Genomic DNA, 68,497 nt, shown 5'->3' with positions numbered 1-68,497 from the left:
TTCTGTAGTTGGTGTGTATTTGTCTTTATTCTTTATTCTGTGTCTTTATTGGGGTTAAAGGCAGGCTGTCACCTAATGAACTATTATGTCATTCCAACAAGGGAGGGTGAGTTTCATTTTTCTTTCTTATGCAATGAGCACAGCCAGAAGTATATTGACTGTAATAGACGGCAGTGTTATTGCCAGTGACAAACGGCTGTTGAATAAGTGCATGGCTTGTGTTTCAACCTTGCTATATGAACAATGTCTTTTTTTAAGATGGACTTTTTTTTATTGCAGTTGTGTTTCATTAGATAGTATAGAGAAATAAAGAAATAGGAAAGATGGGAGAGAGAGAGAGTGGAACCCACAACAATGCGTACATGTTAAACCACCAGGACATCCCGAACAATGTCTTTTATACATTGTGAGTTCTGTTGGACTATTATGGTGTGGTCGTCCTGTAGGGGAATACATGTATTTTGTGGTAACAAAGTCTTAACTTGTGCACAGAACATGCTATTGTGTGCACCATAATAAAACAAGTGTGCGAATAGATATAAAACGTATGCACATAATAAATTAATACATAGAGCCAGTGCAACCGCACCAACCTGTTTTCTGAGACGGGATGTGTCAGAGCTTGTTGATCAATAGTCCATAACATCCCTCCAGTTAGCATATTGACGATGGTAGAGTCCATCAGCTCTCAATATGTCAGTTCTTTCCTATACTAATAATAATGCCTTGCAAGCTTTATCAGTAGGTAATGCCTTATCTCATCTCTTGAGTTTTAAATCTGAAGTAAAATTTAATTACAACCTATCCATTACACCTTATCAAAACCCTCACTCAAAATATCAGGCTAATTGAATACATCAATGTAATCAAGTAATTTCAACTAATTATGGCAAGTGAGTGAATTCAGTTTTAAACTTGCATTAATTAACCTGTGTTAATTAATGTGTTCATTAATTTGTTCACATGAATTTTGAAATCGTGTGCACAAAGGCACAAGGTCAATATCATGCACACACACAATACCATCTTGTGACCTTGATATAACAAATTGTGGTCTTGAAATATATATTTTATCCTCCTGCAGCTGCTCCTGGACTTTGCAGACTGTCGTTGAGAGTAGGGGAATGTGGAGAGCGAGTTCAGCATCTAATTTGTTTACTACATCAGTTTGTTCACAGTCAGTCTTGGACGGGGTCCTAAGGCATCTGGTACCACCCATCTCTGGTAATACATGTATGGAGGGGGAAGTGATAACAGGCCACACACTCAGATCCACGCCGCCTGCTCCTACAACACATTTCCTCGCGGCGCTCCGTTGTTAAGCCAGTCAGTGTTCGTTTGCTAATATTCTCATTAGGGGCCTGCGGAGACGGCAGACTAACATGTTTTCTCAGCCGGTGTGTGACATCATCACGTTTCAAAAGCACCTCATAAACACATAGTCCTCGGCTGAGGTCGAGTCTGGGAAAGCTTATAGACGCCCCTCCGCCCTCCCAGTCATTGTCTCTGGAGTGACAGTGATCTAAGACCATGAATGATGAAAGCAACTGAAAAAAAACGTATAAAGGCAAAGAGATAAATTAACTATAAAATTAACTTTTTTATTAGAGCTGGGTTTAAATAGCTCTGTATTATCTGTTCTCCATTAACTTCAACATGAATTACTAATCGGGTCCTAGGTATTCTGGCTGGAGACTTGAGGTACCGGGCCGTACCATGTGGCGAAATTAGATTAATTCTGCCATCAAAGATTTCCTGGAATGTCTACACACAATCCTCCATCAAAAAAACACCATTGAAATATCAAACAAAGAAAAGCTTAGAGAGAAGTCAGTCTCTGGTCAGCCAAAAGGTCTTAAATCAATTCAAAATAATAAGGACTTTCAAATGTGTGAAATGTGTTTTCCAACAGTATTGCCCTTCAAACCTTTAAACAAAAGGCCACACAGCATGCAGAGCAAAAATCTAGTGAAATATCCCAAAATATCCGTAAAGAGGCTGAGGCTTTAATCTTCTGGGCCAACGTTTTGCATTTGGCAGAAATATAAGTGTTTCCCCACAGAACTATTTTATGGGGTTAAATGAAAAGGCAATCATCATCCACAACCGCTTTAACACAAACAGCCTGACATAGAGAATTATTATGCGATACTTCTATACTGTGCATATGGTGCAGGCGGGTGCTGATATCATCCCTGATTAATTATTGATTACTTATTGAAGCGCTTTTCTCAGAGCTGATATTTTTGGGTCATCGCCCCCCCCCCCCCCCCCCGCAGTGTATTGGAAATGGGGAAAAGCTGCTGGTATGAGCGGGTTTTGATCAGAGTAGACAGATGGGAGATCAAGGCGCGATTTGAATATTTCAGAATATTCCATTACTGCACATTTCTTCTTACATTAAGGAAAACCTTGTAGTTGCGTTTATGTCATGCTGGGCTGTAACTTGATGCCGTGCCACAGGTGTCGTCCACATCAGACTTTTAATCAGTCCCACGGTGTCAAAGGGGGGCGATGTACTCTGCTTTTGTTTATTATGACACTGGGAAGTCTCCGGAGGAGAGGCCTGCAGCGGCTCTGTGTTTTCCCCGGGTTGATAATGTGCAGCATAAGATCATCCAATCCAGCTCAGGCCGTGCACCTGGTAATCTCAGTTTGACTAGGTCCCCCCCCCTTCTGAGCCTTTGCCCCCTGAAATTAAACGTAATCCCTTTGAGGGCCGGGTTGATCTGCTTATCGTTTCACTACACACAGAGCCAGTTTTCTCCCCAAAGAATCTATCATGTGACATCTGAATCTTTAACCCATCAAATGAGCTTAGGTTTTACTGGTGAAGCAAAGTTTGAGAGATCCCATGACTTGCCAATAATCCACAGTCCCCTTTTCCCACTGGCTTTTTGGAGTATAATATGTTTCCTTTGTGCCAGTTTCTCTTTTCTGCTATTAACACTTCTACAGCCCACAGAGCCTTCAGTTTCTTTATGAAAAGCCACATCTAATCCCTCATTAGCCCACATTCAGGCGTTTATTGAAATGTTTGCAAGCCTTGCATGTGGTCCTACTGGATTAGCGGATTCAGAATAAATGCTTGCATTTTTTTTTTTTTTTCAAATGCATCTGCAGTGAATGGTTATAGATAATGCTTCTATTAATGTTTTTGCACTGATTTTTCTTTTCTCAAACTATTTTGTTTTGTGTACCTGGATAGTGTTTCAGATCTCCCACATGTCACTTCCATCATACTCGCCTGTCAAAGCCGGAGCCCCTCACAGCAGCAGTTAAAGACACTTTTGTTAGATGCTGCTCCTGTTTGTAGTTGGAGGGAATAGAGACTGGTGTGCTGATGTAATCTGTTAAAGGGAAGGAAAACATTGTATAGCTGTTGCTGAATGAGCCCTGGAAGGCCCCAGCCTCAGAGGAAACTGGGAACAGGGGGTTGGAGGATTAGAAGTGTTTTTTCTCCGACTTTGGCTTTACTTTTCCCTACTTTTTCCTGACAGTTTTTTCTCTTTTCCTTTCTTTGAAAAAGGGCACTAAATTCGCTCTTGGCCTCATCTCACAATGCGCCCTTTCACATTTTCAGACAAGTATGAGTGACAGATGTAAGTTTACTGTTGCAGCTTTTTCTAGCTTTTTCAATAAAGATCAAATAATAAATATAATGGAGATCTGATTTAGATCACTTTGCACTGTGTGTTTTTATCAGACCTAAGTCAATACGACAGAAATCAAGAGGACATCAACACAGAAAGAGACACATAAACCTAAATGGTCAAAAAAAGAACTTCTGGCTGAAATTATAAGCGTGCGGTCAAGTAATGATAATGTATTTTCTTGAGCGTTGTTGGTGTTCTTTAATGTGGCTTTATTTTCTAATCCTAGTGCTTCCAATAAAGAGAATACATCAGCAGTTTTTTAAACCATAATAGGGTTCAAACCAAAATATTGCTACCCTGCCAGCAAGCAAGATGCTTATGAGTCTTGAGGTCCACAGTTTGAGAGAATCGTGGAATTTTTCCACGCCACATGTAATCCTACAATGCCTATGGCCCAATTTGATGATTTCCTGGTGAAAACCAAAAGCAGGGAGTACAATAACATCGGATGGGACTAATGCTGAACCTTTGATATCTCAGACAATATCCTGCAACATGCGATCTATCAGAAGGATTAGTCCTAATGTTTTCATGAAGACAGTTGTGTCATAAGGCATGGTTAATCAGCACCATAGGGAGGCCATGTGCTCCGTCTGTTTCTTCCACACAGTTGCTCTCCTGCTGTTATACTCAACTTGGCCGCGTTTTGCTTCTAAAAACCAACTCCTTGTTTCTAGGAGCCGCTGGTGCCCAAAAGGCATCAGTTAGTGTTTGACATATAACATGGAAAATAATGCCCCATTTGTTAAGCCTGGTGAAAGAGTTTCATGACCTTCTTCTTTCATGTCAAATCATGGAAAAACATCTTTCTTATTTTCATTTCATCTCAGGCAAAATCTTTTTTCCGGTGTTTATTTTCATTGGGTTATTTATTTAGTTAATCTTTCAGCACTTCTTCTTTTGCCTGGCTGCTCTGCCACTCTCACCCGCTCGTCTCCTGCCCCTGGAGCTGGTGACCCCTGGGCAGCCTCGCTGTGTTCGCCTTGGCTCCTCTCCCATTACAGAGTGGCACAAGAAGAAACCAAAAAAGATATGGGTGCATGTGTCTTTCAGGCAGCTTATCCTCCCTGCTAGGGGACTGAATTTACTTAATAGCCCTTGGCATTATACAGCCTACACCTCTCTTTGATCTGGTCAAGGTCTGTGTCTCTCTGCTGTATTCACTGTACCGCTTCACTGACCTCTCCCCCATGCCCATAATGAAATATCAGTATGACCGCTGCTATCACCAAATGGAGGATGGGCCTTGGCTCCTACACTAACATCCGGCTTGAAGAAATACACTGACAGTTTTATATCAGGAATAGGGCCCTGCAGAATCTCTACTCTCATACGTGCTTAGGCCATTTTTCATGTAACAGGTGCCTCAAAGAATCTGTTCACATTTCCGGCTCTAATATGAAGACCATATGAGGACTGATCTGCAGTCAGTGCAGAAGCTGTAGCACATACCTGTAAGGGAAGATGCATTTCATTATGATTAGCTCCTTATTGTCTTACAGTAAACCCATAGAAGGAAGAGAAAGAAAGAATAAAAGGATGGATGACCCTTAAAGAATGTGGTTTCAAGCATCCGTCTTATCAGAGGAGCTGCAATAGAGAACATTGTCTCTACTTAAGACCCTGTAGATTTGCCCCAAAAAAATTCTGGTTTCAGGTATGGACACTTCTTCACCCATAGGAACTGACAAAAATCAAAGCTTAAGAGTGAAATACAAACTGTCCCCTAAACCAGTGGTTCTTAACGGGGGGTCCAGGGACCACCAGGGGTCCTTGAGGGGGTTCCAGGGGGTCCCCAGCAAATTGATGAAGTGTTAAACTTCACCATTATTTCATTTACAAGAAGTTAGAGAATGTAGAAGAAAGACTATTTTGATGATAGTTTCACTGTTATCTCTCTACCTGCAATACAGATAGTCATGGAATTCTGGACAGAATCATATTGAACAATAAAAACATTCTCAGATTTGGGTCCGAGAGACAAAATCTCATCAAATGGGGGTCTGTGGCGCTAATGTGGACTAAGTTAGGGGTCCTTATTGCTGTCCTAAACAACAGCAAGTGGATGCTCCATCCAGAGAAAACTGGACTCACCATTGCTACATCTTTTTCCTCTCTCGTCCTTTTGGTATTCTTTGGTATAAAGCAATCAGACTGGCCAGGCTGGTAAACATGAAAGTGCTGTTTGCAGTCTACTGACATCACGCCACACAATTTCTGTGTATTCAAATTCTAATTTTTCAGATAGTTATCTCTCACTGAAGCTGCCGGCATGCGAAGCTGCCTAGTGTAGCAATCAGTTTTTCTGTCACACAGAACAAGCAGGTTGGCTTTCCTCTGATCTTCACTCCACTCACCTCTGCTCTGTGCTTCCTTTCCGGGACGCTGACAGGACCATAATCACAACACCCTCACCGTCTTCCTCTTTCGCCCGTCTTGTCGACTGGGAAGAGAAACAGCGACCTTTGACTGTTTAGTGTGTCTGTTAGGTCAGGGGAGCCTTTACACACTGTGGCACATTCCACTCCCTCTGATAAATCTCTCCTCGGGAATCAAACTCTGATTTATTTACGCCATTGTCGCAGAGGTCTAGAGTCAAAGTGCTCAGCGCAGAGTCACAGAGGTTACTCTGCAGAATCTCACAGTGGGATATTCTACATTAACCCATTCATTTCCAGTCTAATGTCCTCTAACAATGCTTTAATGGGATCATTTGTTAACTATTACGTGCACGTTTGGAAGACTAATATGCATCACTATGGATAATTTGGTCGCCTGAACAAAGGCCTTTGCAAGAGACAAGAATTCATCCTGAGTGATCTGTGTCTCAGCTACACGTAGTACCATTGTGGAGTGGGTTATAACAGTCTGGGCCTCATGGTTGTTCTGTAATTGAATAAAGACACCGTTCGACAGATTGGAGGTGCTAGGGGAGGGCATTACATATGGTCAGCCGAGTCCCATTGGTGTGTGAGGGTGTGTGTGTGTGTGTGTTGGGGTGGCTGATGAGACATGACTGTGTTGTGATTTTCAAAACAGCAGTAATACTAAATGTTTAATGTGATTGTGTCATACCTGATCAAATATTTAAAGTAATAATCCATGTCATTTTCATATGAATCAATGTATTTTTTTTTTTTATTTTAGTCTTTATCACCAACTGACATGACACAATTGTGATTCAACCTATCCCCAGTTCATGAAAGCTTTTACATTTACTACATTTTCTTTTCTAAACATTAGGTAGCGGATAGGGCTTTCCAAGTAAAAATCCTCACACAGGAATGCTTCCACAGAACATGATGCATTTTTGTTTGAAATGCATAAATAGAAGAAGAACTGGGTAGTTAGCAAGAGCAGCGATAGCCACCAAGGCTGAACAGACACAGAAAAGAGCGCCACCTACAGACACTTAAACCTCATCAACAGAAAATCAAAGGAAAGAGATGTCACAGTACTTGACACACTGTTTGATTGACAGGTGATCAATGGGAAGTGCAGTGCAGAAACACCACAGCAGTGAGCGCTTAGCAACAAAGATAAAAAAAAAAAAAAAGAAGGAACAAAAACAAGAATATTGTGGATTACCACTTTATGACAGCTAAATTGCTTTGAACACAAAAGTTTTAGTCACGTCCAAACAAATAGAGTCTGGAGCCAAAACATTCAACAATGAGTTGCTGTCCAAATATTTCTGGATCTCACTGTATACTTTTCAGAGTTTTTTGTCCACTTGTGTAAATGATGCAGTTATCATGTAAAGGTTAAAACTTAAAAGATAAAAAAGCAATTCAACATAATCAACTTGCTGCATTTAGAATATATTTTTATAGATAACCTTTATAATTAACTCTCATTTTACACAGTGTAACAGTCTTTATGTTGTGTTGGTGTGTGTGAACATGTGTGTGTTTGTTGGCAATACTCTTAGATAACTTGTACACCTGTAAATTGTCGTGTTAGTCAGTTTCTTCACAAAATAGCATTGTTTTGAAGTTCACTATGTGCATGGAATCATTATTTTTATTGCCTTGGGAGGATCATAAATGTGAATGTTTGTCATACAAAGCAAAATCCAGCTGTCAGTTTAGCTTTGTAGCTCACTTGTACAGTGTCTGTGGTAACTGCATTGCAATCATTTTCATATGACTGTTTTACCTCATCATTTGCATGAAGAAAATGTATATATTCTGTGGTATAAAAGTAGCAGCTGTTCTTTACTTCTTCAAAGGAGATCTCTGACTTGAGAATTTGAGCATGTCAGCACTATTCGGAGTTGAAAAAGATCTAGTATTCTCCTGCGGATCAAAATGAGAGACGAGTGAGAGAGATACTGACGTCAGCAGACAGAAATCTGTTGGCGTCCAGCTGAAGGTACTTCTGATGATGAAGGATCCTCTGGAGTATGGCATTCACAGGAAACTGATGATAAGTTATGCTGGCAACCGATTATCTGGTCCCACATGAGCGGTGATATGAGATTAACCACAGCACAGCCGTGACTTATGTTTTGTTTGAACGATGTCCTACCAGAAACCGAAACAATAGCAAAAGTTCACGTTGAACGTGATGAGTGTTTGCAGATAAGGAGATGATGGACGACGACCCTTTCACCTCTCCTATGTATATGATGTGTGCGTTCAATTTAGAGGTTGTGGGTTGGTGAGGTCAGTTTAGCTCTGTGCTGTGGTTCATTCACTTTGTTTTAGCACTTTCATCGCTGATAGAGCGAGCAGCCACACAGAGATTGGGATGATACAAAATTAAAACACTGCGCATGGCTGCATGAGGAGTTTCAACATAGCCATTGGAGCATTGGATCCAACATCTAAATGATAGAGTGTGAATACTGCAGAATTGTATCATAACATATTAAAGCATTAGACGCAATGTTGTCTTTTGGCTTGACTTGCTTGTTTAATAAATGGGTTACTGTGTGTGGCTTATTTGAAGATCATTTGCTGGTCTGGGAGGCCCTATAATACCATACCTCAGAACATCAGAGCAGTCTTTAATTACAAAGTCAGAACAACATTTACTTGGATCATGGAAAAACACAAAATAGACTCCAGGGAAAAGCGAGGTGCCATTTTATCTGTGATATATAATAGCCTTCATTTTCCCCCTGCCATAATTCACTTCCCTGCCTCGGAGTCTTAGTTATTGATGATGGCAGAAGCACCTCAACATGCTGCTCTCACACACAAGTGGCGGGTGGCTGGCTACTAGATGAAAGAGAGAATGGATTGTTTCTGGGTCAAAGGTCACAGAGGGGCAGCTGGACGTTTGGCTGACCTGTGACCCAGGACCTCACATGTTAGTCAGAACTCGCTGCTTGATTGGATTAGATTAGGTATGCTTCGTACGGCGCTTTCTGTGGAAGTCTCACACACACACTCATGCATGAACACACACAAACACGACAGAGCATTGTGTGTGTGGGTGGGTTGGGGTGTCCGTGACATTCTCCTTAAACTGAAAACATGGAGTACAGTATCCACTGGAGACTCCTCAAGACTGGAAAATCAGTCAGTTCTAGTCTGTTGAGGTCTTCTGGCCTTTTTTTTTAAAATATCAAACACACCGGCTCTTGTATAAGACTTGACTTTGAGTCTGCGTAAAAAGTCAAACAACAGTAAAAAAACACAGTGAAAAGCCGATAGCTAGCTAGCTAGCTATTTTCCCAAGTGAACAGCTTGCAGCATTAAAAACAGACATGGAAGTAAATCAGATTTAATTTGCCACACATGTGTGCCTTTAAATCGCTTTAAAGGAAATTCAGGGAAAACAGTGAAGCGGGAAATTCATAAACCTTTAGGGTGAATTTCAGCAGAAATTGGTAGAAGCACACAGCTACTCTCTTGTATCCACAATTTAGAACATTTTGACCAATTATTGGTGGCAATTTGGACAGTCTTTTTCCACTCATTCATTCATTCATTCATTCATTCATTCATTCATTCATTCATTGTCTTTACCTGCCTTTTCCTGTTCAGCATCACGGGGGGCAGGAGCCTATCCCAGCGTGCACTGGGCAGAGGGCAGGGAAACATACTGGACAGGTTGCCAATCCATCACAGGGTGTGATTTGGTCTTTGAGTGTGTATAAAACTAACCTTGTCCCCAGGCAAAAACACTCACCTGGTGTTCATTATGGCCTTGGCCCTCCCAAGCTGAAAAGAAAATGTCCACTACACTGTACACTGAATCTACTTGAACACTTGAAGGGTTCTATTCCAAAACATTATGTATCTATTTTGGAAATGTGTTACCTGAAGTTCATCATTCAGTGTGCCTAAAATCTAGAGAATCCAGTCTGCGTGTGTTATCATTTTGTCAACTAAGAACTTAAATTACCTACTATCTTTTGTTTTCACTTTGGTGCTATCAATCATTTTGAGTCTGTGTCTCTCTCTGTGGATATCTCATTTTGGAATGAAACCCTTCACTTGTTTCCAGTGAAAACCAGATAAAGCCCATATCAAAGTGTATATTGGCGTAGCAAGGGCAAAGCAAACATGAACTCTAGGCTTTCAACCATAGCTGGATTTCTATTAGCTGTGGCCTCCGCATACATATCTGCTGCCCATCAGACTCTACAGACTCTGCTCTGCAGCTTTACTGAAGCTGTCCTTATTTATTCTGGGAGACCTATTGGAACACAACAGCTCTTTTACAAGAGAATTCTGTTCAAATAATTTGTTTTTATATGGCAATTTCAGAGGCAATATCCTGTATATAAATTGATTTTATATTGATTTTTGATTAAACCCATTACAAGACAAAATAAATGAATAATTGGACAGTTTTCTGACCTCAGAAGCTCATTTTACCAGCAGACATGACTTATGCATCAAGATGGGACAGCACCCTTCTCCCAGTTTAATTTAAGGCAGTGATGAAGCATGAACTCTGTGCTCTAGAAATTATGAAAACTAACAACAGAGATGAATATTCTTTTAAACTTTTGATTTACAAACACTAAAGGGGCGTGTTGGAAAGCTCGTAGCATTTCATCACTCAGCCTCTTTTCACCAAATGCACACACAAAGCGCTCTCTTTCCACAGCTGGGCAAGCAATTAATACTAAGGCATATTGCAGGTCCAGACACTTGATGATAACAACCCCATCCTATTTAAGTCTCATTGCTTAGCAAAAAGCAGGAAATGTAATCACTGAACTGACTCTGGCTCGGGGCTAAGTGCTCTTGGATAGTGTGTGAGGTGAATTTGAGGTGTGTATGAATTCACCGTGGGACCATCAGCGGGAAGTCCCAGCCAAAGCTCCGCTTGTGTGTAACCCAAACAGGTTTTTATCTTTCAAATAGATGAGATATGTTTGATTCAGACTTGTGTGTGTTCCTTTTAAGAGCTCGCGTGAGTGTAATCCTGTGGAGGACGTGTTTACTGTGGAAGTCCCTTTTGCTCTGAGAAACAACTGAAGTGCTCACTGACTACCTTATGTATACTCAGGAGGGATTGTTTGAAATGAATCACATGAAGGAGGGGACCGGACATGTATACAAGATAAAATATAATTACCCTATCACCTAAATATTTTGCAGAGAACCAAATAAATACTGTAGCGAGGAAATGAAACCCGCCTATGTCTTTGGAAGCTCAAAAGAATTTGTGTGAAAAAACTACTCATGAATCAGAGCGAACATCACAGATGGAAAACATGCAAATATCAGATAGTAACCATATTGAACATGTCAAATAGTAAATGTTCGCTCTCAAGCTGCCTGAACAGAAAGTATTCCAACTCACCAAGTGACGTAGTTTTACACGTATATGGAATTACATGCATGTGGAAAAATCACATTCTCACATTTTCCAGTAAGCTTGAAACAAGGTAAAAGGTAAAAACGATGACAGAGAGCATCTCCATCCATCTCAGCGAGCCAGAGCCAGAGTTTTTATGCAAAAACCAGCTGTAGCTTGTTGTTGGCGGGGCAGTGTTTGGAAAGTTACGTATTGTTTGCGTGTGTGTGTGTGTGTGTGTGTGTATCTATCTATGCATGATTCCCTGTCTGCCCAGGATGAATGTTTGTTGACTTGCAATTATGCGACTCAATGAAACAAAAGAAAAAGATCTAAACAGACACTCAGCTCTCCGTCTCCGACCGTCTCCGCTGCCAGAAGTACGTTGTTTTTATACGTCCGACCCACGTCTGAACCGAGGATGGAATGACCTCCTCCGGGACCGGGCCTACAGCTAAACAGACCTCACTGGAGAGACGGCGCGCACGCCAGCGCCCTGCCCGGCCAGCCTTCATTTGTTTGCAGTGTTTATCAGTCAGTGACAGGGTGTGTTTATGTGTACGGTTCCAGTAGGCCTTCGCGGGCCCCGGTGCCCCGACCCCCCCCCCCCCCTTCCCCTCCTGGCAGCAGGCTGTAGATGGGGGGGGACATTAGAGCGTGATTAAGTTCCCTCCCCTCAGGACTGATTACATTGCTAAAAGAGTAGTGCAATAAAGCCGACGCTGCGTGGCTCTAATGCTGTTTGGGTTTGGAGGTGGGCTGTAATCATCGCCCCCTCATCAGAAGGCTCAACATGCTGGAGTGTTTACATGGGTAATGACATTCAGAGAGTCTGCCACTATGTCAGAAAACTCTTAAGGACTCACATGATCCTCACAGTCAGAACTGTCTATATTAAATGGTCTGTGTACGGTTGTGCTCCTGCTGTTTAGCAGGCACTGTTTTCCATGCGTGGTTTATTTATTTATTTATTTATTTATTTTATTGGGATACCCATTAGCTGCCGATCTAATGACTTGTCTTCGTGGGGTCAGTTGATTTTCTGAGGGGTATGGTCTCTTAATAAAGTAACTTTGGGCATGTTGTTAGTACTAGTCACTGCATACATTTCCTTATTTTGGCAGAAAAACCATTAAACCAGAAAAAAGAGTGGCAGAAAAAGAGTTAAACCATCAAGATACAGGGGAATGCTAAGACAAGGGCTTAGAGGTTGACTCATTTCTTCAGCAACTGAACATTAATTAAAACGCTTAAGCCGCATGCCAGCAGAAGTTTGTTCAAGTTTAGTTGTCTCCAAGCCCCATCACAGCAGGAAAGTCTATCACCTTCCCCATTGTCGTCACTATCTGGATCATTCGGTGCCTGGGGCGAGACAGCAGAGTAATGACTTGAACAGTCGCATTGAGGAACCACAACATCATGCAATTAGTGTGAGTATAAATGCCATACTTGATGATCTATTGATTATTTACTTTTTACAGCACTGAGGGAACGTGCTGGTGCCAAACTGTCACAAGTCCCAACCTTAATGACAGTCCAGCTTTGCCGCGTTTTAACCATAACTGAAACCATGTAAGACATATGTTGAATATAAAATGCAAACCTTTACAAGACTAATGAAGTGCTATAGAGAGACAGAAAAAAAAGCCCAATTTAGAAACCCATAATGTGTGATAAAAAATCCCTCACGCTTGGCTTTCTGCAGATGCTTCTTCCTCTTCTTTGCAGTTTATTCCTGCGATCCTCATTGGAGAACGGACAGGTCTAGACACTGTTAACACAAGCAGCTACCCATGAATCAGTGGCACGACAGTCTGACTCGGCTTTCCGACTGGCTGCTTTAATTACTGTTTTCCACCGAGCTGAAATGAAATCACAATGGCAGTATGACTGTCAATAAACACATCCTTCATAAGGGGTGGCTTCCAAATCTCTACTCAAAAACCAACACCCCCCCCCCTCTCCAAAAAATGTCAATGTTTTCTGGAAGCCACCCCAAGTGCAATGCTTTTCCCATTTCCTGCACTCTGAAAGATGAAGGCAGCTGAGAGATGAAGCCCTGGTATTTCATTAGGGCCCGTCTGGTGGCTTACTGTAAGTGTTGCAGAGTTTTGGAAGAGTCGAGTCGCTGCCACACCACAGATCTGGCTCCCTCTGCTGCGCCGGGGAACTCGACCAATCCATCCCACTCTTTACTCTTAAATGCTGACCTCAGCAGGACCTCGGGGACAATAAATGCACAGTTGTGGCGCAGTGTATACTGCATGTATACTTGTGTCTGCATGTCTGTATCGATGTCCATATGTGTCGGGTAGTCGGGCATCTGTATGTAATTCTGCGTGTAGGGGAGAGTTCTTGATGCAAATTTAAATCCCTCTTGAAAGAACATTATGCCAGAGCAGACAGATCTGCTTTTATGATTATCAGTGCAGACAAGACAATCCAAATCTGATGTCTGCAATGTGTTGTGTATTATTACAGATTATGTACGCTGCTTTGAGTTGACCGCCGATTGATAAAATTAGCGTGTGGTTTCATGGTACTTGCTTTGAATATCTCTATTGGAGAATCCATATCAAAGATGAACAGTGTTTTGTCTCTAAAGAGGGTCTCTGAGTAAATCTCACTCCACTGCTTCTTTATTGATGAATGCAGCGCTCTCTGTTGCGAGTAGTGATCACAAAGTTACTGAAAGACCACGAGATCACAGGGTTTTATCGGCCGGTATACTCTAGGCCTCAGAGGAGAAGAGAAACCTTGGCATTTTCGGTGCCTGTCTCCTCCTCCGCCTCATCAAACAGGCTAGTGGATCCCTGGGAACCGAGGTCCTATCTGGCCCTGCAACCGCATCTGTGCTGTGTTTGTGCATGCCATGCTCAGTGGGCATTCTCCCACCCACTGCAGGCAGCTGTAGCGCTACCCTGGCCCACATCAGTGCTTCTGCACCCCCACACGCTGTGTATGGTTCATATTAGCTCCCCTCCCACCTACCCCAGACCCCACGATCCACCGCCTAGCCTGCCTCGGCAGAACAGATTTCGGCACAGATATGGGACGGCCTACGAAGAGGATGACCGGCTGAAACGAAGCCAAGCTTTACGGGGATCCGAGGCCCGGGTCACCTCTCCCAGTTGTTGTCTTGTTAGAGTGGGCCCACTCAGCGAGTCTCCAGCACCGGTTCACCTCCCACACTGGACCTTGGGCAAGCCTCAGAGGCTTTTAACTGCATCTACTGATGATTGCGGTGGTTTGGCTTTGGTGGAGGTTACTTCAGAGGTGTGCTGTGACCCTCAGCAGTCTGGGCTGACAGAGAATCACGCCAGCTTTCTGTCAGCACCCCTCTTCACATGGTTGTACCTAAAGATGTGAGAGGAAAGACCATGTCAGGTTCGAAAATACTGCTTTTAGACCTCAGTATGTGCATTTGTGTCCATTATTGTTGTTCTAATGGAATGATGTGCCAGTTGAAAGTAAGTCAAAAGCATATAAATATCTCTTTCTTTCCCCATAGATTTTCTTTATTATTGGCTTGAGGTTGATTAAAAGACAACATCTGAACAAAACATCTACCATGAGAGAACATAATACTTTACCAATAGCCCATTGTGCCTTTCAGAGATAAACTTTGAGATTAATAATTTAGACCACATGTCAGTGTCTGCAAGGCAGGTAATGACAAGCAATTTTACATCCACTGGAAATGTTAAACCTAGGTAAAAGACAAGCTCCCCTCTAGCCCCCTTGTTTGTTTTAAATCCCAGCCTCCACATCTTGGTATGGGTTTGTCATTCAAAATGACTGTTCTTCAATGCAAATAACTCAAACTAGTAATTTTCTCTTTGTTTTCTTTCCATTGGCTCAACCAGTGATCAGCATGCATAAGAAAATAGCGGCAGGTTTGTTTCTCCCATTTGACCTTTGGAAAATAAACAGACTAATGCCTTGTGCAGGAGCCTATCAGATGAGTTACTGAGCCTCTGTCATTCCAGCTGGCCAGGGGTTAACGCCACACACCAGTGCGCTTACATTTCCAGTGGGTGAGGGTTAGTTTTTGTTTTTTTCTTACCAAAGTAAAACTTTCCTTGAAAATTATCCCTGATATTTTGTGCACAGAGTTTGTCATCGGTGGCTAAGTGCTATACATTTTTGCCAAAGTCCACTCCAGCCCAAAGCTCACACCAGGCTCAGCAGTGTGTTTGGCATGCAGGTCCTTTCCCAGGACCCCCTGCTAGCGTTTCCACCCGTGTGCCTTTCAGAATGAAATTGCAAAAGATTTTATTTCATCCTTCTAAATTTCATTCTAAATAAGAGCTACAAATCAAATACTCTCGATTTACCTTTAGGGATTGTGGCTCATATCAAATAGTGACCAGGTTAGTGCACACCGGAGGGCTTTTAAAAACACCTTTACGTTGTTTTCAAAGTCTTATGGTCACATTCCTTCTTGATGACTCAGGATTTGCTTGTAGGCATGACTGTAGTATTACACACAGCATCTTAGCTCTTATTATAAAGTGGCAAACATTATGGCAATGGTTAGGCCTATACATGTTTGTATTCATTCAATTCTTGCCCCTCCCAATGTGTCTTCTGCATTTTTTGTCATCGTTATTATAGGAATTTGTGCCTAATTAACCTGCCTGGTCAACGGTTGATAAATAGTATTGCACGTCTGATCTTGAATGTGCAGTTACTATATGGTGTGTACTAAAAGTCATAGCTTCTATGCCATTCTATACCCTTTTCTTAGCTGCACAATGTCTCTCCTCTCTGCTCATTTTGCCTTTTCTGGAACCCTTTTCTCCTTAAATGGTTTGATGCTTAATCACTTCCAGCTGCTAGGTCCAGATGAAAGACAGACGCTTCACTTTCAGAGGAAAGTGTTCTGAAACCCAAAAAGTACAAGCAACCTAACTTTCAACAGCTGAAGGTTGCCACAACTCAGAAATTGCTGGTGTTTGCAGACCAAAAAGAGTGTCCCTATATATTCTGTGATAAGTGTTTTGAGACATTCATTTAGGCTTCTAAACTTTTAAAACATGTTGAGGTGTTTAGGGGCCTTAACAAGTTGAGAAACACCTTTAAGAGAATCAGAACTCTTATCTAAAAGGTGAAGAGACACTTTTCCTTCTGAAGACCCTTATGCTGTTAGTCTCGATCTGGCTGGTTTATTGGAGGTCCTTAAGTTTAGGGCAAATTTATGATAATGAATGCCAAGCTAGGACTTGACTGGGGATTGAAACCACTCAAGTCTTGTGGTGGAAACTTTAACCATAAGGTCGCAGAGCTGGTTGAATTCTTGACATTATTAGTCAACAAAAGTGCATTTGTTCAGGAGCAGTAGTGTCAACAGTTCATTTGAAGGGTTTTTTTTGTTCTTTTACTACAGACAAGTATTTTTTTACAGGCATTTAGTTTAGATTTCAGGTGATAACAATGAGAAGAGAGAGCTGCACCAGCTGAGCGAGAGCGAGACTGTAAATGAAGGAAGCACAGCACATCAACAACTTTCCAAAAGTGTACTGATTTGTAAAAGAAGTCAACATAAATTCCCCCAAAAATACAACATAAATCATCATCATCAATCAAATTCAACAAATTTGAATTAAAAATCATAAATTTAATGAACAAACCTTGTTTTGGTGTACCCCGAAACTCAAGTGGACCCTCTAAACTCTTCTTTACCAACATAAAATAAGTTAACATGCTGGTTTGATGCTCCAGAGAACTTAAATTCCTCTTTAAATCACATTTAATTCATCAACACATTTCTAATTGCGTTTACCCTCTGTCCCCCTGAATCACAGGAACACAGTCATGGTGTTTTGACTCACTTTTCTTCCAACAGTGTAGTAGTTATGATGAGTGATGGGTGAGAGGAAAGGAAAGAGACAGAAACCTTATCCTCTGCCGTGTCTGCACTCTAGCACCGAGTGTCATTATATCCCTGTCTGCTCTATTACCTCCCCTCTGTTCCTCTGCCAAATATGCGGACCTTACACCATACTAACCCTACCTGCTGCCCTTAACCCAACCCCTCCAAGTTTATGTCAATGCATGAGCACTACACAGAGCGAGATGAAAAGCTCCAGTTCATGAAACCACTGTTGATTTAGTAATCAATGCTTCTTTGTCTTTTCATGTCAGAAAGTCTAGTCTCTTTTATGCTCTAAAGCAGCTCAGACAATCCCCTTCCCTGAAAGCAGAGCTGCAGAACTTACCGGGGTCCGTAAACTTGGCAGAAGTTACTCAGAGTTTCCTTGGGCAGCCAAGAATCCACACTTACTTAGAATGGGTCAGTGAATTATGTCAAGATCATAATGATTCTGTTCAGTTTACTGTAAAATATTATCTGTTATCATGTTTACTCTACAGCAGATGTGCAGTAGATTCTCTGCAGCCATTCAGTATGCATCTACAGTTTGAGTCTGGTTGGATGCCCAGACCTGCAAGGACAGTTGGAACTCATTTTCATAGAGAAAAGACAGTTGTAGGCCTAGATGATGGTGTTTTGGCCACTGGCACATTACAGCATATTTTTGGACTGGAGAAGTCAATGCATAGAGTCTGATTAAGATGGTTACTGATCTTGACATATATATGATGTTTTACAGGGATGCCCTAATACAGCAGATTTATTTTTAATGGACATCTGGACAAAGAAGTCCACTTTACAAATCTGGAATACATTTTTCTCCTGATGTCACGCAGAGTTACTCAAGGAGGGTTTGTGAATATCAATTGCTAATAATGACCAAAACTTCCATTACCTATTTGTTTTGTAATTATGGAGAATATGCGAATAGTGCCAATAGTGCCTGTGTAATGCTGCTCATTGTTTTACAAAAGAAATTATAGAAAATGATAATTGAGACCTGGTGTGCCTTATGTGAAATTTCCATGAAAAGATGGCTTGCTTAATCTTGCGCACAAATTCCTGATTTTTTTTAACATTAAGCTGCACTAGGCAAGATTTTTATATGAAAATACACCAGTCTGATCAGCCTGAATCAAAAAGCGTAGCTGCAACAGAGAAAAGCATCCCATCGCCCCCAAAGATTTCTCCTATTTGCCCAAATTAGGTCTAATTTCTGGTGTCAGGTATGGTCAGTGGGAGGACATTTTCTCTGTGCACAGAAAGTGACAAATCAAAACTACAGAAATACAGAATTGTCTCCTAAACAGCAGTGAATGAGCACCAGCCGGCTAGGTAAACATGAGCATGCTGTGCACAGTTTAATGATGTCAAGTTACAAGATTCCTTGGTAGTGAAACAGTTACCTCTTGCTGCCATTTGGGGCCGCCAACATGCGCAGTTGCCTAGTGCAGCTTTAAAAAAAAAAAAAAAGCGTTTAAATCCCCCCTCCAGGCCTCTGCTGTAAGTTTGTTCCCTTCCCAGTGGTCGTGTTACAGAGTCTTCCCCAGCCAGCAGCCCATGGCAGGGGGCCCCCTGTGCTCTCGGTGATGTTCCTGTGAAGGCATCGGGGAGTTGTTTAGCCTTTCAGCCAAGTAATAGCACCCCAGGGAGACTACCTGCTCTGGCTTTCTCATACCGTTCATCTCTCACCCTTTGGAGACTTGCCGGGGAAACAGAGCGAGGCAGCTGGGAAGTTGCTCGAACATCTTTTCACCATTTTTTCAGCTGGGGGGGCCGCTTGAAATTTCATTGCTTTTTTCACACTAACAGTACACACACAAAGCAGGCACACATCACAGGCTACAGTTTGGCATGTATCTAGTGTCACCGTTTTCTAGACCTTACCCATGTATTAAACTATGTAGAAACTTTTTGTCTCTGCAGCAACAACCAAAATCTTTCTCATATGTCTGGAAGGAATCCAGACAATACTCCCTGTGTGGCAAATGTTTGGTGTTTTGAATTTCGTCAACACTGTGTGGGCGTCTTCCTTCCACCGGGCTGGTGTGGTCTCCGTCTGGGGCTTTAGTGTGGTGGTGGGCATGCATGTCACAAAGCCTCTGACCTGCGTATCTGCTACTTTAGTGAGAAAGCTCAGCGAGAGGGGGCCTTTGGGAGGTCTCCGCCTTGCTCTCCTCATCTCCGCTCTCCTCAGAAGTGATGCCAGGACAATAGAGGGAGAGGAGTGTGCATGGCTTCACACCAGCTGTGAAAGCTCATAGCAATTCTCAGTCCAGATTTCTCCAACTCGCCCACTCGTTCGGTTTCTTTGAGCCTACGCTTTCCTTTTTTTCCCTTTTCTGTCTTTGAATGATCGCCATATCAATCCATCAATCTATCGCACGCTGTCTCTAATTGTTGTTGTGGGAGTAGCGCTCTTACAAGGCTTAATTGATTATGTCAATGAAACTGTCTTATTAAAATTATATGCGATATTGACTGTTTGTGGTGGGAAGAAAATGCCTGGAAAGGCATTCAATTTTTTGGAGAAAAAGGTCATTTTATATTGCCTCATAGATCAGATAGACATAAATTGCAGTATTTCTGTGTTGTAAGCCACCCATCACACTGATGACAGCTAAAATCCTTCTAGTGGGCAGAGTCTCTCCTATTCAATTACTTCACCTTTTCTAAGTCTCTGCTGCTCAGTAAACAAAGTCCTCTTTATACTGAAGCCCTGGGGATGGCAGCTTGTTCCTGAACAAACTTCCACACTGAGATCTCTGAAACTTTAGCACCGCTCTCGACCCGTCTCAGCCAACTGGCTGGCACGTCACATATGGTGTTTCAAGTAACAGCACTCTCCAAGCAAGATAAAAGCGGGCTCCAGTGGAAATAGCAAGCTTGGGCATAAATTTGAGCTTAAGAGATTTAGAAATGTCATCCAGTATTTTATGAACATTTCTTTACACTGCCAGGTCGCGGCATGTGCATCGGGGGTCACGGCGACTGGAGCGGCTGCTGCATACTCAACTGTGCTCGGTTTGTTTTCAAAGGCTACAGACGGCATTTCTGGAGTGATCTCAGCGCAGCATCAACTTGGCCTCACCCTTTTGCTCCACACAGATCACAAGCTTGTGATGTGTAATTCGTTACATCCCTGATGTTTATAGTTTTGTGTGTGTGAGTACACATCTATAGTGCACTCAAAGGAAGCATGCATGGAGAATTTGACTGATGTGTGTGATAATTTCCCAGTTGGCAAGCATTTAGCACTCTCCGCCATTTGTGGCCTATTTGGATTGGCAGAGGTGTGGCCCTGATTGGGTGGTTTCGCTGTGGGCTACGTGAGACAGATTTGTTTGACTGGGCACTCTAAAATACGAGAAGCCTGATTGAAAACTACATTACCTTCATTTCACCCCTTGTTGGCTTCAATGGTTTCAGCTCTACATCATTCATTTACTTGCAGGTTCTTGCACCAGTTCTTTCCATGCTGGAGCTTTTAGCATGCCTGCAAGATGAAGATGGAGAGCAGAGCAGTAGCAGGGGCAAATAAGTTCACTCCGACATTCATGTTTTTGCATTATCCTCAAAAATGTAAGAACAAGAACAAGAAAACTATCGCGGTCAATCATATACGAGAATCCTATGTGGCCTTTTGGGAAATTCATCTCTAAAAATAGAAACCACCCAAATCCTGGCCGGTTCTTTTGCAGGCCTGGCTCTCTCTCAGACACCACAGAGTGAGGACTTTAGATGGGCCAGAACACTTTGGAGCATCCAAAAGCCTAAGGAAAATTACTCCAACTGAACATGTTATACATAAACATACAAAGGCATGCTCTCTCTCTCTCGTGAATCCTGTTCTCTTGATTGGACAGTCAGTCAGAAAGTCTCGTCTGGAAGGCTCCTGGAATCTGATGGGAGAACCACAGAGTGCCCGAGTTATCTTTGGATTCCCCCAGCTTGTTTTACTAAGGGCTTGGCCAAACGTTCCCTTTCCCCCCGCTGATAAGACAGCTCCCATCATGCTTCACTCACACACACTGAGTGTAGCAAGAATACCGCTGGCTGCTGCTGATGATCTAAGATTACTCCTCCTTTTGAACTTTTAATCCAATAAAAAAAAAAAGAGAGTTTGCGTAACATCCATACATTGCAATGGGCTGAGTAAAGACTCGGCGGGAAGGAGAGAGGCCCCCAGAAGATTCAGGAGATGGATAGGACAAAGTGGTGAGTGGTATTTCTCTCCCCCTGCAGAGTAGAAAATATTCTACTCATGACTGCTACATCTCGATCGACTTTCTTCGTTGCAAATTATTCCCTCCCATTGAAATTCATCCCGCTGTAGAGGAGGTCGTACCATTAATCTACTTACCACACATACTGTACATGATCAGCTCTCAGCATCTCACACATACCAGTCCAGTTTTAGGATTGTAGACTGCGGTAATGAAAAAATGAATTACGATTAAGCGAGGCAAATTTGAAAGGGAAATAAACAAGTGTTTCTTCCAAGCGGTGGGATGTAGAGTTGAATGATGTATGTGTCTTCCAGCTGTGACATTGTAACCAAACTACAGCATTATGCAACATCCTCAGCGAGCATCAATCTTCATTCTAGGTTTTGTGAGTCGTGTTACACTCTGGGAGATTTACGCTTCCCTCTCTCCCTGTGACAGTGATGTATTATAATCTTCTCTATCAGACTTTTATGAAAGACGTTTTGATGCCAGAGGCCACATTTTATTGGGCTATCCTCATCACTCAGGGTTCATGGTTTGTGGTTTGGCTAATTGTCCTACTCTCATTTCATCTCCATCAGGCCTCAGTGAAGAAATCATTTCATATGGCTGGCTGGCAAAGTGTAATCTCCTGGACAGACGGGGCCCCCTCCACTCCAGCAGGATGACACTGATATGCTGTTATTAACCTATAAACGAGAGTGGAATCCAAATCGCAGTTTCAGCTGACTCCGACATAGACTGATTGCTCGAGGCGTACGATTTCGAGTGGTTGGGATTTATGCAAATTTGATTGTGCAGTTTATTATCTGGCATTCCTCAAAAAAGCCATACACTTAACTCATAGAATATATTCCTCGCACGCTCTCATGCCACATATGACTCCAAATATACTCTCCGCTATATACTTTATGGCTGGCTTTGGTTGCACTGGGAGCTGTGTAATTATAATAAAGCGTAGGATATCCACTTCATGTAGCTGAAGTTTATGGTTGTGTGTAAAGTTAGTGTGAGGTGTGCAAATGTATGAGCTTGTGCTGTCCCATAAACATAAATGCAGGAGTGGAGTTTAGAGAAGGGTTTGTAGCATACTTCCCTAAGACTGGCCGACCATCTACAGTAACAGTTACAGGGTGCTGAAACATTGGTGAACTTGGCCTGAACCTGAACACATATGCCTCCTATTCTTCCTTCAATCAGATTTCTTAACATACAGAACATGACTAAATCTCTCAATCCCATGTCTTTACTGTACTTGCTCTCAACAGGAAAAAGGCTCAGTATCTCCTTAGCACACGCTGCACTACCTTACCCTGCTCATCTCTGCTATAAATAGGATTTTTTTTTCCTGGTTTCCTGGTTTCCTGGTTTCCTGCTACTTCCACTGGCAATATAATTGTTCCAGACCACTTAAGTTTGACTTTAGTGCATAGCCGGATAACGTTTCTACCATTTGATTCATTATAGCTACATATCAGTATGGATTCACAGAGAGTGAAAACAGCTCAAACTTCCACACCACCAAAAAATAACTTTTATTCTGTCTCTCCTTGAAATCTCAGATGTTTTTCCCCCCAGTTCATTTTTCAGGTCCTCATATCGTAAATATAAATGTAGGCACTGTGTGAATGTGAATTTTTTTTTATGTCTGTGGGTGTACCTTGAAAAAAAAGAAAAAAGCCCCACTACTTTTCATGGATGGTTGTGGCTAAAATGGAAAGGGACATGAAGTCTCCTCAAATAGCTCACACATTCAATGCCTGCCACGAACAGGTCAGTCACAAGAGAGGAAATATTTTTCTTAGAGATCTGTTGGGAAATGGTTACTTTCTGGAGTGCTGAGGCATGTTGGACTCGTAGAAAATCCCCCTACTTTCTTTTACAGGCCCCAGGTATTCATTGCTACACTGGTTCTGCCTCTGGTTATACTGTCCTTCAGTCTCTCAGTCTTCCACTCTCCCTCCAGCTGACACTCAAAGGGGAAACGGTCAGCACATTCCCAAACTTTTGTCATACAACTGCGGAGAAAACAAGCGTTTAAAGCAGCACAGTAGTTATAAATAACTTGTCCCCTGCAAAAATGATAAAATATTACAGTAAGCTACAGGCACTGCGTGTTAAAAGATGGAGTAGCTCTCTTGTATTGCTCTTGGTTTCCCCTTTCCTCATGTGGTTTATTATTCTTCTCTCTGGCTTGTGCGTCTGCCAGCTTCACAGCTCCCTCACTCCTACACACTACTCACCCTCTGTTAGGAGTTACAGTCAAGAGTGTGGGGCAAGCGCTCTGCTGAGTCGCCCGTCTGCCATCTGCTCTTGCAGGAGATGGAGGCCCTGTTACCGCAGCCAAATCTTCATCACCTCGAATGAATGATTTCCATCTACTCACACTCGTACCAATACCATCTTTAAAAAAAAAACATGAAGCCTGCTTTTGATGATAAGCGTGGCTTGCCTTATTTTTCTTGGCAACGCTCCTGATGACTACTACCCCATCTAACGCACAGAGGAGGCACCCTGCGCTGAGTGTTGGAGCATGCTCCGAGCTTCGTTTTCTTCAATTAGTGTTTTCTTAAAAAAGATTCATTTATAAAAGAGACGGAAGGAAGGAGAATTCTAATCAACTTGTGAGGCTTACCCTCACTGTAATCTCTCTCAAGCTGCAATCCAGAGCCAACACTTGCAAACAATTATCCCGCTGGTACCCAGGGGCCCGATCTGATTGGCCTGTTTGCCTCGCGCCGTCTTGGGAGCTCCTACAGTAATTGAGTCGGCTCCCTGGCTGACGGCTTGTGAGCTGCTTTTATAACTCCAGCGGTTCCAGCCCCTCTGTAGATGTGTAGCATTATTAAAACCAGACCGCAAGCGGGACATTACATTAGAGTATAATGCGCTGCACTGAAGCATACTGTGTGGTATCCCACTGTTCCCCAGCCGTCCCTGTCACTGTCCTGTGCAGACAGACGCCACTCCTGAAGCAGGCAGTTTTCCCTGCTGGCAGCCCTCCCAGAGCCTGTAGAAGTCATCCTCCCTCCCTCCCTCCCTTCGCTCCCCTTCATTCCCTCAGAGCCTCTTACTGCCAAAGGGCCTGTTTGGCCCTAGCTCTCGCTCAGATAAACAACAAAGACGGGGTCCAAAGATGCTTTCAAACAGCACCTGGTATGGTGTTCTTGTTTCAGTTTGGAGATTGCTTTGACTCTCACATCCCTGTAATAGAATTTAGATTTGATCTGCTGTATTTAGGCTTTGGAATAATGACTGAATTTATCCAATAAGGGAAATTCCCAGTCCAACTCCCATTCCAACAGTATAATTTTGTTGTAATGCACAATGTTCGGAATTGTTTAAGCAATAGCATGTTTTCTTCTCTGTAGGTGACTGCGACAGATGCGGACGGCGGTTCCTTCGGCGCCATTACCTACTCCCTGGGCTCGGGCATTAACAGCGCTGTTCCCTCTCAGTTCACCATTGGCAAGGAGACGGGCCAGATCTGCACCAGCGTTGCACTAGACAGAGACCAGGGCCCAGCCAGCTACGACTTCACTGTTACTGCAGTGGACGGGGTGAGCTGCCGCATTCTGAAATCATGCTTAATATGAATCCGTTGAGCCACAGAGTAATCCCATAAACACAGCAGCAGCACTTTTCATAGAGACAGGAGAGCAAAGACATGGCCAACAGTGCAGAAAGACTTTCGTTTGAGCAGCCAAGTAAGAAAAGAGTGGAATGACTCTCCATGGCAGGCTTACTCACAAGTTAGTATAGCATCCTGTTCACTCTTTGCCAAATAATACTTAAAAGTAAAGGTTAAAAATGAAAGGAAATTACTGCAGCCATGTTAAAGCAATCAGATGGAGAAATGCCTCAACTGTCAGGCAGTAATATTTTAACAAGTTGGACTGCCGCCTCCCTCCCTTTTGCCACCTGGTCCAAATGAAAAGCCTGCACTGTATTCTCTCCAAATGAAAAGCCTATGAAACAGATTGTTCGGCTGCGGTGAGCCCTCTCACCCTCCGCAGGTCCTGACATATTGCTCTTTCCCTAGGGAAACTATCAATCTGTATCCCTCCACAAACCTGCTGGGACTATATTTTAGAGGCCACGCTATACATCCAGTTTTAACAGGGTTACTGCTGGTTTTTACTTGCGCCATTAATGTGGCCCAAATCCCGCTTTCAGGTGTTTTTTTAAGCAGTTGGTCATGATTTACTGTATGTGGAGGTATAATATAACAAAAGAGCTTTTTGTTTCCTTTACAGGGGGGACTGAGCTCGGTAGCCTACGTGAAGGTAGATCTGGTCGACATTAATGATAACAGACCGGCCTTCTACCCAGTGAGCTATGCTGTCAGTTTGAGCACGCAGAGTGCCCCGGGGACCTCGGTCGTCAGGGTGATGGCCTATGACCCCGACAGAGGGGAGAACGGCAGGGTCACGTACCGAACAGTACCTGGAGGAGCCTCGCCTTACTTCACTCTCAACAAAGACACAGGTTGGTACAGCTGCTCGGAGCGCTTTCCTGCTCTCACTGAATATTTAATCTGAGAGTGAAGGTTACCAATGCTTGAATTATGGGCAAATAATACTTCATGTATGTACGATAGGGATGGGACGATATATCGAGATTCAATATATCGCAATGCAAAAATGTGGCATTACGTATTGTGTGGCAGAAAAATGAATCGCGATATTAGCTCTATTTTTATTCTGCTGTAGTAATCACAAATGATTCAGAGTTGCACAAGCTTCCAAATTATATTATTTGCACTTTGTAATGACATTTTTAAATTGTTGTTTACATTCTGTTCTATGTTTAGCAATGCCATTGCTGTATCGAATCGTGAACCCCATATCGCGTATCGTATCGAATCGTATTGTGAGATAAGCATATCGTCCCATCCCTAATATGCTATATTTCCCAGATTTCAGTTATTTAAAGAGCTGTTTGAATTAGCCCTGCGATTTCCGGTGTAATCTCTGACCACATTTAAATACACACAAAAAATGTGATTGTAATGTGATTAAGACAGCAATGCAAGTCATGTAAACACCATACTCTGATTATGCTAGTACGATTATGCTCTTAGACGGAGTAAGCGCAATCGCAGTAACATATGTGGAGTGATTTTACTCGCATTAATATAAAGACCAGTCAGAACATGTAGATGTAGTTGGATCTGACAGAGCTCATGTTGTTCTGTCAGGGTCACCGAGCTCAAAAAGACACATGTCACATGTAAACTGGACTATTAGGAGAGGTGTCACTTCATAGAATCATGTAAAAGTCTTACTCAGGTAATAGCCACATTATGTGAAAGTAGCCTGTGTGAACCCTGTCTGAGCTTTGCCTGCGGCTTTGTCTTCGTAGGTGTGATCTCCCTGTCTCGATCGCTCCATGGGAAGGTCAACTCTGTGATCCCCATGGTGATCTCGGCCCAGGACGGTGGCGGTCTGGTCGCCCTGGTCAACGCCAAGGTCAACATCAGTGTGGTGGCGGGGCTGGTGGCACCGCCTGTCTTTGAACAGACTCAGTACCACTTCACTGTGTCAGAGGATGCCTTGCGTGGAACAGCCGTTGGCATCGTCCAGGCGAGCAGTAAGACCGGTGGGTGGGCTCTGTCCAGAACGTGAGCGCCTGATTGATAAAAGACCACAAACACATGCTCTCTGTCTCTCTCTCTCTCTGACACACAAACACACACACGCACACACACACGCACACCTCATTCCTATGGCCCAGGCTGAACAGTTCAGTATACATTTATCAGTCACACGGGATCATAGGGCAGAATGTGCTGAAAGTGTTTTTTTCTGCTCCCTCCACCACTTGTACAAATAGGCGTTGGGCCACTATACACACCTAACGTTGAAATCGCATCAATCAAAAATTCCATTTCACAACTTTGTTTATATAATCATTTTCTATGGGTATTTAGAACTCTATTACAGTCTTGAAAATTGAAAAATTACGTTTTCCAAGTATACTATTACTTCAGTGCTTTTAGCACAGTATTCTGGCCTGTGTCAACATGCCTCTGTTTTTTGTCATCTTCCTCTCTCTTTGCAGGCACCTCCAAAGATATCTCCTACACCATCAGCTCTGGGGACCCAGCGGGCTACTTCACCGTGGATCCTGACACTGGGGCCCTGAGGACCAGTCTGCCCCTGGATCACGAGGCCCAGTCGACCCTCGATCTGGAGGTCCAGGCCCGCAGCGGCAGCCCCCCAGCCTTCGGCCAGACCCGCGTCCACATCACCATCGCCGACGTCAACGACAACGCACCTGTTTTCCTGCCCTCGTCCTCGGAGTCCCTGCTGCTGCCGGAGCATACGGAGATGGGTACGGTGGTGTACCGTGTCCAAGCCGAGGACAGAGACTCTGGAGCCAACGGCCAGCTCACCTTCGACCTCTCCTCCCCGACCGGAGCCCAGAGGACCTTCAGCATAGAGCGCAGCAGCGGAGAGATCCGACTGGTGGGGAGCCTCTCCTACGAGAGCGTCCCCCGCTATGACCTGCAGGTGACGGCCAAGGACAGCGGCGTACCCCAGCTTAGCGCCACCCTCGTGCTAGTGGTTCACGTCCAGGCAGAGAACGACCACGGACCTGTGTTCGACACCCTCACCTACCGCGTGGAGCTAAAGGAGGGAACTCCGCTGAACACACGCTTCCTGCAAGTCCGGGCTCTGAGCCGAGAGACACCCGGCTCAGGTTCCTCCAGTCCCCTGGCGTATCACCTGCGGCCGGACGGAGATGCTGCAGGGTTTGGCATCGCTGCAGACAGCGGCTGGCTGTTTGTGAAGAGCGCTCTAGACAGAGAAGTAAAGGACATGTATCTCCTAACAGTGTTGGCCAGCGCGGGTCACGGACAGCTGAAGAAGACCGGCAGTGCCACGGTGAGGATTTCGGTGACCGACGAGAATGACAACTCTCCTCGGCTCACGCAGGAGAGAGTCTTCATGGCCGTGAGAGAAAACCTGCCGGCGGGAACGGGCTTCGGTCGAGTGTCGGCCACAGACAGAGACAGCGGCTCCAACGGACGCCTCAGCTACCGCCTCCTCCACCCCGACCGCCACTTCCAGATCAACTCCCTCACAGGTTGGTAGATAATGTGATGTACTATGATCAATCACAGCATGAGTCACAGCTGGTCTTTTTGAGTGTTAAGATAACAATTTGGGTTGCTGGGGTCATTTCATTAGAAAAGCAAAGAAGATAGAAACCAGTGATTTCTGCAGCTGATTTCACTTATTAGCACACCTTAAACCAGATAGGGGGAAACTTGTCAGTGAATCAGTTGGTGTAGTGTTTGGTTTGAATAAAAACCTTCATACTCTTGTGCTGCCATGGCACATGGTTGCAAACCTCTATGACCTTTGGGCAGTTTCCAAAGCATCTGAACATTTTAAAACAGGCATTTTAGCAAGGGTCATTGTTCTTGCAGAATTTCACATGAAACGGGAAACTTGAGCTAGGGTTCTCACAAGTTCAACTGCGGCTTGCAGGGTATGAAGTTAAAGTATCCAAAAGTCCAACAGTCACATCGAAATCGCTTTGGTGTGAGATCAGTCAGCAAAGAGACTAGAATATATCAAAATAGTGTGAAACAGAACTGCAGTCCAAATCTGTCATGATGACATTGTTTTGCTGACTTTTGTGATGCTGTGTTAAGTCTGTGCTCTGAGTTACTATTGTGTTTCATATTCATAGACCTAGATATCTGGCTAGGTTCTGTGATTTCTGCTACCGTATTTCTGTGAGCGAGTGTGAGAAACCTTCCAAATCTCTGAAGTGCTTTTTCTCAAAACTTTGCCTCATCATTCAACAAGCCATGGCATTACAACAAAACACGATTTTATAGATCTGATCTTGCTCCTCCATCAAATGTGAAAACTGGAGCTTTCTTGATTCCACAAGAAATAATTCTTTATTCTGTGTCATAAACATCATGAATTATTTATGACACAGCTCAATCAACGCTCAATTAATTTATTGTGTCATGTACTCGAGTTAGAGATGAGAGACTAGGGCTGCCTCTGCCCCGCTGTCATAAATTAGTCAGATGATGGTGACTGCAGTCCTAAGTGTCTTGCTGGGCTCTAATTGGCCTGCTGAGCCTGTTAGTCTGTGGGTGGAGACACACGGACTGATTTGTGATCAGTTCCTGGCTCAGTTATGTGTGTCTGCAGCATCTGCTAAGGTTCCAAAATCCCTCTGTTTGTGTGTGTGTGAGTATGTGCGTGCACATGCGCGTGTATGTCTGCACACTGTGCATGTTTATTATGTGTGTGTCTCTGATCAAAGCCTGCTCGCTCTTTAATCTCTCATCATTATTCCAGTACTTTGGACTAGTGCCTCTGCATAAAATCCTTCTCATCCGCCCCCTGCCTCCCCAGGTGAGATCAGTACAAGGACAGGCCTGGACAGGGAGCAGCAGTCTAGCTACCAGCTGGTGGTGGTGGTACAGGATGGAGGATCGCCCCCTCGCAGCGCCACAGGCACCGCCTTCATCACTGTCCTGGATGACAACGACAACGCTCCCACTTTCACCCACAGCCAGCCTGGCAAAGTCCTCATCGTGCAGGTGATGCCTGATTCAAGACCAGAAACACAGACAGGCAGCAAGTGAAGTGTCTTTAATGTCTGCAGTGACATCTATTTGGTTTTCATCCATAGGTGGTGGAAGGCCAGCCATCTGGGCTTCTGCTGGGCACACTGCACGCCAAAGACCCTGACGAGGGCGAAAACGGCACCATATTCTACTCTTTATCAGGTACAGTAACTGTAGGAAGAAATAACGTTTGGACACACCTGATTGAATGCACTATGTTTTTCATTACCTTAAAGCCATTTTGATCTAAAGACTTATGCTTAAATGCTTGAAATTAGTTTTTTAGCCAAATATAAATATTGAAGTTGATGCCTATGTGTGAATTTCTTTCCAAAGCCTTTGCTTTTCCATCAAGGCAAAGGGCGGCTACTTTAAAAAATCTAAAATATAAGATAGTTTTGATTTGTTTAACACTTTTTGTTTTTAACACTTTTTTTTTTGATCACTGCGTAATTCCATTTGTGTTATTTCATAGTTTTGATGTCTTTACTATTATGCTAAAATGTGAAAAATAGTAAAAATACAGAAAAATGTGTGTGTCCAACTTTTGACTGGTAGTGTAATTATGTGTGAAAGTAAATTACTGAAGGATTTATTATATGCATATTTAAATGTGCTATGTGTAGCATTTTTAAACATCAATAGATCATTGTCAAATTATAATTACCATGAACAAATGAGACCATGGTCAAGATGATTGGTAGCCTCTACCACTTATGTCTCAAAATGAATGATGGTAATGATTTTTTCATGATAAAATGCCAAACATAGCACCTTTAAGGCAAGTGACTGGGTGGGTAATGTGTCATTTTGGCCTCCCACGTCTCCAGCTGAAGTTCTTGCTCTTTGCGTCTCCCCCAGGTCCCAGGGCAGAGCGTTTCTCTCTGAACCCCAACACCGGCGAACTGCGCTCGTCCTCCCCTCTCAGCCACTCAGACAGATCTGAGTACAGCATGACGGTGACAGCCACTGACAGAGGACTGCCCCCCCACAGCACCTCCTGCTCCCTTAGCATACAGGTCAGACGTCCACTGGACCCTCGCCAGCGCAAACCGTCTCAATACTCACCTATTTTATATCAAAGAATAGACTGAGGGCCTCTCAGAGTAGCTGCAGACATATCAGCCTCACTTCTGACAAGCTTCCCTCCCTTCCCCTCCCCTTTCTTCCCCTGCGACTTTTCAAAAGGGAAATTTCTATCTGAAATGGAAAAGTGGGTCTGAATCAAATACTCCCAGCTGGCTTGTGATGAGGGCCAGCTGTAGACTCCTCTGATCAAGGTCATACTCAATGACTTCAACACTTTTAATACAGTAGCCCTTTTTGCAACGAGAGGCAGTCCTTTATGCTCACATAAAACACAGTATTGAAGTTAATTTAGTTAATATTTAATATACAGCCAGAAAAGGGGCCGGCAAACACAATGGAAGGAACCTGGAAGAAACCTAGACTTATGGGTTCCAGGAAAATAGAGTCGTCCTGTAAGGGCTCTAGTGAAAGTTTTTTCCTCCTTTCCAACAACAAAAAATGAAAGTCATAATTAGTATTTAATTGGATTAAACAGTGCAGTGTTGTTTTTGTGTGCTGACGCATTTCTGTAATTTTCATGTAATCATCTTTTCAGACTGACTTTCCAAATCCATCACTGATAGGATGGGACTACACTAATTTATTTCTGGAACACTCAGTTTTCCATCTAATGTGGAACCAATTTACAGCTTGTCATGTAAGGTTTCCCAACAAATACAGCATATTTTTGACTGCCTACTCGCTGTGGGAACTGTGCTGCAGGATGCAATGCTGAGCCTCCTTATCATCCTGTAAGCTTTTAAAACACTGTCAGTAATGCTGCTGAAAATTAGATCAGCAGTCTCTCTCTCTCTTACTGCCACTTAAATTCTCTTGCTATTACTATAAAAAACAGCTTTATTAAAACAATGTGTCATATGTGTAACTAATGGTGCTCGTTTCCATACAAAGGAGCAGAGTATTAAAGTTGGAGTCTTTGAAGTCACTTGAATTGGTCATCAGGGGAAGTGTAAAACCATGCACAGTGCAGGACTATGTCCCAGTGCTAAATTTACTCACTCAACATTTCCTATTCCGATTGTGTTACTTTTATCATCTATTGTTTTTCCTGGCATTGACTGGCGTATCTGATTAAGTTTGATTAATGATAGCAGGCATGTTATTCAGGTCTGTAAAAACGTCTTAAAACTGGCTTCTTTTATTCCCATTGAGCGCATACTAGAGAGTGGACAAAATCTGTTTCTGCTTTGCTAAATTCCATTATTATTCCATTCATTATTTTCATTCTTTGTATTGGAAATTGTAAACTGAAATTGCCATCAGACATGTGCACTCAAACATCAAACATCAAACATCAAACATTTATAGTTTGGTTGTACAAACAACAAAAACTTGAAGAAGTTCACCTTTGTTTGTTAACAGGCTTAGATGTCATGCAATATGTTATTGAGTTCTTTCTCTGTGCAGAAGAGTAATTTAATCAAATACTGTTTCTCTTTGCTACAGGTTCTCAGCGTCAACAGACCTACTTCTAAGACCAACTCGCACTCCATATCCTTCAACTCTGTGGAGGAGGCCAAGCCCGGCTCCATCATTGGCTCTGTGCGCTTCCATGACCGAGAGGCCCCGGAGGCGGGGGAGGTGACGTACACGGTGGTCGGCGGCACGGACCGAGACGGGACCTTCGTAGTGGACCGCCTGACCGGAGACGTGTACCTGGCTCGGCCTCTGGACTACGAGCGAGACGCGCGCTACACCCTGCAGATCGAGGTGGACGACTTCTCCCAGGCCCTTCCCAGCAGCACCCTGGTCCAGCTGGACATCGACGTGGAGGACAGCAACGACCACGCCCCCCAGTTCCCCGAGGACCCCATCACCATCGTCATCCCCGAGAGCATGGAGTCCGGCTCCTCCGTCTACACCTTCCAGGCCACGGACCAGGACGGCAGCGGGCCCAACAGTGAGCTGAGCTACTCCATTCTTCACCAGTGGCCTAACACCCCCGGCCTGCTGACCCTTGACCCCTCCACTGGGATCCTCTCCTTGGGACAGGAACTGGACCATGAGGTCACTTCCACTCTGATCCTGGTCGTACAGGCCACAGACTCTGCCCTCAACGCCAGTCAGAGGCGCCGGGGTTCTGTCACGGCAAGGGTGTACGTAACCGACGAGAACGACAACGCGCCGGTGTTCAGCTCGCCCACAGCGGTCAGTGTGATGGAGGACCAGCCGGTGGGCTTTGTGGTGCTGTATGTCATGGCAAGAGACGCAGACCAAGGGGAGAACAGCCGGGTGACCTACAGCATCCAGTCGGGCAATAAGGAAGGGACATTCAGCCTCAACCCTAACACTGGTAAGTCATGAATCTGAGACAGGGTTCCCACGGGTCTTGAAAACCTTTGAAAGTTTGTGGATTTGAGAATATGCCTCAGCTCTCTGGAGACATCAACACTTCGCATCCTGAGGAAAATCTTATGATGGATATTTTTGCATTGATACAGCAGATGAATGATTTCACCAAGATTGCTTGACTTGACAAGATCATAAGTAAAAAATGAGGCTGATGTCTATTGATGAGTAATGATGTCCAATTTTAGCCATCTTAGCCATTTTAGAATTCTTTGATTTCACCGAACAAGGCCTTGAAAGCCATTGAAAAGCCTTTGAATTTGAAGTCCAAGTGATTGTGGAAGCCCTGCTGAGAGAATCCTTGGAGACTTCTTAGATATTCTGGACAATTAAGGTTCGCCTTTTACACACGCAGCCCCCCAACCACCACCACCACCACCCCAACACCTCCCCCACCACACACGTGCGTGCACACACACACACACGCAAACTCTTGTAATACTCCGCTTACTTTTGAGTTCTGCAAAACTCTTGCTTCACCTTTCATGACTTATTTCTCTCAGTTGGAGGCCAGACAGACACAGCAGCCTGCCAAAAGTTACACGCACACACACACCTACTGGCACACACACACACACACACACACGCAAATGCACGCACACACACACACACACACACACACACACACACACACATGCACACACACACACACACACACACACACACACACAGAGCCCATCATCTGTTATTGTGGATCTATTCCCATGAAAGACCAAAGAACCTCCTGCTCAGGCTTCTGGGAACCATTAGAGAGGGGATCAGTTACGCGTGTTTATGTGTGCGCACGTGTGTGTGTGTGTGTGTGTGTGTGTGTGTGTGCACAGACGCAGATGTGTGTTTGTGTACTTGCATGAGACTCTGTCACTTAGTCAATGCTGACCTTGGGCTGTTTGGTCCTGTGGGCTTTGTTGTGGTGTGTGAGACACGTGTCGACGTTGGCTCCGCCCTCCGCTTCAAGCCGCCAACCAGGATCCCCACCCCCCCACCCCACCCGGAGCGGCGAGGGGATGGAAACAGTCAGGGTCTGTCATGCGTGTCACTTCTGCTCCAGCCCGCAGTGTGTGCTCATCTTGAAGTGTTTTCATGCACACTGGTCATTTGTTAGAATAATGACAGAGTTAATCCTTTGAGCACCTGGTTTGCTCCCGTTCTAGGGTCAGTGACAGGAGAACCGGGGCTGTCTCCGCACACTCTATTTTCATTAGTTCGGTAGGACACTTAACCACAATAGAGAGAAGTGTCGAGCTATTATTAGGGATCTACAACGTCTTAGGATGAGGAATGGTCAGCTCTTAACTCTATCGTGTTAGTCACCCCCTTCTCTCAGACACTTTCTCATTACTCAGTGTCCGAAAGAAGGTCATTAATTCCCGTGAAGGAGCAGAGGGAAAAGCACATTTGTGATATGGTGAATTACTTTTCTGCAAAAGACAACACTATTCACTGATTAACACATCAAATGTTGATAAATGACTCCAGCATATGAGAAAAGAAACAGATGCCTTTGTTGTCCGAGCTCTGCTCCTGACATTACCTCAGTTAACCCTCAAGCCGAAGTGTTGGCGCCACAAACCCTGCGTACGCTTATGATGTTGGAATTAGAAACATCCAAAATAAGAACTTTCCCCTGTTTGTCTCTGTGTCTTTTCTGCCCATATGTTATCAGTGACCAGGCATACGGCAGGATCACAGAGGAGTCAAACTTGGTGAAAATATTCAAGGCCGTAACTCCTACCAGATTAAAGGCTTAGGGGCAAGTTATCTCAGAGCTAGCGAGATACAAAGAGAAAACACGCAAAAAAAAAAAGTAAAAACAAAACCAAAACAGCCCCAATGTCCTGGCCCCTTCTTTCTTTAACAGTTGCGGCTCATTTTAAGGCATGAAATTGAAATTGAATCAATGCGAGCTCTACCCTCTTAGGGCAGGATAATGAAAAGGCAAGGGTGCCCCTAATTTCTACAGAGCACGGCAGGCCTGGCTGTTGCGTGTCTAGAGCGTGTGTTTACTGCTTTTTTCTCGATGGCTGCGGCATTCTCCAATGGAAAATCTCGTAAACTGTGGCCAGACCGTTGGGCTGTTACAGCAGTGGTGGTAGCACTCAGGTAGGCTCGGCTCTGTGTGGAGGAGATTAGCTCTGATTTGGCCCTCACACGACATCTTTTCACACTTCCTTTTTTAACATAAGTACACGCAGCCACGGGATACAGCGTTGTTTATTGCCTTTGATATCCTTCATAGTAGTCATGTGTATAATTGCTCCCGTGAGACATAATCATGCATGCACACACACACACACACACAGGAGATGTCTTTTCATATTTAATCTCTGATTCCTCTCTCTCTCTACAGGCTCTCTGTCTATTTTTAAACCTCTGGACCGTGAGGAGCAGGACATCTTTAACCTCACAATAATTGCTGAGGATCATGGGATACCTCAGCACTCATCCAGCCAGCTGCTGTGTGTCCATGTGATTGATGTTAACGATGAGGTGCCCTGGTTTGAGGAGAGCCAGTACGAAGCCCAGATTGCTGAGAACCAGCCTCCGGGATCCACTGTGTTGACGGTGTCCGCCTCTGATCTGGACCAAGGTGAGCCATACAATGTGCACCGAGTTAGATACGCCGGATTTCAAGTCGTACAGTATGTATTTAGTGCGCTTTCATGGTAAATATAATGACACCCACATACACATTTTCTGCAAATAGATGGCAAACTGTTTCTCTCACAATTAAGATGCCAAAGTGTGAGACAAAAATGCTGATAATTCCCCTTTGATATCTCCTTAGCCCCCATGTGCTGAACGCCTGTACACATCACAGACATTAACAGTTGTTTTTAATTGAGGACTACACAGGAGGGTAAGGGGGGTGGAGGAAGGACACATTCCCCTGGCCTTAGTCAGAAGCACATAAAACAGAAGGATTATAAACTTTCCCTCCAACAGCAATTAGTGAAGTAAACAGGTGAGGTTGCCAGACTGTTCTCTCTGTTAGCACGCAATCTGGCATCCAGACACCTGAGGGAGGGCCGTCACTGCCAAATGCTTAGACAGCAAAACAAACTACAAACAAATAAAAAACAAGGAATACAACGCTATTTACATGAGAAGAGCAGTGTATTCACAGCTCTCAGGCATTGTTTTTCTACGCCTGGGGTGATGTTTGTTTCGGCCTACACATGTTTGAAATAAATGCCTAATTTTCTGCATTCCACTTTTGAATTACAGCGTAGTTACTGTGTGTCTTTCCCTGTAGGAACCAATGGTGAGGTGACATATGGAGGCATCTCAGAGGAGGGCTTCAGCATCAACCCATCAACGGGTGTCATAACAACCACCAGGACGCTGGACAGGGAGCTCCAGGAGTTTTACACTGTGACAGGTGCTGCCCTCTGCCTCTCCTACACCATCTCCTTGATCAATAAAACATGCAGACTATTTCAGGATACATAATATTCTTTTTGAAATTCAAATCACTCGTGGAGTTTTCAGTATCTCTCGGAAAACGCTATTCGTGCTGATGTCTGTTTTTTTCTTTTGTTGTGACAGTTTATGCAAAAGATGGAGGCATTCCACCCAACTATGCCAAAGCCACTGTGAAGATCAGAGTGCTTGATGAGAATGACAACGCCCCTGTCTTTGGGCGTCTCTACTACAGTATAGAGGTGCCTGAAAACCTGGAGCCGTTGCCTCTGTTTACCCTCAGAGCCACCGACCAGGACATGGGAGACAGCGGGGAGATGAACTACAGAATTGCAGGTGAGGAACAGAATCCAAAAAGAGAGGAACGCTTTGCTCGTTGGAAAACGGGGTACACATGCAGGATTATCCAAAAAGAAAAAAATCTAAGGCACACTCCCTTACGTACAAAAATTAAAAGAATGAAACAACGCATGGTGCATTGTTTTTCTTTTTGGATAATCTTACAGGTGAGGAATTCTTTTGATCTGTCATCCATGTTTTAAATTATCTGCCTTGGCTGCTTTCATACAACTACTTTGTATGTAATTTCTAAATGTTCCATCACTCCCCTTGCAGCTGGAGACCCATCAGGAGACTTCCGCTTGGACAGACAGTCAGGCGTACTGTCCACCTCAAGACGCCTGGATCGGGAGAAGAAGCCCAGGTACACCCTAACAGTCTCAGCCCAGGACCAGGGCCGCCCCGTCCTCAGCAGCACAGCCACCGTGGAGGTGACCATCCTGGACATCAACGACAACAGCCCCCAGTTCCAGAGCAGCAGCTACACCGCGGACGTGTCCGAAGACGTCCCCATCGGCTCACTGGTCCTGGAGGTGAAAGCGGTAGATCTGGACCAGGGCCCCAACAGCCAGGTGCTGTACTTCCTGAGCCAGGGCGCCCAGAGCATGTTCATCATAGACCAGAACACGGGCCGCATCATCACAGCAGCGCCCATAGACAGAGAGAAAACCGCCTCCTACAGCTTTGAGGTCTGCGCCACCGACTCGTCCCCAGCCGACCCGCGCAACTCCACGGCTCAGGTGACCGTCTACATTCAGGACGTGAACGACAACGCTCCCTTCTTCATCCAGGACCCGCTTATTATCAACATCTCTGCCAGCAGCTTGTCCAACCGTCGAGTGCTGGCCACCATGAGGGCAGAGGACAAGGACTTTGGGGCCAATGGCTCCGTGTTCTATCGCTTTGCCAACCCTATGAGGGGCTTCACCATCAACTCCCTGACTGGAGACATCCAGGCCACAGAGAAGCTGCAGAGTCTGACCCAAAACCAGAGGACCCTGATAGTGGAGGCCATGGACCAGGGCAGCCCCGCTCAGTCCTCCTTCGGGGTGGTAATCATTTATATCAGGGAGCAGAGCTACAGGGGCATCCGCTTCTCTCGCAACGCACGAGATGTCAGCCTGCAGGAGAACGCTGCTAAAGGTTTGGATGATACGAACTTAGAATATACTTTCAATTACTTTTTTCTGCTAATGTATAATGATAATGAATGTTGCTGTTGTCCTGCGAAAACCTTGTAACAGTCTTGGTTAGTTATAACTTCAGTTGAAGGATTACATCTTCTTCTATGGGTTGAGGAGCTTCTGCTACCCTTGGACATATGAAACAGTTTCAAAACACATTGAATAAACTGAAAAATGCATGGTGGTCAAGCTGAAACCAAAGCTGTTATACAAGGTTTTCACCCAGCAGCGTCAACATATACAGTGTAAACAGAGTGAGAATAAAGTGTGTGTGTGTGGGCTGTGTGTGTGTTTCATCTTCCTAGGCACAGCAGTAACACAGACTCAGGCCCAGTACCCTGATGGCTCCCAAACTGGTATCAGCTACAGTATCTTCAGTGGAAACAGAATGCAGTCTTTTGGAATCAGCGCCATTACTGGTAAGTGCAGGAATGGTAAAATACACCCTTCAAAAATGGATATTCCACTTCTATACTATATGGGCTGACCCGCTGTTATTTTTTGAATCAGGTGAAATTTGGGTCCAGAACTCTGAGGGACTGGACTTTGAGGAAACCCCAAGACTCCGCCTTGTGGTGAAAGCTGAAACGGCATCCTCCAGTTCCTACATGGCTGTCAACCTAATCCTGCAGGACGTCAATGACAACTTGCCACGCTTCCAGCTCCAGAACTATGTAGCCTACATTAGAGAGGCACAGGGTTACGATTTTCCCATTATCCAGGTGCAGTAGCCTGTCCCCCACACATTTATTATGGTTGGCTGTTATATAAGTGTGAAGTTGTAGAAGAGAAAGCACTCAGTTTCAAACTTCAGAAATCTGGAGAGTTTCAGTGCCGCTGAGAAATGATTCTGCTCGTTTGCCTATGTTTTCAATGTCCCCACTGAATATATATAGGTTCATTTGTGCCATGAAGCCAGGTCCATATAGCCCATTTTTATAAACTCTGACTTCCAAGTCCAATATTGCTCACCAGTTCACGTTACACAGAAACAGCTGTTGCAAATCTTTCTTTGTTTTCATTTCCAATCTGGGGTGGTGATTTCCTCAGGTCGCGGCAGATGACCTGGATCAGGGTCAGAATGGTCAGGTGACCTACTCCATTAGGTCATCGTCCATGAGTGGCTTGTTTAAGATTGATCCGCTGACCGGCAGCATCACCACTGCAGCCATCATGGACAGAGAGATCTGGACACAAACAAAGTGAGGCTTACTCTGTTTTCTCTCTTTCTCCCTGAGCTGCACAACGCCCTTTCTGTGGTTCGAGTGTATCTTGCAGCCTGCCATGTGGTTCCCCTCAGCTCAGCTCTGCCTTTCTCATATGCATGGTTTAACTTTTGTTGCCATGGTACTGTTTCACTTCCCCTCACAAATACCTTGCCTTGTTGTATTGAAAAAAAAAATCTCTTTTATGAACTGTCTGAAAAAAAGAGGCTGATCTTAGTGGGGGATGAAACCTGGCTCATAAAAGGTAAAAAAAAAAAAAAAAGTCCAGATGCTGATATTCCTTTTGTGGCACCAGGCTTGTTGTCACGGCGACGGACCGGGGAACTCCGCGGCTGGCTGGCTCTGCCACTCTCACCGTGATCATCATCGACCTCAACGACAACAGTCCCACGATCCCCCTGCCTCGGGAGATCCGAGTGCCTGAGGGTAAGTCAACTTCACAGTGGAAGTCAGTCCAATGATCTTATCAAAAAGCCTCACATCGTGCTCCCTGGCAGCTCGCTCAGCGGGACTCGGTGAGAAAAGTCTGACCCTTTTATGAAACAAGGTATAACCAAGCAACTCTGTTCATTTCCTGTCTGTTTGATGTCAAGGCTTTGACAGAATATTCCTTAATAAAGAGAGAAAAAGTCAAAGTCTTAAAATTTGTAAGAAAAGTGATACCAGAAAACTAAATATCTACTCTTTTGCTCCCCACCACCCCCATCCCCTTCCTACCACACACACACACACAGATACTCTGATTGGCTCAGTGATCACCCAGGTAACCGGAAATGACGTGGACTCTGGACCGGCCCTGTCCTACACGCTGCACCTGGAGGCAGATTGCCAAGGCATGTTTGGGATCCATCGCTACGGAGGAGGGGTGTCTCTCACCGCCCCCCTGGACTACGAGGAGAGGACCTGGTACACTCTGACCGTCCGCTCATCAGACTCCAAACACCAGAGCGAAGCCAACCTCACTGTGCTGGTGGACGATGTGAATGATAACGCCCCCACGTTCACCCAGGATCTGTATCAGGTACAGACTCCATCCCATACCTGCTTTCACGACTCCATACCCCACCTCTCAATGTATTATCATGTCCAAAAGAGTTGAAGACATTTCGCCACTCATCCAAGAGGCTTCATCAGTTCTACATTCGGATGACCTGGATGACTGAAATGAATCTACACAGACATGTAATTGTTGAAGTATCTGTAATGGATCTTGTTACAGAGGTTTTAGACTATATTTTGTGTGTTTTCTTCAGGTGACCGTATCAGAGCACCTCCCAGCAGGCAGTGCAGTCATCACAGTAACAGCCACTGACCGTGACTCTGGAGACAATGGGAAGATCACCTACCGAGTGATGTCATCAAGCAGGGACATATTCTACATTGACCCAAGCAATGGTAAGATCACTGCGTGCACATTTATAATTCCTGGTTGTTTATAACAGTGGCTTCCACCCTTTTTTTTTTAGCCAGGGCTCCCCTTAATTACACTTCATAAAAAAATTATCCCCTAAGGCTCTTGGAGGCATCATTGGGGTTTGAACATCTTTCCAACAGGCATTGCAAAATATTTCATCATTTTGTCTGTTAAAAGTCATTGAAAACAAAATGTAAGAGTTATTTGCTTTAGATGTTTTGCTAGAGATAAGATCTGAAAATAATCATGTTATAAATGGCTGCTCTTCTTGCCACGAGTTGTTCTCTCTCCTGCTCTCCAATATGATTCTTTTGCCTCAATTCCAAAATATCCCCTCCTACATGCCCACGCCCACTACAGTAATTGCAGAAATTAAACAGATTGATTTGAATCATTTTCTGTTATTTATTTAATGGTGGACCATCTTATGTAATGAATGATTCATATCATTGAAACGCTGAATTTTGGATAGAGGATTAAAATGAAGTTGCTGTTTATATAATCACGTTTAAATCTTTAACAACACCCCTAACCATTTCATTTCAGGCACTCTGTTCATCAACCAAAAGACAGAGTTCGATTTCGAGAGCCCCTCCATCCTGGTGGTCATTGAGGCTCGGGACCAGGGCAGCCCATCCCTTTCCTCCATCGCCACTGTCCAGGTGCAGGTGTCTGACGTCAACGACAACGCCCCCATCTTCCACCAATCAGAATACAGAGCCACTGTGTCCGAGGATGGCCTCCCCGGATCCACTATCCTGACCTTGGAAGCTGTGGACGGAGACCTGTCCCGGGACAACTGCGGTTTTGATTTTGCCATTGCTAGTGGCAACTCAGGCAACGCCTTCCAGATTGAGAGCAGCGTGCGCTTCCTGGAGGGGCGGGGTTTCCAGACCGTGGGCAGCCTGATCCTCGTGGAGGGGCTGGACTTTGAAGCTGTGGCAAGTTATAATCTGACCGTTGTGGTGTCAGATCGCGGCGTCCCTCAGCGTAGCTCCAGTGTGCCTATCCTCATCAGTGTTGTAGACGCCAATGACAATCCCCCAGCTTTCAGCCGGGCAGAGTACAGTGTGGTGTTGAGTGAGGGTGCAGCAGCAGGGACCGAGATCCTGCATCTGTCTGCCATTGATCCAGACTCTGCCCCCAACGGAGAGGTGCAGTACTTCATAAGCTCAGGGGACGAGACAGGCCTGTTCCAGGTGGACCAGTACACTGGAGCCTTGAGGCTGCAGAGACCTCTGGACAGTGAGAGGCAGTCCTCCCATGTGATTGTGGTCCAGGCCACTGATGGTCAAGGGCACTACGCCTTGGCCCCCATCAGTGTCGAAGTGAAGGACATCAACGATAACAGGCCCTACTTCCCCCTCCAAATACTAACTGCTAGCATCAGGGAAAACCAACCCCAGAATGCCTTAGTCACCATGCTGCACGCCATTGACCATGACCGAGGTGTTTTTGGACAGTTGAGATATTACATGTTAGACAGCTCGAAGGAGGGAAGAGAGGCTTTCCTCATCAACCAAACTTCCGGAGAAGTGCGGACTCGCTCTACTTTTGACTTTGAAAAGGTGGATTCCTTCCATTTTGTGGCCGTTGCCATGGACACTGGCAACTATTCCGCCACGGTCACGGTGCAGGTGTATGTGACAGGGGAGGATGAATACGATCCTGTTTTTAGCTCCTCTGAGTTCTCCTTCCAAGTGCCTGAGGGAGCAAAGAAAGGGCAGAGTATTGGCCAAGTGCAGGCCAGAGATGAGGATGGAGGTGTGGATGGCATTGTCCTCTACTCTCTAGCAGACAGCTCACCTTACTTTGAAGTCAACACATCAACAGGTGTGATTTCCTTGAAGATGGACAGCTACAGCAGACATGTGGGCCGCTCTAAACGAGAGGTGCGTCTGATGACTCTTGACTTGACTGCCCACAGCCCTCTGGAGGCGTCCCGCATAGCAACCACCAAAGTTACCATCGATGTGACCCATACCTCTTTCGGTCTAGCCACAGACATGAACATGCTGCTTATCAGTGTCATCGCAGTTTCACTTGGGACCATAGTCATCCTAATTATAATTGCTGTGGCACTGTTTTTTGTTAAATTAAGACGCAAGAAGAAGGAGCAAAAAGCACGCGGACGAACACCAACATCGGGCACAGTGCTGCACAAGCTTGAGGAAACTAAATTAGCAGGAAATGAAATGATCTACCATCAGGCGCTTCCTGGATACCCGGCCGATCAGGGGGGGAACAGCGGGGGTCCATACACTCGTGGCGGCTCCCTGGATCCCTCCCACTCCAGCGGGCGTGGCTCGGCCGAGGCGGAGGCAGCAGAGGACGATGAGATCAGAATGATCAACGAATACCCTCGAGTGTCCAGTATCTCCTCCTCCATGCAGGAGCGCATCTCTGCCCGAGGCCCGGACTCTGGGATCCAGCAGGACGCAGACCAGCTCTCAGATGTGTCTTGTGAGCCTTCCATAGATGCCAACCATTGGTTCAAAGGGAAGAAACTGGGCAGTCTGAATAGTACTCTGTTAGCTGGCCAGGTGCCAGTCTACAGGGATGAGGGGGGTGGATATCTGGGCGTGGGACGGGGACTCAACATCTCCCACCCCAAAGACTATACTTTCCCAGAGGATGGAAAGCCCGCTGTAGATGGCTCCCTAACAGCCATAGTGGCCAGTGACGAGGAGCTGAGGGGCAGCTACAACTGGGACTACCTACTGAACTGGTGCCCCCAGTTCCAACCCTTAGCTAACGTATTCACAGAAATAGCGCGATTAAAGGACGAGACAGCTCCTCCTAATCCTCGCAGGTCGTTTCATCACAAAGCAAAGGCCGAGCCGAGAATTGACCCGCCGCCCCTTATTACCTCTGTGGCTCATCCCGGGGCCAAAACTGTACCTCCTAAGCCCGCCGTGGGGAGGACATTCCCCCACCTGGCTTCTTTACGGAGATCTCCCATCAGCAGCGAGGGATCCATCTCCTCTGTTGCCATGTCTCCGAGTTTCTCCCCTTCCCTCTCGCCGCTGGCAGCCCGCTCTCCAGCTATCACGCCCTTCAATGTCTCGCAGGGCCCCTCAGCGTCCATGATCAGCGCAACTGAACACAATCTGGAACACAGCGAGGAGGCAGAGATGAGGATTTAAGTCCTACAGATTCATCTGAAGGTTGAACTAAAACTGAGTTATTGTTGTCCCAGGATTGTTCTACTGTATGACAACAGGGGCTGTAACCCCAAATGCTACACTCTTTGGTCTAAGACAACAAATACACAGGATTATACTAAGCAGTCCAAATAGCTGAAGGTGTGGTGCTTAATGAAGAAAAACTGAACTACATGACTAACAGGCCAAAATGGACGATGCCTTTTTTGGAAGAAACTCCTTTCTCTCCTGTTGATCAGTGTTAATTTGCACATTCAAATGGGGATTCATACATGATGTCAATATTTTGTACAAAAACATTGTTTGTCTATATTTTTATACTGACATATGGTTTCTGACAAGGAATGGCATTACTGTGTCAAAAGGTTGCTATAACCTCAGAATATATTTCTATATTTGTATATTTGTAGCTCGTACTGTATACTTGCTTGTACTGTAAGTTGGTTCTATCTCTCGTAATTCTTAACCTCTGTGGTTTTAAATGAAGCTCTTCATTAATGCTTTATGATTTGGGATTTTGTAACAGATTGTTGTAAATATTTATAAAAGAAGAAATGTCCTTGCTTGAACAAATGAAACATCAGTCAGAATACAGTATTGTGTGATCAGATTTCCTAAGAATCCGGTGTTTGATCTCTCATCAAAAATTAATCATGCTGAAATCAATGCTGAAATGTTGTCTTAGTCCGCAACACATGTCCCTTCATTTTCTTTGAAGGAAAATTGGACTTGACATCCAATGATCCTGTCTTTCAGGTGACCTGGCTTTAATTTATCACAATGAGCCTTACCGTTGTACCACTTGCTTTTCATGTTGCATCGAAAAAATTATTGAAATGAGGGAGAGCACCGAGCACCTATGTGGTTTAACAGTAAATCCATATTTGTTTGCTCAATCTGCAACCTAATCCGTTATAATTCCACTGATCTAAACATTCCAGAGAATGTAAGCAGGTCTTGTTCATTTATCTACTTATCAAGTAAAACAAATCAGTAAAATAATAATAAACAAAAGTAACATAATCTAAGCTCAAAATCAGTGGGATGTGTTTCGCTGTCCCAACATATGGACCACAGAAATTTGCAGCGGATTTTCTCATTTCTCTCCAGGGAGGTTGTGTTGTACAGATTTACTGTAGATGAATGTTATTCTGGACCAATTTTGGCTCTCCTTCTATAGTAGCATTATAAAGAATACTATATGGACTTATGGTAATACTAACAAATGTAACGTACAATATGAAGGAACTATGAAAATGAGTGTACGTTTATGAATGTTCAAACCACCACCAGAGAATGTTTGTTAGTTGTTGATTAGAAGAAACTCATGACATTTACACATTAAGCCATGATTAAAATTATACTGTATATGGCCATTACACAAATGCCTAGCCCATAAATACATTTATGATCATACTTGAGGTTTTGGCAGCCTCTACAATATACCCCTGTGTAAGTTTACATAACTACCTAGAGCCCTGCCATGGCCTAAATCTGGAAACTCCAATTTCCCTCCAGTTATCATGAAAGTGTTAATTTCCTTCACAGTTTATATCCTTGACCCTTGATAACGTTTTTAATTAAGATGCAAGCTTAAGCAACACTAACTTCTATTTTTATTTATTATATAGGTAGATCTTCTCAGAAACTGAGAAGCTAGGTAAATTATTTAGAAGTATGCTGTTGTTGTTTTGACCATGGCCAAAAATACATGAAAACTACCTATTTCCTAGAATGAAGGTACCTTGTTGTTTGTATTGTTTTGTACTGAACAGTGTTACCTACCACTCATGTTTCATTTTTTTTGTTCAAACTGTGCATATAATGGTGTCACAGAGAAGAGAAATTCCTCCAAATGTTCACACATATCATCCTAGACTTGTCCGGAGAAATGTTTTGAGCAAAGTGCCTGATTAAAGTACTTAAGTGAATATAATGTTGCCTCTATCACATTTTTCCTCAGCACAGAATGATGGTGATGTATGGAAATGAATGATGTGAAAAATAGTTGATGAGATTTAATCTGTGAATATATGCAGAGCTGCTGCAGCGCTGAAAGATACCAAATGAAAGATACCATAGATACTAAATGTATATGCTTTTTAATTGATTGTTCATGATTACAACCCCTTTAAGGATTACAACCACGCAAAAAATGAAATCCATACAGATCACCAACTTGATCTATCAAATATGCAGGTAGTGACATTTACCAATACACAGGAATTTGTTGAATTAAGCCCACAACACCTCCACCACCCTGTACCAGTGGTGGAAAGTAACTAAGTACATTTACTCAAGTACTGTACTTGAGTACAATTTTGAGATACTTGTACTTTACGAGTATTTCCATTTGATGCTACTTTATACTTCCACTCCACTACATTTCAGAGGGAAATATTGTGCTTTCTACTCCACTGCATTTATTTGACAGCTTTAGTTACTTTTCAGATGGAGATTTGACACAATGGATAATATAACAAGCTTTTAAAATACAACACAAAAGCCAACCTTTTTGGCTTTTGACGTCTTACAAAAAGCAGTGTGTAGTCGGGGTTACATTTCAGATGTCTATGAGTTGTTAACAGCTCCACCAAATAGTGATTTCTCCCTCTAAACCTCACATGGTTTCATTTCAATAAATGTTCAAATGATCCAATATTTCAGCAAAAATCAAAGATTAGAGAACAAGTCCAAAAACTGAAAACAGATTTGTGTATCAGAACTTTGTTTTTTCTTCTTTCCTCTCCCATTAATCATATCATGACCCCTCAGATTTATCTGGTGACCCTTTGGAGGGGCCTGACCCCTAGGTTGGGAACCACTGGACTAAACTAGCTAACTGTATATAAGGTAGTTCAAACTAGCTCCACCTCCAGCAGCTACAACAGTAACATGCTGCTTACACACTGATGCTTCAGTATTAATAATCTAATGATGTCATATATAATAAAATATCAGTCAGAGGGACCAAACCACTACTTTTACTTTAATACTTTAACTACATTTTGCTGCTAATACTTATGTACTTTTACTTAAGTAGGATTTTTCATGCAGGACTTTTACTTCTAATGGAGTATTTTTACATTGCTGTATTGGTACTTTTACTTAAGTAAAGGATCAGAGTACTTCTTCCACCACTGCCCTGTACCAAACTTTACACTTACAGTATACCCAATTCACTACATTACACAGTAATTTCAAAACTTGCTATTAGTCCCAACAACAATAAGCTAAAAGCATGGCTGACCCTACTGGCTTGAAACAGTTCAGAAATTGGATAGTCTTAACAATCAGAAAGAAAGAAAAACACCAAGGGACCACATTCAATTTAACGATAGCCATTTAGGGCGTATTAGGAACTTGATAGGTACATATGATGTAACACAATCACAATATGATTTAACACTGTACTCTTTAAGAAGCAGTCTTGTAGGACCCGAGAGTAAAGGCCTTCACATGTGACAATTCCCAAGCTTTCGTTCTCTCGGACTGAATACAGGACAAACTGTTTCAACAGTGGAGCACAGACCTTGTAATTGTGTCAGCAAGTAAGACAACCGGCTATCTATTAAAGGATCATAAACTCAGGGAGCTCCAGACAGGAACTGGCTGCCGCTCTCACTGGAAGAAAACAGTACAGATTATATAGCCACTCTACCCTGCAACTATAGGATTTCAGTCACTATCATCCTATCATAAAGAAAGACTTCAGAATGAATCTAGGGATTTTTATAAGACATTTCAAGTAATCTCTTTACATCTTTAAATCTTTCTACTGTAAGCAGTCATAAACAAAAAACAAACAAACACTCATTTCCTTTCCAGTGAATGCTCTTGCCAAACTTTTTCCATCAAAGACAAGTACAGTACAAAACACAAGGCTTTGCGAGAGGTAAATGGCACACATTGGAAATTATATAAAGGAGCCTTGAATTTCAGTTGCACCACATGACATTCTCTATTCAGCCTTGTTCTATCCTTCCAATATTTGTTCAGATTTAATTTGTTGTTTGTTGAATTCGCTCAATTTATTTTGCTCCAATTTGCGCCATATGAAACCATGGAGCCAATTTATTTTCCTCCTCCTTTTGTTTTCTTACACCTCCCTCATCACTGTCATTCATAGAAGTTACATGTTGCAGAGTCCCTTTCCATACTTTTGCTGTCTGTTGCTGTTTGTTACTGATTTATTTTTTTTTTATTCTTGGAAGTATATGTAGAAGTCTTGTTGGGATTTAAATGAGAGTGATTGATGGGAGATAGTGGTTTCAACATGTATACGACCATCGAATCCATGTTATCTTCTCATTTTGTTTTGGAAAAGCATTCAGACTTGCACAACAGTCATTTCTCATTTTAAACTGACAACACCTAACCTCAAATCATACCGCCAATTTTATCTCCTGGCATGGAGATAAACGCAATTGATGTTAATGCATTACCTTCTTACATCAATCCTAAAATTACCATTACTGCACCAATGTTCCCCTGCACTTAACTTTGTTTTGCTATCTTTAAAATATCAGTCTGTTTCTCTCTATCTAATTGCTCTCATTTTCTGTTCCCCCAGATCAAACACATGAGATAAGTAGAGTCAGATATAGAAGAGTCTGAAAAATGTGCATGTCTGCCATCAGGGCGGGTATCACTGGAAATGTTTTCATACTTGCACTTAAAACATCTATATTTAAAATGTAATACTAGCTCTGAAATGATATGTTTCTATAATGAATGCATCTTTCTAAAAAAAACTGTGCAATCTAACCATGATAAATGTATTTACTCCACAGAACTACCCATCAAATGGCAGAAAACTTGAGTATTGTAGAAATTCAATATATTTTCTCTATAGAAATTCATTTTTTCTGAACTTTTTGACGTTTTCAATACCTTGTAAATAAATACACTCCAATACAGATACCACATAGTATTATTTTTGAGTATCCAGCCCCACCTGTCATGAGTACACATTGCATCACTCTCATATTGCCCAAGGCTGGCCAACACTCTGCCTGATGAAACTGAGCTGAAACCAGACCAGCTCTGCTCTGTCTGTGTGCTCCAAGGCCTGCCCATGACTGGTTATGCAGCCGAAACCTAAACCTTGTGGTTATTCTGCGTAATTACACACACACACACACACACACACACACACACACACACACACACACACACACACACACACACAAAGGCAAATTGATTTTGTCTCTGGACTGGAAAGATGGGAGGAGTTGGGAGAATTGGACAGCCCCGTTGATGACAGACAAGTGAACTCATCAGGAGCGTCATGGCGGACTCAGGTTATGAGCTGAATAGAGCGACCCAGAGCCAGCACCTTAGATCAGAGGCCAGTATACACACAACACAACTCAGATGATATGAGTAAGAGGGCAAAAGCCAAGTCATTACTCAAAGCTTAAATTAAAGGTTCTGGGTAAATGAAATATATAATTTTCCCGTCAACACAAAAGTGAGTGGAGTGCATACACAGGATCCTGCTGTCTTAACATGCAATCTGTAGTGCCAGGGTCGACTTTTCCCCTTTAATGACGCACTACTTTAACCTTTCTGTCTCTTAGCTCGGAGATACTGTAATGCTCGCTTGATACTGGCATTCCTTTATCTTACATTTCAGTACAACAGTGCCGTTACTCTCCTGTGTGCTTACTTGAAAACTTTTGAAAGCGCATTCATACATATTCTCTTTCAGTGCATTCATTAAGGTACCTTTGTGCTCATGCCGGTTTGCTTCAAGCCGCTCTCTCACAGGGGAAGAATCAAGGCTTTGAAATCCTTAAACCTGCTTGAGAACCAAAGTGTCGTTATTCATATTGATCGGTTCCATACTTTGATCAAAGAATGTGTTAATCAGCTAATTTCATGCGTTGCTGAACCTTTTCCCTTTGCTCCCTGTAGCACGCTTGTGGAAAAGGGGGAATATTCTCTCTTTCTATTGCAACACAATAAAATACAAGTTGTTACTCCTCTGCTGGCATTATTTACATATACTGATCCCTATATCTATAAAGGATTTGTGAGGCATTTGGTTTATTCAGTTGCTGCTTGTCTCAATTACCGTATGGATTATTTGAGCAAAATGTAGTATGACTTTAGTATAATTGCAAGACGAGTAACTTTCTTGATGGTGACACAGTGGAAAACATCCAATAGTGTCATATTGTTTTTATCTGCATCCTTTTATCCTGCACTTTTAAAGATTTGTCCTGTCTTCAAAAACACCATTACTTTATACTGTGTGTACGTGTGTGGAGAGGGATTTGACAACAAACATCTCAAGTGCTTCAAAGTAGGTTCATAGAAGAAAACACTAGGAATCTCTGAAGAGGATTTTCTTTTTAACTGTTATGACTCATTGTGTATCACTGAACTCAGAGAATCGTTGAGCATTATCCAAAGAAGGTGGGGACTTATCTGAAATTAAAACATGGGGTGGATGAAGAGATGGGGCTGGGTGGATGCAGGGATGCCATTGGGGTTATGAAGCCACTGGAGTTATGAAACCTCCTATTGCAGGTGTTTCATTGAAACACTGATTTGACCTATATCTACACTATACCCACACTTCCCTGATGTTGCTCCTACAATTGTGCATTCAGCAGTCCAGGAACCCATTGTGCCAACGCTAAGACACTAACTGAAAAGCCCACTCAAATGCATAGTACCAAGTAGATTAAGTCCAGAGCATCGTCCTCTGTTCTTGAGCAGTTGAACATGTGCAGAAAAGGGAACACAAGGAGAATAGGTTGGGAGGAGATTGGGAGTGTCCTGAAATGCCAAAGGGTGGGGAACTTTAATTACAAAACCGAGACAGGCCAGAAAGTGAGTTTTGGAAGCCAGAAATCTCAGCACCTGATGTAGTAATTGTTAAGTCACTGGTATTGATCAACAACCCTTTCAATATTATGCTCATTTTGTGCCACGGGCTTGTAAAAACCTTACAGGTTTTACATCTTGTCACAATCAATGCCAATGTCAATGTTTTAGAGCTACAGTGAAGGTCATTAGTATTGTTTAATTAGCATAATTATTAGCATTTTATTGTCAGATTGACAAAATGTACAATATGTCAACATGCAAAAGACAATGTGAAAGTGAGTTTAACACTGTAACACTTAAACACAAGCGCTCCACATGTGTGCAGGGTTTAGAGAGACAAAATTCCTCTGTCTACAGTATTTAGTTAAAAGGCATGGGGGCACAGGATGGGGTGTGTCACATGTTGTCAGGGGACCCAGAATTCTTTGCAGCGCTCCTACCTGTCATTAAAGGTAGCAAAAAACATTAACCCTTACTCAGATGTTCCAGAGAGCTCTAATGCTCTTTAGCAGGAGAGGGCTCATGTAGCCTTGAAGGCATAATGACTATAACGACTGGAGGACATAATGGTTTTAACATGGCTTCTGCAGAAGAGCTTGTGCCATGCCTCCTTTTCACTGTCTTATGTTCAAAAGCACTTTCTGTAATGAAACGACCAAACTCGGCCGTCTTTCAAAGGTAGTCAGATGGGGTTCGATAATGTCTTTTCTTTTTACAATGTAGGCAGTGATCTCATATTGATGATTACATTCTCTGCTCTTATAGTCTATGATGTGACAGATAAAAAGATGAGTCACAGTTACAGAGATCTGTGTGGAATGAATTGCTTTAAAATCTACGGGCATGAAGGTTATTTTGTTGGTTGATAATGTCTTTGTATTTACCATTTGCTTTCTGCTACTGGTGCGAGCTGCTGGTGCGAGGCCCTTCGGTAAGGATCAGACTCTTCTCTGGAGAAGTCCAGGCTACCATCCAGTTAAAATGAAGCCAGACCAGAGAGAGGTCTTTTTGCTCAAGCTAGGATTACCCATAAACCCCTCATACCTGCAGCTTGCACGGAAGTCTTCCCCTCCTTGTTCCCTCAGCAGAGGGCCAGGCTCCAGGGATGCTCCATCCTCAGCTTACCACAATCCTTTCTCCAAACACTCTGGAGAGACTTTCTTTTTTTTACCCCGCTGATCCTCTTGTCTCTTACGAGTTCTGTTTTTTCCCTGCTTTCTCCTCAAGGTCTTGCCAGGCTACTTGCGTGACTAGAGGGAGTGGAAAAAAAGGTTTCAAAACCCATTGGCACGCGAGCCCCAAATCTATTTTTGGAGAGTGTTCTTTTTTTCTTTGAAAACAAAAAAAGCCACAGGGAGAAATAGGCAATAGTGGGGTGAAGGGGGTCTGTTTCTCATTTGGCCGGCCCTGCCTCCTGTCCTGCCCCGCCAGCGTCAGAACCACAGCACTGGGGAAAGAGGGTGGCTCAGACTAGGGAGGAGAAGTGTTTTTCCTGCAAAACCACGGCCAAAACTATGGACCCTCATCTTAGCCCCTGTCACTTAGCAACAGGCCCAACCTGCTTCCCATTACTAGGCCATCTGCTTGTGTTTCAGGCTTTACTTTGTTTTGATTTGTTTCGCCCCTTTTAACTTTTGCCTTAAATTCACCATGATAAAATTACTGCATTTGAATTCCTCGTTCATTGTTAATTCATTTTCATCAGGCATTGTTTTGTAGGCCTGCTGCAGAAGCGTTCAGTGCCATGTGGCCCATGGCTTAATTCCACTCTGTCTCGGTGATTTGTTGCAGTAATTGTGTACAGCACTTTGTGGAAGAGACAGACGATGAGATAGGAATTCAATAAATTATGGATGAGGCGTTTATTGTTTGACAGATGTGAATATATTGTCAACTGTTTGGGGTTGATATGGAACAGTTTGGTTCACAGTAAAGTATTTTTGAAGTCTGTATTGCATATGGTCTGCGATGGATTTGTGCATTAAACAGGCACAGGATTCTGTGCTTTAAGCTGGTGTTGGTGTTTCCCACCCATTTCCTTGAAGCCACTGTAAAACAATGACATTGTTAGACATTGTTGCACTAGCAACAAAATTACCAGCCGCAGCGTAAATGCCCTGTAAAGATTTCCATCCCTTAATTTATTCGACAACAACAAAGTTAGCATAATTCAGAACTGGTGTATGCTATGCTTTTGGACTGTTGATGAGAATGTTTGTTTATGCCAAATTCAGATTGCTGTTATTCTGTCAAGAAAGGCTAGAAATGACATAGGATTTTGTCTGAAAAGAAACCAATAAATTAAAAGGATGATGAAGTAATTGTTTATGAAGTCTTTTATGTAGGACTATTAAGGCTGACAACTAATCTAAGCTTATAATGACACCAGTTGTAATTATGCCAGTTCAGGCAAAAGATGCTGCAGTCTGTCAGACTGACGGGCCAAAACATTATGGTATGAATGAAAACGGAGAGCCTTGTGGTTGTGGAGCATAATGATTCACAGCAGTGCGCTGCTGCCCTGATGACGAAGTGTTTCCCATTGCTGATACTGTGATGGGAAATTTCTTTAGAGACTCAGGAAAACCACCGTGCCCTCAACTGAATCTGTCAAATTAAAACAAAAGCATCTTAGGTTTCATATATTGCAGCAGAGTAGATGCTTAGATATCATAATTTATTAGTTTAGACGACCATGGCCTGGCACCTAGACCCCTTGTTATCCACTTAAATTTCTTAAATGCAAAAATTTCATTGTTGGTGCATACTGTATACAGGTGAGATAGACACTTAAAAGTTATCATGCTGTCAACAAATAATTTACATGCATCTACCCCATATAATGGATTTTACTGTATTTTCTCTTGTGAATACAGGTGTAAGCAGAATGGATATGTACATATTCCCTATGTAACCTAGGTTCCCTGAAGCCAAGTACAATGCTGGTATAGGAAACATGCCTTCATTAACACCACAGTGGAAGTCTTTATTTTATTATGCCAGAAGGACAAATGTGCTTAGTACATCAGGGACATTCTCTCTGTCCTTGGGTCATTTATAAAGGTTGTACAGGTGTTCATTCCTCATAGTTTTTGTGCTCTTTACCTTGGTTGATAGACTCTGTGTCACCTTAATAGAAAACTGTCTGGCAGGGGAAGTGCTTTTGCTATGAAATTGTCATTTGTATAGAGTGGAATCAAGTGAATCAAAATGAATCAATTCCTTGTTTTTGGGCAAATCAAAGTTGGTTAAATAATCAGACTTCGCCCAAATTGTTTAGATTGGATTTTGACTGGGGAAAGAGTTTGCTGCCCTGTGATAAATCATCTGTATGACAATTTTTTAAACTTTTTTTTATATGGTTTGTTTTGGGCATGAACAAAAACAGCTGGGCTTAGGCAAGAACAAAATCCTTGCACAAGGTTAGAATGACAGTCCAGCAAAAGGTTGCTTTGGTACGGTTTCTGAAAGGCAACAACAATCTCTGATTTAGGATTAGGCAAGAAAACTGACCGTGGCGAAGGTTAGGGAAAAGATTAAGCAGTATTATCAGCGCCGCCTCTCCATATACTTATCTCTCTTAGTCCAGGCCAAAACAAATCAGACATAATAGACCAAACGTTCATATATTTTTCTTCATCAATTCTTTCACCTCATAACATTGCATGAGGTTTTGAATCTTTGAAAAAATAAATTGTTTTGTTGTCACATTGCTTTGCTTGAGAAGTTACCATGTTGATCTAACCTTGTTAGTGAGAGTTGGGATTATTTTCTTTAGTTCTGTATCTCCATGGGACTCTGGCTCAGTGAAAGCCAAGGCCTCTGAGAGCCAGATTGATGGACTGAATGCAAACAGTTTCCAATTCCTTTCCTCATAGAGAATCATAGAAATAAGGTTTAGAAACATCGATTTGTTCACCTCCTAAAAAGAGAAGCAGCCGCAGGCAGTTTCAGAGTAAAACAGTTTCGCCACAGGATGGTCTGCCAACAGACAACTTCCATCTCCCGTTAGTGTACAAGTGCTGAAGCAGAAGGATTATTAGATGTCCATAATGCCACATATACTTTCCAGACAGATTTGGTCAAATAAACCTCATACCAAGCCCCAACTCTTGTATCCCAGGTACTCAGCGCTCAGCACCTGCTTCAATATCTCTGCAGTGTCTTCCATCCCACACTATCCATCGACGGAACATAAATCTAGGAAAATGAAAACATGTGCTGACAGGCATAAGTAAGTCGACCAGAAGAAGGCATAAGTCATTTTCATCTCTCTCTTTTTATTATATCATACGTTTAACTATGTGTTTTACTTTGGAAAATATATGAATAACTGTGCCAATCTTTTACGTATTCAGCTTCATACTGGGAACAAAAAATTTTACTAAGGTCGGCTGAATTCTCAGGAACCACTGGCAATATTAATTATTATGTAAATGAAAAACACGGGCAACCTGGCAAACTCAGACTGTGTATTAATGATGTGGACTCAGTTCATTATTCTGAAAGTGACAACACCTTGAAAACGTAGATAGCTCACTAGGGATGAACTTTTTATTTGTCGCCCAAGGTACAGTATGTGAATCCATTTGTGGCTGATGACCTTCAGAACACATTGAAAAAAATATATATATATAGAGAGAGGGACTGCACAAAATACAAATGGACCAGTGCCAGACAACAGCACAATAAGTTTATTTGAAAAGTTGACATGCCCGGCTGCATTGGCAAGAGGAGTTATTTATGGCTGAAAATTTTCCAGTTGGCTACAAGTGAAAGAGCATGGAGAAAAATCGAATCCCTAATGCTAATTAATCTGCTGAAATCATTAATATTGTTGACAAAAAAATATATATAAAAGACATGAAAGGGACTTACATGCAATTTTGGAATTGCGATTTGACTAGAGGACCGATGAGCAGATTTCTAAATGTTAGTTTAGGCCTGTTGCGCGGCCTGGATATTAATTCTGTGTTCCTCTTGATGGTATGGAGCAGAGGGGATAGTAAAATAAGCATTGGTGTGTTTGTGTTTTCTTTGAGCCAGAGGGATTCCAGCATGGTCCCACCAGACAGACCAGTATGGCTACCAGCCTTGAGGTTTGACTGGCAGACTGACATACTTACCTCATCAGTCACTGCACACTTTCTCTCATTTGCATACGATACTTGGCTGTGGGAAAAAGGTGGGCACAATAATACAGTTACTGCCAAAAAGGCAATAATAATTTATGATGATCCCCGATGATGTTTATATCAAATACACACACTCTCTACCGCTTTGAGGATTTATTATGGCGCACACGATGAATCGAGAACATATGGCAGAGCTTAGCTGCCAAGACCTTTTTTTTTTCCTAAGGCATACTATCCTCAGAGCTAGATGAGGAGTGGTGAGATTTCTTACATTGTATGAGGATGTTAGCACAAAGGTAGACAGTCACACAGGAGCTAGTGATTAGTGTGCTTTCTTCAGCTAAAGCTCTTAAATTTGTCTTACTTATTATTATCGTGTCTATTCCAGATACCCCAAAAATGCTCCACAAATATTTAAGCGGGAAAATCCATTTAGCCTTCCACTTTTAACATTTCACATTAAATTGCAAAATGACAGCTGAAAGCTGTCAGCTGAAAAATACAGACGAGTCTATTGCAATGTGTCTCAATCCTGGTCCTGAACCACAGAACTTGAATGGGTTGAACGGTCATTCCCATTCAAATCAACGTTCCTGGATGGTTGGAACGACGGCCATTTTTATGTGTACTGTTGGGCTAGCTTCAGTATAAACTGACTTACAACAAGTCACTGAGGCGAGAGGTACAATCTTTGATAATGCTACGATAACCTTGTCGCTAACGTCAGCTTTCAGTTGAGTTTTGACAGTTTGTTAAGCCCTCAACATACACATCTGCTCAGTTCTCAAGCAAGTGGCAGACTTTACAGTCTTAATGCCCAGAATTGTGTTGTCACCATTAACCCTTAAAATTCTATAATCACCATTTTTTTAAATTACCATGACAACCAGTGGAAGGACTGTTCTATCCATTCAAGTTCTGTGTCCTGAACCCAGCGCTCTGTTGGTTCATTCCAGCTGTCTAATCAGAGACTGATTTACACCTGGGATGCCAGGTGAATGCACTTCACTGCAATTAACTATCTTTTAGGATAAAAAACAGCAGTACTCTGGGTCTTGAGGACCAGGATTGAGAGCCACTTTTCTCCCTTTTCCCAATTTTAAACCACTCAAACTTGCATGTTTACAGTTATTATGAAAATGGGTGTACTGCACTCTATAATCTGCTAGCTCTATCATTGTATGGTTAAACACACATATTGCTCATATTGTTCACAATTGCTTTTAGGGCTCTCTTTTGCAATATAAAAGTAGAATTGGTGTGCAGCATGTGTTTATCTGTTGTTCAGAACAGAATGAGTCAGTTTGGCTTTTATTTGTACCTCCATTCACATGCAATAATCCCCTTACCTACCTGTACGCAGATTGGAGTTTTAGTTATACAAACATTTCTTGGAGGCAGAGCTGCTCTAGAGGCAGAAATAATCTTATTCGTTGAGTTAAACCTCAGTAGGCGGAGGTGAGAGCATTCTGGCAAGGTGTCACTGTTCCATATATAAAATATCTCTGGGTCAGAAACTATAGGTCTGCTGAGCCAGTCCTTGGTCAAAGTAAGTCTCATGTGCAAAGCTTGTTCCCTGAGACTGTTACGAATGAAACGGAGGATGTGTCTTTCATGATCCTTTAAGTCATAACTGGATTGAGTCTCCTGCAGTGCCTTGCCCATTTCTTGACTTTGTGCTGAGTTGTGGAAAAAGTAAAGCATCACAATGAGTTGTGTAGTCACCGCATGGGAGTAAGGGTTTTATGGCCACCATGCTTATGGCCACCATGCTGGTGGTTATTTGTCAGTGGTCTCATGAATGGCTTCAAAAGCCGCAAGTCAAATAAAATAAGTAACTAAATACTTATACATAACAGTATAAATCAGACAGTGGAGATGAATCGTAGTGCTATATGGAGTACAGCCTGTACATGGGGGAAAGAGGGTATTATAAAATAAAAATTAAACATTTTCAGTCATTATCATTAAATGGTTTTTGAATAAGACATCTGCAAATCAGTGCTTAGAGACAAAGCACAAGATAATGCCAGTTTGCTACTGAATAGAAAAGCTCAAATCCATCAGAAGCAAGTCTGGAAGCATTTTGAGGCCTTTTCTGCCTAAATTATCTTTTATTTTCTGCTGTAAACATTTTTGGTATCATTTTACCCAACATAGACTGCACTTCCCTCTGCTCACTCATTTTGTGGTTGGGTCAGGAGCTATGATCTTTTTTCTACTAGCTGTTTACATGTGGGTGTCAGAGCCAGGCGTGAAAGAGCTTCTCCAGTTTCCATTATACAATCACGTACTGAATGCTCGGTGCACTTCATTTGTCTGTGAGCAGCTTACTGGCTTTCAAGGCCATAGTATGCCATCTGCTCAAGTGCATTTACAATATCAGAGAAACTTTCTTTCAAAACATACTACTTTGATAAGAGAAACAAGTTGAAAAGGTTACATGAAAATGTTGAATGAGTGTGTAAAAGAGTGTGTATTTAAATAAGTGTGTAGATGGATGATGAAAAGAAAAATTAAAAGCATAGTCCACAGTTTCTATGTAGTGTGAACATGTTGATTGTTTTTATACTGTTTTTGGCAATACTCTGGTGATGGAGTGTTCAGGTGACAGCATAGCTATGGACCTGCAGAAGCAATGCACCATGGGAGACCTGAGAGCAGCACCATTCATCTTCCCTCAGCGTACACAGCTTGAATGCACTTGGATGAACTGTTCTTATTTTGGCGAGAGCTGCAAGTGCAATATGAAGTGAGTGAAACAAACTTATTGAATGTACCAGCAGAAATAGAAAAAAAATAAGACATAAGTTGTGTCCGTGCTTGATTTCAACAATTATTTATATTATATTCTTCCCATAGATAAGGACTTCTCTTTGGGAGTTAGCCATAAAATTTTACATCACATCATACAATGCAGAATAGATTCACATTTTATATTAATTGATGCTCTCTAAATTGATGCTCTCCTGTGCATTATGTCCATGTTATTATCTGTGTTTCCTTTTTTTGTTTCTTTTTTCTGTCACACATGTACAATGTTAGTTCAGTGGAATACACAAGAAATAATGCACTGCTGTGTCTGGATTCTTGGGTGCCATACTTCATCTCTAGTCTGGTAAGAGGACTTCTGCCATACTGTAAATCAATCTTCTACCCAACAACAGCATGGTGATTGTGGAAGGAGCCAAGTAGTTTGAACTGCACTTCTCCAGCCGGCCTTCTGGAACCGGCCCAGCTACTGAGAGAACTCCAAACAAGAGCGGTGTACTTCAAGTGGAAAGTATTCTAGCCTACAGTCCCATCTGCTTTCACTTTAAAACTTGATTCCCCTTCTAAATAGATACTGTCTACACAGCATGTGGACGATTGTATGTTTTTTCACTACACTTCACTTCAAAAATATTGATGTTAGGGAGATTTTCGCTCATCATTATAATCTGTTCACTACCTTAGGTCTACTTGGACCATTGATTAATGCAAATAGCATGTCATAAAATAGATTGTTCAAAGTTGCAAAACTTTCCGCTGCTCGCAGGATACCATTCAGTTTGAAACTCCATCAAAAATCCAGCAAAAATACCATTGACGTCCTCATAAATTTCTTTCTTGTTCCTTTGAGATGATAACTGATAAGTTACAAAAAGTCCCTGATCAGCCCCCAAGTCGTTAATAGTATTTGAATTATTGTGGCCAGGAGAAATAATTCACATAATAACAGAAGTTTAATTTGACACATAATGCATATGCATACACACAATATTTTATATGTTTTATATGTTTATATGTTGTGTCCATTATGCCCTGGTGGCTTAATGGCTAGACTGTTCTACAACCAAAAGATCACAGCATCCATCCCTGCAACAGCTGATGTGTCCATCAATAGCCATGTGTCCTGTTGAAGCGTCCTGCAGCAAGGCACTAAACCCCTCTCTCATTGGAAGTTGCTCTGGATAAGCAATGAGTAATATAAACAAAAGAAACACATGGAGCTGGGACACATGAGCTTGTTTTTTTCCACAGTTTGACTTCTGATATCTGACGAAAATGACCTTGTCGGCCTGAATGAAAACTCAGCTGAAAAACTATGCAATAAGAAAGTCAGTGAAAAAAACATAGAGCAGAATAGCAATAAAGGAAATTACGCTAAAAGTGAGATTTATAATTTAGTTAAAGTGCCATTGGGATTGTCACTCTGCCCTGCTCACAAGCTCCTTTAACACCTAATTAAAGGCACACTATACCTTCAAAGCTGTAATCTTAAATAATTAGCTTAGAGAAAATCATTTTTTGGATGAACCTTCGGAATAAGCACTAAATTTTGCAACCATGGCTGGACACATTTTCCACCAATACAGCAGGTTCTCATACCGCCAACAGCCAACCAACCAACAGTCAACGTGTTTCACAGGTGGTCTATTGGAGTGCATATACTGTACATGTGGGATGACCTGACTACCTGTATATTTTGAAGGGAAGGTTGGGTTTGATTACCATGATGTCCGTTTGGCGAGACTAGAAAGGAGCCCGGCGTATTGGAATTGCTCCACCCGAGACCGAGATGCCGCGAGACAAGAGATCGTTGGGATCAAAAGCAGGTGTAGCAGGCCAAATAATGTAGTTCTGTTTATTAAACATTACAACATGAAAGATTTGATGATGACTGACTCAAAAAGGTCGCTACCCTCAAGACGTTACCTGCTGAGCTGCTGATTACTGAGCGGGCTGTTTCAAGCCAGCAGGGCCAGCCATCGAATTACTCTCTGATTGTTGGTACAATATAGATTCTGAACTGCTGAGTATCAAGCCAGTACAGCCTATTGTTGAGATTTATGTTGTTGAAATTGGTGGTTATCAGTTGTGATGCTGCAGGCTAAGTGAAAAGCTAAATGTAGGTGTAACATAATATAAGTGTAAGGTCTAATCGGGAAGGGAGAGTCAAAATTTAGTGCTGAGCCTCCTAGAGATGTTATGGGCCTAATTCAGAGAACCTCATTGTAAGTGTAGATGCTCACCCTGGTTTAATAGCATAAGGAATAGTTACATCAGATACTGTGTATTGGTAAATGGACTTATGATGCCCAACTTTCCGCCCTTGTTTCTAAAATTAACAGAAGCCCTGTAATATTTAGTCTCCGACACAAAATTGCCAAATTCTAACGGAAAATGTGAAAAGTGGAAGTCAATTTTTCCATAAACATGAAGTGCTTCTGTCTGGTGGGAGGATCCCAGCAACCAGCATACACTGTGTGCTTGACTGATTTTGGGATTTCATTGATGAGGAGGTGGAGCTCTGTTTTGCAAGTCTGGTTTAAAGGAGAGTCTTTACTTCAAACAGCACCCTTGGTATTCACAGAGTGGGAGCTGTTATGTGAATCAGGATTCTACCCTTTGGGCCCGTGGAAAAATCTTAAAGGATTATTCAGCCCTTACCAAGGTTTTTGACCCTTTCCAGGGGGAAGCAATGACTTAACATTTATCCTTGACAACTTCAATTCCTTCTGTTGCATTGTCAGAAACTTTTAATCGAAATGGACTCAACCTCATAGTCCTTAATGCCTCCAGAGAGCATCACAACACTCTCCAGATACGTTTTCTGTCCAAGTTGACTGCAATTGTCCAACCCGCACTGTCAGTCACGCTAAACACTTGTTTGGAAAACAACTCCAGAATGTTGGACATGCTACTGAATGCTGCGTCATTGGAGGAGAACAGAGGAAGAAGAGAGAGAAGCTGACTGTGTTCTTTCTGCTTGACTCCCATGTAACTTCTAAATCAAAATTGTTGAAGGATCAACTTTTTAATTAGGATGTTTTCAGTCCATTACGACTAAACTACACACACACACACACACACACACACACACACACACACACACACACACACACACCTATATATGTCCCAGATACCAGCATGTACGGCCAATGCCTGTTCAAACTAATGTGTTTTTCCAAAGACAAAGATGTGTGTGTGTGTGTGTGTGTGTGTGTGTGTGTGTGTGTGTGTGTGCCAATTTAGTTTGGATTTGATAATTTAAGAAATGGATGCATTAACAGGCAAGAACTGAGACAGGGATTTAGTTTTTATTTTGATTGACATGATTTACGCATCTGTGTCTTTGCCAAAAGTAGTGTGCAGGGAAAATAAACAAAACTTCTTAAAGAAACAAATTGTATCTTCAGCTGGCTGTCCTGCATATATGCAATTCAGAGCTTATGAGGGCTGAGCACAACTTCAAGAGAAACTTTCACACATTTGTTTTGCTAGTCATGCTGGAGTTTTTGGCAAACACGAGTAGACTGAGATGGTGTAGTCTTCTTCTTGGGGACCATAAGGAAGGAAGTGAGGATATTTTGTTAGTGTTCAATGTATATCTGTTATCGCACCAAGTAGCTTGCTAAAATATAAAATATAAAGTATAACTCTACTAGACCATCTGGCTTCAAACTCCATATTATTATAGTTAAGTTTCTTTCAAACAGATTTACGTACTATTTTGCACATTGTGAGGCACCAGGATGTATCTCATAAAAAGTGTACAAGACCAAAGGACTACAAAAGTTTGACTTTTGCTGCTCAAGCAAAGCAGAGGGTCTGTACTTGAGCCATTAACCAACACAGGCACATCTGTAAATAACAGTATGCTAATATCTTTATGTGTGATAGAGTCTGGTGTATAGTATTAGGGCTTCGGAAGGGGAACCGGGCTGATATGAAGGGAAGTCTAACCTTAAGGTGACAGAGGGCCTTAGACCTTAATCAACACATGTTACTCTGCTCCACATCTGCTTTATCACATCTAGCCTGCTCCTGTGATTTAGAAGGCAGAACTCCTACAGGTGCTGTTCTACTTATTGTGTGCCTGGGGAGGGGGGGGGGGCAAGTCCTCCTGCAGGAATCATGTCCCTTGTGATCAAGTAAGAATAACAGAGGTCAGATACAGTAACTGTACAGGTCTATTTCTACACATTGTGCTTCTTTGTGTGCAATACTTGTTCTTCTAGGCTTTTTTAGTATGATGAATTTGATAATGGTTTAGTTGTCACATTTATTCAACATCAACCTGTAATGCTGTGCGACATGAGCACTGGTAAGATTAATCAATCAACAATATGTCATTAGATACCTGGCAGCATTTGGTCTTCAGTATGGTTTGAATGTAGGCTCTAGCAATTGTCACATAGCATGTTTTCCATGTGCTGCATGCAGTAGGTAGGGGGTAATATTAGTATATAATATTTATATTAAGTGTGGTACTAAATTTTAGGATTATGTATGTGCTTTGTAGTTGGATGAAGCTGCTGCTTACTGGAAGTGTTGACTTATCAAGATTTGAACAATAGTAATAAAAAACACTTTAAAATTCACATGGATTTATTAAAGAAATAATAATAATTTTACAAAAGATATGAGTATGAGTAAAGTATATAAACTAGATTAACCTAATGTATAATAGACACACCCTGTGTCCTCTGATTCATGTGGGTTCCTCCCTGGTTGCAGAATAGTGAACCAGCTTTTTACCCTCTCACAGATAATTGAGGGTCATGGGAGTTTGCTAATCCTGTCTACATGTGTTTTGTGGATATGGAAAGGCCTATGACCATGTTCTTGAAAGTATCCTGTGGGAGGATGGGGGCCACTGCTGTGAGCCATTCGGTTCCTATATACACTCGGAATTAGAGCTGTGTTCGCATTCTTCGCATTACGTCAAGCTCGATTGAGGTGAGCATCGGCCCCCGACAAGGATACGCCTTGTCAGCTCTCCTGTTCGTGATATTCATGGACACAATATCAAGGTCCAGTTCGGTGGCATTAGGGCTGCATGCTGCTATTTGCAGATGATGTCATCCTTTTGGCGTCATCGGTTGGTGATCTTCGATGTGCACTGGAATGATTTGCAGCTGAGTATGAGGGGGTCGGGAGAAGGGTCAACACCTGGTTTGAGGCCAGAAAACTACTGTAAAAAAAACCTTTTCGTTGAGGGGTGAACTGCCCCAGGTGGAGGAGTTCAGGTATCTCGAGGGCTTTTTTACCAGGGAGGGTAAAGGGGATCGGGTGATTAACTGCTGATTAGGTGCATTAGCTGCAGTAATGCAGGTGTTGTATCAGAGATGAGATGGTGGTGAAAAGAGAGCTGCACCACAAAGTAAAGCTCTCCATTTACTGGTCAATCTTCCGACCCTCACATATGGTCACAAGTTTTGGGAAATGAGGTTTCTCTGCAGGGTGGCTTGCATGACAGGGAAAGAGGAACTCTGACTCAAGTCCTTTATCCTCTGCTTTGAGAGTAACCACTTCAGGTGGTTTGGTCATCTGGTAAGGATGAGCTGACTAGGAGGAGACCCCAGGACAAACCTAGGATATGCTGGAGAGACTAGATCTCCCAGCTGGCCCAGGAGTGCCTTGTGATCCCCCAGGAGGAACAAGAGGAAGCTGCTGGGGAAAAGGAAGTCTGGGCTGCTCTGCTCACCCTGTTGCCCCCACAACCCTGACCCTGATAAGCGGTTAGAAAATAGACAGATGGATGAATGGAGAAGAACCCATGCTGTTGTGATGCGGCATTGGTGATTTCTTTCCCATGTTTTAGTCTGTTTTAGTCTATCATGTTTTACTCTGCTTGACCTGTTGCCACTGTGATCCTGACCTGGATGGATGGATGGATGAATGGATGGATGGACAGACAACAGATTTACTTGCAAGTCTTAAAGGGAAACTTCGCCGATTTTCAACCAGCATTGTATCATTACAATATGGGTAGTATATGCAAATGAACAATGTTTAACTTCCCTCCATGTTGCCTGCACCCAGAGCTCCCCGGTCATTTGCTGGCAAAAAGACTTTGGAGATCGGCCTTAGACTACAAACTACGTTTCTGCATTTTCTGTAGTGGTGCCTTCAAGGACGGTAAAATGTGGGTCTCCCAAAACACTCCCATCCCTAGCGATAGGGAAAAGGACACACTAAAATATCATACTACTAAAGGATAAAAATTTTAAAGATAAAATTCGGCAAGCTATGGGACAATATTTTCAGAATAATGACAATGGACAGGCTACGATCATTACGTTGTGGGAAGCTGCTAAAGCCACAATATGGGAAATAATAGCATATGCTGCTTTGAAAAGGAAAAAGTCACAAAAGCAAAAAATTGAAATAGAAAAACAAGGAGGAAGACTGCAAAACATACATGAAAAAACAGGAGATAAAAATATTTCACAAGACAAACGTATTACGATAGCAGTCCAAAAGCATTAAAGCATTAAAGTTATTGGCATTTAAGTAAAAAAAAAACAGAAGGAGAGAACTATAATTTCTAAAATTAAGGATGAAAACTCTAAGTACCAAACTGAAAAATCTAAAATAGCAACATGTTTTCTGAAATATTACCAAAATCTCTATAAAGGAACAGATAGGAATGATAAGGGACTGAAGTTACATTTGAATTCTTTAGATTTAACCAAAGTGTCAGAGGACCAAAAGACTGTCAACTAATTCAACATTCATTTATATTTGAAACATACGAAGCATTTGGGTTTCATGAAAAATGTATTGCATCATTGCATTACATCAACATCCAAATGCAAGAATTAGAATAAACGGGACACTTTCTGAAGTATTTAAACTAGCAGGAGGGACAAGACAACTTTGTTACCACAGATATTTGCGGTATGTATGGAGTAGGGTTTGGTGTTATTGCATTGCAAATAAAAGTTCTGGGTCAAAGTTGAGTGATAGAGACTCATGTATATATGGAATGTGCCTTATTTATTTTCTAAACCCAAGCAGAATGGTGACAGTGGGTTTTGTGTTTAAAAACCCTATGCTGAAACTATCATGAAGCCTTTTGTAAACATGATAAATAATCTGGTAGTTATTACATAGTAAACATGAAAACGGTCCAATTTGACCAAAACATCACAGATGAAGGCACAGGTGATATTCAGGAAATATTTTATTTAAAGAAATAAAGCTCTGAACTGTATATAAAAAAGAAGAATCATCATATCACCTTGACATGTTAAGGTGGGAGTATATTCACTGAGAATGTTCACGAGGTTTACAATCTTGTGAACAATTGAACAATTATACAATACAAAATTACAAGAATAAAATACAATGTTCTACTGATATATCATCAGCAATCAGCAGCATCAGCAAATCAGGCTTATTCTGCATGTTGGTCAAAATATGTCATTTGTCAAAATACATAAAACAGCCATCCAACTGGTGATATGGTGCCACAGCCAAGTACTATATGGAGGCAAATCATGGCTCCTCATCCTGTGAGGTTTCTCAGGTGGTCAGAGAGAGATGTTTGGGATACAACGATACAATACAATAATAAAACAATACAATGTCTGTGTGTGTCTGTCTATGTCCTCTTGCGCCTGAAGAGGCCACAGAGCCAAGAGACCCACTTTTTCTTTTTTTTCTTCTCTTTCAGCTCTGTTGCTGGAGCAACCTGTCGAGTAAAACAAAATGTCAGATCTTATTTGTACCTGGACGGTTGGTCTGTTCTTCTCTGAGGTAAAATGATATGAAAAGCTAAAACTGATGTTTCCTTTTGCATTGTTTCTGAGCATCATGTTCATACCATAGCAGTAGGAAATGGCCTGTGTTTCAGGAAAGTTACAGTTTACACAGTACCATGGTTAAGGAGTTTTAGCTTTGCAGTAAAACTGCACTGAATGTAGGAAATATTATAGGGACATCTTCCTGATATTGAGTTGCAGCCCCACAATCCACATGTCAGTTTGTGCTTGCTATAGATTTAATGAGGGAAATCAATAAGGGATAATGGCTTTTACCTGGATTCACGTCATCAGCATACTTTATGAAAAGAGCAAGTGTCCCTAATATTTTGTCTATTCAGTGTATGCCTTAGGTTTAACACTAACCATGTGCTGCAGACTGTGACTTTGAACACATGTTGCTTTGAATGGCGGCTCACCTCCAGCTCTGTGCTCCAGAACTCCTCCCTGCTCTCCTTGCGCTCCTTCTGCAGACGCAGCTCCAGCAGGGTCTGGTCTCTCTCTGTCTCCCCCTCCTCTCGCCGGACTGGGATGTTGATGCTGAATGGGGTTTCATCTCCGCTCTTGGTGCCTTCAGCAAAGCTCACAGAGGGCTTGAGGTGGTTGAGGATCTCTGTGGCTATGAGGCTGCAGGCCAGCAAGGCGATCTGAGGATCCTCCATCAGCCCTTGTCTGCTCAGCCAGACGTAAGGAAGGGCCTGACCCAGAACGACTTTGAGGGGCCAGGACAGATCCAGGCTCAGTTTGATCTGCAAGAGGAGAAAGTGGGTGAGTTTATACACTGAATTTACACACTGAATGTACAAAATATTGGGGACATCTTCCTGATATTGAGTTGTGTTATGTCAGTGAAGTGAGTTTGAAGTGAATTCATGTTCCTTTTAAAATTTGATGTTTTTGTTTTAACCCCAAATGAAATCAAAACAAACCTCCTGCTCGGGGTCGGTGAGGCGTTCCAGGTTTCGGAGGAAGACTCTGTTGTGTTTGTACTTGGCCGCATCCTTCTGCAGCAGGGAGTGGATGTGCTGCACCATCTCCTTTTCAAAGGTGCGGTTCTGCAGGTGCTGCGGCCGGTACAGAGTCTGATCTTTGCCTCTGAAAAATTCCACCAGGATGCATCTGATGGTGGACTCCTGCACCACAGCTCTTTCCTGTGTTAGAACATAAGATTTTGGTTGGCTCACCTGAACCCAGTGCAGATGAAGCTTAGGTAGTTGGGGGTTTGTAATCTTTGACCTGGACTAATATAAATTTGCTGGTACTGTTGGCATGTGAGGAGCCAGTAGAAACAGGCCTGTAATTTAAGGGTTCAAGTTTGGGGTCCCAACCTATAGTTTCACAAACACTTTCTTACACACTGTTTTATTTAGCTGAAGTAAACCTACTGTAGTCAGAAGTGGTTGGACAGCAGCAGAGTCACCAGCCCATGGTTGGGGAGGAGAAGACTGGAGAGCTCTGAAGCCATGCACAAACCCCTGGTCTCCTCTCCCTCCTGCAGTTCCTTGGACACTGAGCAAAGACCGACTGTCTAGCCCGTCAGTGACAGGCTTGATCTCTGCAAACAGTTCTGTCTCTGGGAACTGCTTCAGGAAGGCAGCCAGGCTGCAGTCGAGGGCCAGAGGGTTCTTGGCAAGCGAGCTGCTGTCCGTCTTCACCTCCTCATAGTCGTC

General features: G+C 42.9%; 1 protein-coding gene across 1 annotated transcript; it reads left to right on the top strand.

Moving 5' to 3' along the window:
• Positions 1-23,237: 23,237 nt before the first annotated feature.
• On the top strand, positions 23,238-44,452 carry LOC139647657 (protocadherin-16-like). Its single transcript, XM_071523589.1, has 20 exons — positions 23,238-23,297; positions 24,896-25,084; positions 25,781-26,012; positions 26,889-27,125; positions 27,588-28,616; positions 29,915-30,102; positions 30,195-30,291; positions 30,991-31,148; positions 32,665-33,511; positions 35,918-36,157; positions 36,824-36,949; positions 37,117-37,326; positions 37,606-38,472; positions 38,819-38,932; positions 39,024-39,235; positions 39,564-39,715; positions 40,035-40,165; positions 40,474-40,760; positions 40,993-41,134; positions 41,700-44,452. Exons 1-20 carry the CDS (start codon positions 23,238-23,240, stop codon positions 44,297-44,299), a joined length of 8,118 nt encoding a protein of 2,705 aa, XP_071379690.1. The 3' UTR covers positions 44,300-44,452.
• Positions 44,453-68,497: the final 24,045 nt, after the last annotated feature.

This window comes from Centroberyx affinis, unplaced genomic scaffold, assembly GCF_046629955.1.
Source record: "Centroberyx affinis isolate AG114_WGS23_722 - 3 ecotype Tasmania unplaced genomic scaffold, CSIRO-AGI_Caff_v1 ptg001095l_1, whole genome shotgun sequence".
NCBI classification, from domain to species: domain Eukaryota; kingdom Metazoa; phylum Chordata; class Actinopteri; order Beryciformes; family Berycidae; genus Centroberyx; species Centroberyx affinis.
The sequence above is the reverse complement of the archived record's forward strand: the minus strand, read 5'-3'. Positions and strand labels throughout refer to the sequence as shown.

Excerpts from the sequence above, each read along its gene's own strand:
- LOC139647657 (XM_071523589.1), top strand. The coding sequence starts at position 23,238 with ATGGAAAGGGACATGAAGTCTCCTCAAATAGCTCACACATTCAATGCC. Across the intron at positions 28,617-29,914 it reads CCAGATCAACTCCCTCACAG|GTGAGATCAGTACAAGGACA; the intron begins GTTGGTAGATAA and ends CTGCCTCCCCAG. Across the intron at positions 36,950-37,116 it reads GGAGTTTTACACTGTGACAG|TTTATGCAAAAGATGGAGGC; the intron begins GTGCTGCCCTCT and ends TTGTTGTGACAG.